This window comes from Mercurialis annua, linkage group LG8, assembly GCF_937616625.2.
Source record: "Mercurialis annua linkage group LG8, ddMerAnnu1.2, whole genome shotgun sequence".
NCBI classification, from domain to species: domain Eukaryota; kingdom Viridiplantae; phylum Streptophyta; class Magnoliopsida; order Malpighiales; family Euphorbiaceae; genus Mercurialis; species Mercurialis annua.
Window position 1 is genome coordinate 11,351,160 of NC_065577.1, and position 53,841 is coordinate 11,405,000.

Here is a 53,841-nt window from a genome sequence, read left to right on the forward strand (position 1 = left end):
TAATTACACGGTTTGTGGAAACTGGTTTGACCAGTATATTCAAAACGGGTATAAACTGTATTTGGAGACTCAGAATCTTATTGAATTACCACAGTTTGAAGCAATATACAATTTCATAGTTGGAGAGGATGGACTTTATAAGAGGGCCTGGGGTGATGTCAAGCATGTGTTATTTCCGATTCACCTTAAAGTTGACGGCGAAAATAAGGACCATTTTATTCTTGGAAGGTTAAGTTTTGATGACAGAAATTTTTATGTGTATAACTCTTTGAGAAATGACTTATATGACGAGTTTGCACGTAATGCTATTACTGCATATTCAACGTTGCTGCCATTAATATTGGAATGTGTTGGATTTTATGATCGTGCTGATATCAACTTCTACTCTGATCATTATATTGGAAAGAATAAAAGTGATCCCTTTTCTTTTTCGTTTGTAGAAGATGTTCCTGTTCAACAAGATTCGTAAGTATTTTTTGCTTATCATTAGTTGTTATATTGTTTTTATTTAGTAGTTTTAAATTTTAAATTTATATTAACATGTTATTTAAAACTTATGCAGTGATTGTGGTGTGTATGCTGCTGCTTTTGCTGAATATCTGATTGAAGGTGAACGTATTCCTAGGGCTCTGCGTATTAAGCAAATATGTAACAGATATGCAGTTAACCTTTACATGTATGGTAGGTGGAAGAACAAGACTGGTTATATTTCTGAAGAAGACTAGTTGGAATTTGTTTATTTTTGGTAAAATTTAGATGTTTTTGTAAATGTTTTTTTGAACAATTATTGTAAGACAATATTTTTTTTAATATGAATTGTTGATTTACAGAATCAGTTTTTTTATATATGATAATGATATGATAATCTGTATGATAATCATATGATTACTCTATGATAATCATATGATAATGTAATTACAGATGTGTATCAGACTTATAGAAGAACTAATTTAATTTGATAAGTATATGATAATTGGTCATTTTAAGTTTTTAATTGTGTTATACAGATAAATATATGCTAAGGATGTGATTGAAGAGATTGCGGTGTATCCTGGAGTATCTTCATTTTGATCATATGTAATAGATAACTGGTACATTATTTTGATGAAAATTGTAATTGATAGCTGGTACATTGTTTTGATGGTTTTATTTTTGTATGATTAACATATGATAATTCAGTGAGAAATGTATGATAATCTGTATGAACCATTTATTGTTTTTATAATGACTCTTTTTGCAGACTATTATATGATAATTTTATGATAAGGTTATGATAATTGTATGATAATGAAGACAGAATGATAATTGTAAGTAACAATTGTTCAACTTTTATAATATTTTTTAATAGGATCTGATAAGTACATGATAATCTAATGATAATTGTATGATAGTGTTGTTTATTTCACCTGACCAATGATTCAGTTATGAATTTTCTTATGATAATAATATGATAATTCAGTGAGAAATGTATGATAATCTCTATGAACCATTTATTGTTTTTATAATTGCTATTTTTACAGACTATTATATGATAATTATATGATAAGGTTATGATAATTGTATGATAATGAAGACAGAATGATAATTGTAAGTAGCAATTGTTCAACTTTTATAATATTTTTTAATAGGATCTGATAAGTACATGATAATCTAATTATAATTGTATGATAGTGTTGTTTATTTCACCTGACCAATGATTCAGTTATGAATTTTCTTATGATAATAATATGATAATTCAGTGAGAAATGTATGATAATCTGTATGACAACCATTTATTGTTTTTATAATTGCTATTTTTACAGACTATTATATGATAAGGTTATGATAATTAAGACAGAATGATGATTGTAAATAACAATTGTTTAACTTTATAGTATTCTTTTAATAGGATCTGATAAGTACAAGATAATCCAGTTATAACTGTATGATAGTGTTATTCATTTTACATTATCAATTATTCAGTTGTGAATATTTTGTTATGATAATAATATGATAATATATGATAATTTATATGACAATATAATAATTGTATGACAAATAATACAGTGAATGATAAGAAATTTATTAATTGAAAAATAGTACAGTAAATGTTTGAATTGAACACATAACAGTTCTATGATTGAATTGAACACATAACAGTTCTATGATTGAATTGAACACATAACAGTTCTATGATTTTTTTGGTATACCTCTACATGTTTTACGGTTATGCCCATAAAAGCCACATCTGTTACACTTGTTTTGAGTCTTTGGTTCGACTGAACCTTTGATTCTTCTTTTTTTTGGCCTTCCTGCTTTTATTCTGCCAAGTGGAGGTAAGACAGTTATATCTTCAATATCTGAGGGGATATCCCATGTGTCTTCTTTACCAACTGGATATACAATTTCTTGATATGTAGCAAGCATTTCTTCATTTCTGAAGTACTTTGAGCAATATTCATGTGGGTCTTGGTGCTTCTCATAGCATACAGCTGTAGCATGTTTACAAGGAAGCATATCTATTTGAAATTTGTTGCATGTGCAAGTCCTTTCCTTCATGTTAACTGTATAAGTGTCTTCCAATTCAACTACACTGAAAATGAATTCATCTGTTGTCCCATCCACCTGATAACCAGAATATAATGTTCATATTAGAATAATAATATGTGTTATGATAAGTGAATGATAGGTTAATGATACTCATATGATAATGTAAAATATATTTTATTTGATTCATCTGATAATCTGAATATAGGATTCAATATAGTATCATGATTTTTATGATATCAGTATGACAACATGTGTGTATGATAACTGAATGATAATTAATGACAGTTTGATGATGATGCAAAATATAAATAATGATGATATAATCAGATTAATAAGTCAAAAAAATAAAGATTTACCTTGAGTTGTAGGGATTCTAAATAATTTTCTCTAAGAAGAGTTTCATATTTAGTAGACAATACTGTGAAAGTTCCTTTTGCAAGATTTTTGTTGTTGCAGCTCCATCTTTGAACAAGGCTTCTTAAGTATTCCATAATCATCGTAACTGGTAATTCTCTTGCTCTGTTAACTGCTGCATTGAATGATTCTGCTGTATTAGATGTCATAATATTGTACCTTTTGTTCAAAGAATGTGAAACTGCCCACTTTTTAAATTCTATCCCCTTGAGATATTCTGTAACTTTTGGATTTGTGTTGCTCAGATCTGTCATATGAATATCGAATTCAGTTTTTGTATATGCTCTTGCTGCTGCCATGAAGATATCTTTTATTTCTTTATGTTTTTTTTGAATTTGTACTTCACATTTTGCAGTAAATGATAGATGCAAATGTCATGCTGAACTTTTCCTTCAAACACACTCTCTACTGCCTTTTTGATGTTGTCATGTCTGTCAGAAATTATACACATTTCTTCTCTTATCCCAAAAACAGTTTTGATGTTAGAAAAAAAACCAATTCCATGATGCATCATTTTCTGAATCAGTAATTGCAAATGCAAGTGGGAATATTTTTCCTGCAATTAAGAATAAAAAAATTAATATTATGAAACAATTTAAGATAATGATAATGTTATGATCATCTGAAGATAATGTTATGATAATAGAACGATAAACTGTAATATAATGATACAGTTTATGATGATGGAAAAAAAGAGAGTGATAATTATATGATCATTTGATGATAATAGGATTATATAATTTATGATAATATAATGATAAAGTTAATGATAATAATTTTATACAGTTTATGATAATGACAATTATATGATCATCTAATGATAATAGGATGATACAGTTAATGATTATACAATGATACATTTTCTGATAATGTTATGACACAACTAAGATAATATGATGATAAATATAGTATTCTTACCAGCTGCGTTATGAGTTGAAGCTGAAAAAAGAGTACCTCCATATGCACCTTTTAAAAATGTTCCATCAACAATCATAATAGGTATACAGTGACTCCATCCAGTTATTGAAGCTTTCAGTGACATGAATGCATAGAGAAATGTATCATCCACATCTGTTTTTATATTTACAAATGAACCTGGATTTGTTTGCTTTATCATGTGCAAGTATCTTGGCAGTTGAGCAAATGAATTTTCTGGTTTCCCTCTTAAAAGCTCCAGTGCAATTTCTCTACATTTCCATGCCTTCCAGTAATCCAACTTAATGCGATACCCATTTCTCATATCTCTGATTATGTCATTAGGTGTATAAATTGTCTTGATATCCAAAAGATTTGGCTTTATGATTTTGGCTATGGTCTTTGAGCTGACATACTTATTTTCTCCCATTCTTTCTGCCAAAGAACATGTATGAAAATTATTAAATTTTCGCACTTGAAACATTTTTGTATGTCCAACTCTTGATGCATAAAAATTCCAATCACAAGAGTCATCGATGCATTTTAGCCGGTACTGTCTTTTGCAGGATTTTATCACCTGTTATTTTATCAGTTACAGATAAGATGAGCATATTATTAGTGTTTGATAATCGTATGATAATAAAATATATGATAAGCTGATAATGATATATAAAATACTTTTTTTAAAAAAGATTGTGTAAAATAAAAGTTTATTTAATATTTACCTTGTATTGAAAATGTTCTGATAGTCCATACATACTCATATCTGTTATTAGTGTTTCTTTGTCTATGAATATACCCCCTTCTTCTATTTTCTGATTTGCTTGTATTTTTCCAACATTAATTTCTTCAACATCTTCTTCTTGAAGATTATCTTGAAGGTCGCAAAGAAGATTGGCATATTCAATCATATCCAAATTTGTGTTAGATATTTCCTTTGATACATAGGACTGTTCATGCAGCTGTGATATGTTGTCTTCATAAACCAGGCTTGAACTTTTTTCTTTATTTGCAGCTGATGATGATGATGATTCCAGTAACCTGTTATATTCTGCCTCATTAAAAATAACACAAATTGGATATTTTGTGAAATTATTTTCCTTCTTCTTTAATTCCATATAAAATCTGAGACTTGCATCATCTCTAATTTTTATTGGAGGATAATCTTCACTTATTAGATATTGTATATCTAACTGAATTATACTTTCTTGTAGTTGCAATCGTTGATAGATTGTTTCAGTAAAATCTTTGAAAGTGCAGTCTGTTTCCAACAAAAGTCCCAATATCATGAAGTCAATATACTTTCCAGCTTCAGTCCATTTTCCATTATATTGCATTATCACTTGAATATTGTCCATTTCTGCAATTATAAATAGATAAGATAAGTAACATGTTGTGATAACGAGTTGATAACATGTGGTGATAATGAGTTGATAACATGTTGTGATAATGAGTTGATAACATGTTAATACCTATCAAGACAGAGATAATGAGATGATAACATGTTGTGATAATGAGTTGATAACATATTAATACCTATCTACACAGTGCTTTGTTATCATGAGAGTATACTTTTGTATGAAACGTATCAACTCATTATCACTATCATTATATTATCAACGCATTATCATTTTATCAACACAGTGATAATGAGCTGATAACATGTTGTGATAATGAGTTGATAACATATCGATACCTTTATCAACGCATTATCATTTTATCAACACAGTGATAATGAGTTGATAACATGTGGTGATAATGAGTTGATAACATATTAATAACTATCTACACAGTGATAACGAGTTGATAACATGTGGTGATAATGAGTTGATAACATATTAATACCTTTATCAACTCATTATCATTTTATCAAGACAGTGATAACGAGTTGATAACACGTTGACATATAATGTGTTGATAACATATTAATACCTATCTACACAGTGATATTGAGTTGATAACATGTTGTGATAATGAGTTGATAACATGTCGATACCTTTCATTTAAAATTTAGGAGTGCTCTGTTATCATGAGAGTATACTTTTATATGAAAGGTATCAACTCATTATCACTATGGATGTATTATCAACGCATTATCATTTTATCAACACAGTGATAATGAGCTGATAACATGTGGTGATAATGAGTTGATAACATATTAATACCTATCTATACAGTGATAATGAGTTGATATCATGTTCAAATCTATCAACATGTTATCAACTCATCATCACAACATATACTCTCATGATAACAAAGAACTCCTACTTATACTTGAAATCTACAACATGTTATCAACTCATTATCACAACATATACTCTCATGATAACAGACTACTTCAACTTATACTTGAAGTCTATCAACATGTTATCAACTTATTATCACAACAAAATTTTCAATATGTTATCAACTCATTATCAAAATATACTATCATGATAACATAACAGAGAGCTCCGAATTTTTATATATCAACTGATTATCAAAATATACTCTAACAGACTACTCAAACTATACTTGAAATCTATCAACATATCATCAACTGATTATCATACAATTTAATATCACTCGCAGATACGACACAATTCTATGCACATATTCTGACAGTTATCAAAATATCTCAAAAATTAGAAAACAGTTAATTACCTTGAAGAATCTATGATTTTCGAATATATGAATTTTTGATGAAGTTCTACTTATTCTTGAGATTAATAATTGAATACTTCAGCAAAACAGAATCGCGATGAAAGAATTTTAAACAAAATCGCTTTGAAAGAATTTTAAACAAAATCGCGAGCTTGAAGACGAGCTGAAGGAGGAGCTTTTAGAGAGAGAAAATTAGGTACAGAGAAAAAGAGATCTCGATGTGAGTGAAAGTGTCAGCTGGGAAAATAAATTTCTTATATAGTAGGAGTAAATTCATAAATAATAACATGTGGAGAGTAAAAACTTAAAAACGGAATAATCGTGATGTATTTTTTTCAACTTTTCCGCGCTGAGGTAATTTATCCTATTATTTTACTAATTTAGGTAAATACCTAATTTTCCCTATAAAATACTGATTTTGGCAGCCCATTTACTTTTATACAGGACAAGTTAAATCTTTACTTTGCCTACCTCATTTTCTTACTTTGATAACTTGTACTTCAAATTTCTTTCTTTTATACGATTTTTCTTATTTCTCTCAATCATTCTTCTTCTCCACGATTTCTTTTGAACTGTGAAAGAAAATTTTCACGATTTCTGCTCATTCGCTTCCGCCGTTCTGCCTTCGCCGTTCCGCCTCCTCCGTTCCGCCGTTCTGCCTTCGCCGTTCCACCTCCGCCGTTTCGCCTCCATCGTTCCGCCTTTGTCTCGCCGCGTCATCTTTCTTTTATCTTTTTAATTTTAGATCTGAAATTTTTTGTTCTTTTTTTTATTTTCAGATCTGTAATTTGTTTATCTTTTACTAACCATTAAACATGTATAAAGAGTATCTTTAAAGAATCTAATACTTATTTCATGTTATATATTTTGTGATTTTATATAATAAAATTCTGTTATTTCTGCATTTTTTTGTGTTTTGTTGTATTTCTGCGTTTTTTTTATTCTGCAGAATGATTTGTTGATGATGATTGGTTGCTGAATTATTGTAATGTTACAGTGTTGTTAATTTTATGTTGACTTTATGTTTATATTATGTTGATATCTACTGATTCTTTTTATTTTAACATTGACAAATAAGATAATATTGTCTGTGAAATAAACTTTTGTTAGATGAAATGAAACTGTATCATAACCGTCTTTGTCGAAATTTAGTTAGGTATGAGAGGTGGAACGCAAAATAGTTATACACGTGATTTTGAAGAAACTGTACAGCTGCAAAGAGAATTGAGGAAAAAAAATATTTTGAAATAAATTTTTTTAATTTGTGAACTGTTGTGTTGGTGTATATTTAATATATTTTTTATTTTTATATGTAAGAATAATTTTATTTTTTCATTTGAATTATTGTTGTTGTTTTTTCATATTGTTTTGATTACTTACTATACTAATATCTTTATCTGATTCATTTATTTTAAACATTTTGTACCTTTATTGTTCTTTAGTAGAATTATTACTATCATATTAACAAATTATCAACATAATGTCAACATGATATCAACAATTAATGCTAATTTAATTGTAAAATGGGAACATCGATTGATTTAAGCAAAAAACAATCAACATATTATCAAAAACATGTCAACAGGTCATCAATACAGCAATTTAACACTAACTTTACTTTTCTTTTAATGATTGAAAAATCAACATGTTATCAACAGTTTATCAACAACATGTCAACATAAAATTGAAAATAAAAAAAAAATAGAAATATTTATCAACATAATGTCAACAATTAATCAACAACGAATCAACAATTAATGCTAATTTAGTTAAGATGCTTGTAAAATGAGAATATTGATTGATTTAAGTCAAAAACAATCAACATATTATTAAAAACATATCAATAGTTCATTAATACATCAATTTAAGACTAACTTTATTTTTCTTTCAATGGTTGAAAAATCAACATGTTATCAACAGTATATCAACAACATGTCAACATAAAATTGAAAATCAAAAAAAGTTGAAATACATATCAACATAATGTCAACAATAAATCAACAACGAATCGACATAAGGAATAAAATAAAACATAATTTTTTGAAATTTTTTGACAATCTATAAAATATCAACAAAAAATCAACAACATGTCAACATGATAATGCTAACATATCCTTATCTAATATCATTTAAATTTTGTTTTTTTAGTTTATTTCTCGCACAAAATTATCTAATTTGCTAATGTTTTTTTAGAATAAATTTTTTCAATGTTAAAATTAAGGAAATACCAACTGATTATCAACACAAAATCAACATAAAATCAACAACACTGGAATATTATAATGTTTCAGCAATCAACCATCATAAATAAATCGAACTGCAGAATAAAAAAACACAGAAATACAATCAAACACAAAAAATGCAGAAATAACAAAAATTTATTCCATATAACCATAAATTTATATTACATAACATGAAATTAGCATTATATTCTTAAAATATAATCTCTATACATGTTTAATGGTGAAACAACAGTAAAAAATTGTAAATCTGAAAATAAAAAAGAAGAAAAAGAAGAACAATGAATAAATTATAGATCTGAAATCAAATAGATGACGACGATGAGCAGAGGAGATGATGACGACGATGAGCAGAGGAGATGATGACGTTAACAAAGATGACAACGGAGGCGATGATGAGAACGATGGCGGAGGAGCGGAGGAACAGAGGACGGCTCAGCAGAAGACGGTGAACGGTAAAAAAGAGAGGAAGATGAACTGAGAGGAAGAGAGAATTGAATGACGAGGAGAGAGAAAATAAATGAAATTATGATTTGTATTCTGTTAGGGTTTAATATGTAGAGTCCGTATAAAAGTAATAAAATAGGCCGCACATGGTAGTTTAGAAAAGGCAAATTTAGACCCGTATAAAAGATAAGAAATTGGCAAAGTAGGTTGTTTGTGTAAAAAGCCCTTTAAATTTCTCTGCATGGGCCTCACCCCTACTCTGCTCGCCAAGTTCGACAGTGTCTTCTCCTCGTCAGTTAATGAAAACTTCTTTCATAGATTCTCTAGTTCATTCTCCATCCCTAGAAAGCACTCCAAACACACCCACGCCACAAAACATATACTTATAAGAGAAGAAAATGATCTACTAGAGAAAATAATTGAAAAAACAAAGAGAATCCAATCCACAAAGAAGAATAATGACCTAGACTAATTTGACGTAGAATCGCTCGATAGGAAATCCTAGCGAAATAATTATATTTAAAAACAATATAAAGTAAGTCGTTGTAGAATAATTATATTGAAAAACGATATATAACCCAATACTATAATTTTTATGTCTTAAAATAATAAACACTGCCTATTTCAACATTTATATGTTGTCAATTTTGCTCATTTTACAAACTTTCAGTACAATCTTACCCACCTAATAAAAAAATTATGGATCCTCCACCAATAAAAACAGTCATTATAAAAAATAATTTACTCCCTCCGTCCCAATAGAGTTGTCCACTTTGCCTTTATCACACAGTTTAAGAAAAGTAATTATTGTTTATAGTTTTTGTAAAATTTCCTTACTTTTTTTGTCATACCCATATTTAATATAGGGTCCACTTGCAATTTACTTTTATTAATGGATTTTAAATAGGGACAATATAGGAAAATTGAGTGTAAAATTTAGGGATTATTTTCCAAATACCTGTTTTGGGTAAAGTATTTACACCATTTGGCCCATCTTTTCCTCTTATCCTACATTACCTAATAAGCTAACTTATTTAGCAAAAATACCCATTATATAAAGAAGGCTTATCTCATTTTAGGTTAAACTTTTATATAGCCACTTTTTTTCTCTCTCTTCTCTCTCTTCTTCTCTCTTCTTTTTCTCTTCTTCTCTCTTCTTTTTCATTTGATTTTGAGTTTATCTCCTCCGATTACTTTTCCGTTTGTCTTTTCCGTTCGTCTTTCCGGTCGCGCTTCTGTTCGTCTACTTACGATAGGTTTCTCGTCGTTTCCGGTCGTTTTTTCATTCGTCTTTTCCGTTCGCGCTACTCCGTTCGTCTTTTCCGTTCGCGCTATGGATTTCTCGACTCGTTTTTAGATTTGTGTAATTTTTTAGGTTTTTTAATGATTTAAGTATTTTATAAATAAATTATTGTAGATTTATAATTTTTTGTTTATAAAATTGTTCTATTATTCATATAATTATTTATTTTGTCTTCTCTTATTCATAAATTTGTTTATTGCTACTGATTTTGTAAAGAAAATATTGATTTATGGTGCATTTGTAATAATTTTATAATATCTTTACGTTTTAGTGTATTTTTGGTGTATTAATGGTGTATTTCTGCTTTTTTTAGTATATTTATGGTGTATTTACAGTGTTTATGGTGTATTTGCAGTGTTTATGGTGTACTTGCAATGTTTCATGGTTAAACCATAAAAAACACTACAAAATGTCATAAATACACTACTTATACACTATTTATACACTATAGGCGCCACATAGACATCACATAGGCAAATTGAAATCAAATTGAGAGTTTTTTTTTTTTTTTTTTTTCCAAAGTTACTAAGATAAAAAGAAAGACAGAAAAAAACTCTGATGATCAATTCCGAACTCTAGACAACCAAATGAAATGATCTTTTGCTTCTTGAGCAAGGGAATGAGCTTCCGAGTTGTCCTTCCTGGGGATATGGGCAAAGGTACAGACTTCGAAGAGTGATTTAAAATGCCAAATATCATTACAGATACCCCAACTAGCACTCGAGTGAGGAATACCCGAGTTGATAGATTGGGATACCAGCGCGGCATCTCCTTCAAAATGAACCTTTGTCCACGCCTTACTAATACACCAGTTCATCACTTCTCTGAGCGCTAAGAATTCCAGAATCCCTGGATCCCAGATATTCCTGAAGATAGCTGAAAAACTTCCCACTCGACGACCACTGCTGTCTTTTGCCACACCAGCTACTGAACCAAACCTAGCTGCTGCACACGTACCTGCATCATATTGGATTGTCAAACAGTGCTGATTCAAGACAGGGGTCCCAGGAGGAGAAACAACATCACTAGGGGGAGGCCTCCTGAAATCAGCCGCTCCTTCAGACTGGATAATACTGGCAGTCCCAAACTCCTGCTTGTATGTACTAGCATTCCCAATAGTGTCCCCCACTGACCAGATGTGATCTTTGAAAATCAAAGAATTTCTGGCTTTCCAAATCGACCACAAGAAAAAGCAGAAAAGGAATTCACTTTCTCTGGAGTCATCCAAATCCTGGAGCTGAGAGGTAAGACAAATCCATGCTTGTGAGAAGGAGCTGTACTGATCATCTCTGACTAGGAGGGAGAGCGGAGATGAGAACCAGAATCTCCTAACAAAGTCACACAGGAAGAAGAGGTGTAAACGGTCCTCCTGCTTCCCACAACGGGGGCACACTAGATTGCCTTGAAGTCTGCCGTTAAGATTTTTGGCTGTTGGAATACCATTTGAAAGAACTTTCCAAAGAAAAATCTTGAGCTTGTTTGGGATTTGGTAGTTCCAAAGGGCTTGCCATTTAACTCTTGGGATCTCTGAAACTTGGGACATATGGGACTCTTGATTACTGTTTAAAGCAATGTAGTACCCTGATTTAACTGAGAAACGCCCCGACCTGTTATGATGCCAGCATTGCCTATCCGGAACTGATGAGAGGGGGAGAGGGATAGAAAGAATAGCAGCAACATCTTCCTCTATAAATAAGGACTTAAGCAGTTCTTCCTTCCATCTATGGGATTGTTGACAAATAAGCTCGTGGACTGTAGCTGGAACTTCCTCCCTATTGATACCAGGGATAAGTCTAGGAGAGAAAGGGAAGGCAGAAGGGATCCAGGGCTCTGATAGAGTTTCCATCTGAAGGCCGCTGGATATTTGCCACCGCCTACCCAGGTTAAGCAACTTTAGACCATGTTGCAGGCTTCTCCATCCCCATGAGGGATTGTGCTTTCTAGGGGCTTTCCAAATGCAGGAGCTGGGAAAATATTTCCCTTTCAGAATCCGGAAAAGAAGGGATTGTTGGTTATGCTCTATTCTCCAAGCTTGCTTAGCAAGTAAGGCTTGATTAAAGGCATTGAAATCTTTGAAGCCTAGACCTCCCTCCCATTTACTTTTACACATTTTGTGCCAGGCAACCCAGCTCATTTTCCTTTTTTGTTGAGTACTACCCCACCAGAACTTTGACATGAGACTGTTAATTCTTTTGCATAGAGACAAAGGCAATTTGAAACACATCATTGAGTACACTGGAATAGCTGCTATCACTGCTTTCAGAAGGATTTCCTTGCCTGCCATGGAGAGTAAATTTTCCTTCCAGCCCAACAGCTTCCTCTCTATTTTATCTATGATATCTTTGAAAGAAGTTTTTTTGGACCTCAAAATAAAAGGTGGGAGACCTAGATATGAGCTTTCAGAACCAATATTTTGAACTTTCAACAAATTGGCCAAGGTTCTCCTGGTGTTCAAATCTGTGTTTTGACTGAAAAAGATAGCAGACTTGGAGAAATTTATAAGCTGCCCACTTGCCCTGCCATAGTCCTCAATAACAGAAATTAGCCCAGTCACATCTTGATGAGTTGCTTGGGAGAAGATGATGGAGTCATCTGCGAAGAACAGATGACTGATCACCGGACACTCCTTGGCAATCTTGATTCCCTTGATAACATTTCTAGCTACTGCCTGCTTAATCTTGAAACCCAAGCCTTCTGAGCATAAGACAAAAAGGAGAGGGGACAGGGGATCCCCCTGTCTTAATCCCCTGCTGGGCCTAAAGAAATCACAAGATTCTCCATTAATCAAGACTGAATAGGACACCGAAGTCACACACTCCATTACCCAATTAATGAAAATCTGGTTGAAACCCCAGGCCTTCAACATTTGGCAAAGGAATTTCCATTCAAGTCTATCATATGCCTTGCTTATGTCCAGTTTTAGGGCAAACTGAGTCTGATGTCCTGATCTTTTGCTTCTGAGGTAATGAAAATTGAGAGTTGGCCACAATTGAAACCAAATAATTTGTTTTTGGCAAAAATCGATAAAATTGAAAGGTCAAGACTTTTATGAAATTTTTATAAAAGGTTTGGCCTTTTTACGACATTTGGCCTTTAATTTAAGTATTGTTCGTCCATCTCTATAAAATTTTAAGGCTCGCCGCTGCGTACATCAATCAAAAGCATATATTATACACCTATCAACCAAAGAAAATAATGGAAATGTAATTTATTTGCTTGAAGCAATATACAAAGATAACAGTTAAATATATATAACAGAATGTTCCCTTTCTCTCTCTTTCTTGTGAACTGGAAAGACAATCTGCAAGTCTAATCTCTGACTTTTTGTCTTTGTCTTTTTCTTTTCTCTATTTTTTCCAATTTTCTTTAGTTATCATTTTTTCTTCTGTTTCAGGGGGTAATTTCCTGACTTTAACTCTGCACACTATCATCACTACTTAGTACCTTTTACAAATTGAGATAAAAGTTATTTTTATTCACAAAATTTATTATAAAATTGAACAAAAGATCACTTTTTCATGCCTGTACTTATATTAAAATATTAAAAAAAATCTAAAATAAAAAAATCGGATCACTTATACTCTAAATTTGCATAAACTGGCTCAAAAATTACCCCTTTACTAACATGACACCTTAATTATAGAATGAAACTTAAATTAATCATATTTTACACTAATTAATTATAATCAACACTAATTAATTATAATCAACACTAATTAATCATACTTAACCACCAATAAATTACAATCTAACACTAATTGAATGAGTGATTTTTTAAAAATTTTAACAAAAAATAATTTTTAAACTTTTTTTCGGAGCTACTGCTCATTTTCCCGAGGAGCAACAGCTCTTCATTTTTTTTTGATTAATGATATTTGCAATGTTTTAAAAACCGGACCGGACCGGCCGGTCTGACCGGATTAACCGGGAACCGGCCCTCAGTCCGGTCCGGTTACAACTTAAAACTCCTAAATACTAAAAATCGGACAAAAACGGGTTGAATCGGTGAAATCCGATTTTTTAATCAAACCGGTAGAATCCGGTTTTTGAATAAGCTGTTCAAAAATAGCATTGTTTTGTCCCAAAAATATAAGTGTTGGCCAGGTCTTATATTTTCTTTTCCCATGTGATGTGACTTGATGTGATATTTTAACTCTCTTTCTTTCCTTTTTTATTTTCTCAAGACACTACAACCTATAAATATTCTTTTTTCTAAATCACACTTCAATTTATTTTTTCAGCATAAAAAAGGAATACACGAAATATAGTTAACAAAGTATTTATGTATAATTACATTCAGAACAATAAATATTTTCAATACGAAATATTCATCAAAATTTTAATCACTTAATATTTTTATTCTAAAAAACAATATACTTATTAGTTTTCAGTTAAACAATTATTAATTGAAAATTTAGAAAGTTGTCTATTTTTTTATAAAAAAACATTTATTTTAAATATTTTTAAAAATTAACCAATTATAATTATGTTTAACTAAATCAAGTTTGATAATATTTTTTCATTAAAACATATCATATTATTATTAAACTTTTATATTATGGTTGTCAATTTAAAAACTTTTATAATTTTGTTTTAATAATAATTTTTTTTACTAAAATTGAATTTTTTTATATAGAATAATTATTTTATATACTCTTAAACATTAATTATCTACAATTATATTTTAATTTTTACATAAAAAATTCTAAAAAATAGTATTATTTAAATATTCTATCATATTTTTATTTATAATATTATATTTTTTATTTAAATAATTTATATTTAATAAAATTATAAAATCCGATCCAACCCGGTTGAACCGGTTGAACCATGAACCCTCGATGAAGCCGGTTTCCGTTCCGGTCCGGTTTTAAAAACATTGGATATTTGTATTAGCTCAACCACAAGATGTGGAAGGCAAAGAAACTAATACAATCAAAATTAGACACATAAAAAATCCAAACTTCTAAAAACGTCCAAACTAGAAAAAGGAAAAGACGGATGAGCAGTCTTGTAATAAAGAACAGCCTTGCTAATACTATCCAAGATGATACTATCAATTCGGGTAGTCTTGAATTTGAAAACCCTTTTGTTTCTAGCTTTCCAAAGGGACCAATTTATGAAGAACCAAATAGTATTCCATAGGATTCTGTATTTTTTCCTGCATAAGCTAGACCATTGTCTGTAGAAATTCTCTAAAGAGAAAGGAGAGACCCATATATTATTGCTCAAATGCATAAGACGAGACCACGTTTGCCAAGCAAAGTGACAATGCAGCAAAATATGAACTGTTGTCTCCTCCTGCAAACAAAGAAAGCAGCCACTGTTTACCTCCATTATAATTCCTCTCCGAGCCAAAACTGCGTTACATGATATACTATCTCGAGCAACAAGCCAATGAAAAAATTGAACTCTTGGTGGAAGCTTAAAAGCCCAAATCATTCGGATAAATTCAGTTCCTCCAGCAGGACCAGTCAAATTCACCATCTTCATGCTAAGGAGTTTAAACATTATAGACGATGAGTAAGTTTTTGTCAGCTGCCAAACTGATTCATCCCGCCTGGCTGAATTAAAGGAAATAGCAGCTAACATAATCTGTAATCTACTGAACTCTTCTTCTTCTCCGATACGCAAACGACGAGCCCAGGAAAAGCAAGTCTGATCGTTCCCAGTTAAAACAGTTCTTCATTTTTCCGCCAAAGAGCAGAGTTCCTCTTTCAAGAGAACAAATCTGCTTCTCCGATGAGGAGCATCCTCAGATGAGGAGCAAGAGGAGCTCTGCTCCTCATTAGAGCTCCTCGGTTCCGGCGAGGAGAAGCTCCACCTCACCGGAAATCGAATTTTTAAAAAATATATATATAAAAAATAAAGTCCTTAGGTTTTTAGATATTATTAATAAAATAAATAAACTTTTAAAATTAAGTTACTAATTTAAAAGTTTTATATGTTAATTTAAAAAAATGAAAATTTTAAGCACAATTTTAACTTTTTTTTTGTTAAAAACCACTTTAAAAGAAAACCACTATCTAAAACCGGAGAGTGTATTTCACTCTCTAAGGTGAGAGTGGAAAGAGTGGGTTTTGAGCCAAAATACACAAGTTCAGGGTATAAATGATTCTGTTTTTCAGTTTTGGAATTTTTTGATATTTTGACACAAGTTCAGGGGTGAAAGCGATCTTTTATTCTTATAAAATTCATTAAATAGAGTACTTGAGATCCAATTCATTTTCTTCATAAATTTATATTGCAAAATTAATTAAATATATGCCGATTCTAAAATATATAAGTTCAGGTAAAATATATTAATAATTTTAAAAAAAATTAATTTTTTTAATTTTTTTAATAATTTTTAATTTTTTTAAATATATATTTAATTTTGCTATATCAATTTGAAATACTATTTTAAAAATTGAACCGTCGAATTAGCCTAGCCACTAATTTACAATTCAGCTAACTCAACTACCGATTTAACAAATTCAATGAAAAATTATTTAAAATATATATATATATATGTGAAACAAATATGATTAAAATTTAAGCACATAATAAATTAAAACTAGCATTCAAATAAAAAAAAACTAATAAATATATATCCCATTAAAAAATCAGATGGCTTTTATGCTTTAAGCAGCTCGACAATTTTACGATTAAACTTTATTTTCGATATTTAGAAAGAAAAAACCGAATTAACTCACTGATTTAAACAAAATTTCTTTTATTTAATTAATTTCTTGCATCTAGAATCACACTCACTCATTCATTTTCTCTATCCATTATTATATAAACATATGTATGCTATCAATCTTGAAGGAGGCAAAGCAGAGAATCCACAGTAATCCTTATAATCATCTGTTTCCATCTCTTTGAAACATCTTTAAAACCATGGCTGACCCTTGCCCTAATTTCTTCACTGGATGGTTCAACTACACTTCTTTCTTAGATCCCTCTCTTAATGATTTCAACAGCAAATCTTCCATTGAATCCACACCCTATTCTTCTTCTTCTTCTTCTTCCTCCCAATATGAAGCTCTTCCTCTTATTGACTACTTAAATCCTCCAACAAGGCAACAAGAAGATCCCCATGAATCCTCCACTAGTTCCATGGAAGATGAAAATAATTACATAAAAAAAGACAGTTTTGATAGTAATATTACTTTGGCTGTTGCTCTAAACATTGGTCTCTCTAGCCCTAGTTCTGATCTGGGTTCTAGGGTTTCCCCTCCATTGATAGATGAAAGTGCAGTTTTAGGGTACCCTTTATCCATTCATAAACTCAACAAGGCTCAGTATTGGATTCCTACTCCTTCTCAGATCCTCACTGGTCCTACTCAATTTTCATGTCCTGTTTGCCTCAAAACCTTTAACAGATACAACAATTTGCAGGTATACCCTAAAAGTTTCTTATAGAAAATCAAGAATTAGTTTCTTGTTTTGTTTACAATCTTTAGTTTTCCATATTTGACCTAGATCTTGAATGTTCTAATGGGATTTTACTATACTAACATTGCATGTTTGTTCTTGAATTTCTTTGTCTGATGAATTTATTCAGTGCTTCACTTTAACAAGTTTTTAGAGACCTGTTGTTTTGTGTTCATTAAAGTTAATTACCAGCCTGACAACTAGAAATATAGTGATTCAGAGTTTTTCATCAGAAGACCTTAATCATCAAGTATTAGCTTTTAAATCAGGACTTCATGCTGTAAACTACTGTTTGCACAGTAAAATCTACAGTTGTTTTCTGTAAAAAGTACACACCTGGGTTCAGATTGTTTTAACCCAAAAAAGAAAAAATCAACTCATAATCTGTGCGTACTTCAGTGCTATTTAATTAAGAGACAAACTTTTATTACAAAAAATGCATGTTTTTACAGAACTATTATTACCTAAAATATGATTATATAATTTATATTACCTTCATGTGGTTGTGGTGGTTGAGGGTTTCTCTAATGATGTCATGTTATAAATATTTTAGCATCTCATTAATTTTAATGGGATTCTCAAAGTTAAAATAATTGTTTAATTTTGCTTGTTATTGGAGCAACTAGATTTAATATAACCTACCTTTTTAACCCACCTTACGTGGTAACGTTTCATTCGTCCAATTTTCACCAAAAGTGTATATCTCAAAAAACAGAATTTAATTAATACACTCTTTGATTACCACATCAGGCGGTATAAAAAGATGGATTAAAAATGTTGGGTTATATAGCATTACTTGTTTATATCCGTGTTTGTGTTATTTTAAGGATAAAATTGTCAGTTTAAAGTTCATTTATTCGACCTTGAAATTGGGATTAATGTACATCAATTTTCCTTTCTTTCCCTTACCTTTTATGTCTCTCTTATCATTTACTGGCTCTTTATTAGATATTCACACTTAATATCATGTAGGTATTGCTTATTAAATTATGAAATTATACATGTAGATGAAAAAGTTTGAGTATTTAATAAGGCCATAACCAGGGTGTAACCAAGTCGAGACAACTATAGATTAATATAAGAAATACTCAAAGTCGACTCAATGTTAATCGAGTCGAGCTTAACTGTAAACTATTCAAGCGAGTAACTGTTGAGTCGAGTTCGAACATTAAAATACTTGAGTAGACTCGCGCATCTCAACGAGATTTAATTAATTGAATTTGTTTATCTTCTATATTTAAACAAATTCACAATAATACTCTTACTTTTAAACTAAAATTTAATTTTTAACTATTTATAGTGTTATTTGAATCGAGCCGAGTTCAATTTGATATTTAGTTATCGAGATTTTGTTCGAAATCCTAAAATAATAGTTCATCGAATTAGAATTGAATTTTGAACTTCATATTTTTGTTATTGCAGATGCATATGTGGGGACATGGATCACAATATAGAAAAGGACCAGACTCATTAAGAGGAACCCAACCAACAGCAATGCTAAGGCTCCCATGTTATTGCTGTTCTTCAGGCTGCAAACACAACATTGATCACCCAAGAGCAAGACCACTCAAGGATTTCAGAACTCTCCAAACTCATTACAAGAGAAAACATGGAGTCAAACCCTTTATGTGTAGAAAATGTGGGAAGCCATTTGCTGTTAAAGGTGACTGGCGAACCCATGAAAAGAATTGTGGCAAGCTTTGGTATTGTATATGTGGCTCTGATTTCAAGCATAAAAGGTCTCTTAAAGATCATGTTAAGGCATTTGGTCATGGCCATGAAGCTCTTGGTATTGATTGCTTGGAAGAAGAAGATGAACTTGCTTCTGAATTTGAACTTGATGATGAACCTGCCTCTGAATTTGAACTTGATGCGTCCGCCCTAGTCGGAGTTGATCGGGGACGTAAATTTCTTTAGAAGAAACGTTCCGATTTTCCGTCCTGGTTGGTATGAACTCCGCCACTGCCTCAATGTGATGATGTATATGTGAGAACAATTGTTTTAATAAGGTGAGTTTTGTTTTGTTTTTCTTGCTTATAAGTTTAGCAGGATGCTCATTTTGATTTCTTGATGTTCTTTTTTGATGTTGGTGATGAAGTTGTGTTCATTTTCATGTGATTATAATTTGCCAAGTTTATGTAAATACACCTATTTAATAATGAAGTGCAAAGTTTCTGTTCTATTTTTATTTTTTTACTCTTATTGTATACAAATAATGGCCATTATACAAACAATGAGGTTATTAACATAAATGATACCAAACCTTTGAACCTTGTATTAAAATGGTACCAAACCTTTAATTTGTATCTCTTTAGTATCCAATTTTTTATCATTTGTTTCATGTTATTTTTTTTACAAATTCCGGCTATTTTTAATGATTGGGAGAAGCGAAAGAGAAGGGCTGAACCACCAAACTATGTTATGTGTCATGTGATATGACATCTGATGAGATAAAAATAAATAAAAACATATTGCTCCAGTCGTCACGTCATTAAAAATGACATGAATTTGTAAAAAAAAATAACAATCTGAAACAAATGATAAAAATTGGATACCAAAAGATACAAATTAAAGGTTTGGTATCATTTGTGTCAATAACCCAACAATGGCAGTGAGAATTTTTGTCAAGAATCTTTTAATTGATCCATCAAAATAGAAGATCAAAAAATTTGTAAATTTTTTAATACCGAAAATTAATAAAATGAATTTATAAGACAGTACCTCTAAAAATTAGGAGTGAGCTCGGTTTGGTTCGGTTTAAAGAAATTTGAAACCAAACCAGAGCAACCCTAAAGAATGAAACCAAATTGTACCCATTCAGTAAAAAATTAATTCGGTTCGGTTAACCGCGGTTTAGTTATATCGGTTAACCGTTTAAAACAAATACTTAATTTCCAATTATAATTCAAAAAATACAAGAGTGAAATGGTATATTTTTACAAACTTAATTGAGTCTAACTAGCCAACTCCTAAATGGCTAAATATATTACACAGGTTCTTGAACTTGTGAACAATACAAGTATCAAAAAATTAGACCTAATTAATTACAGTCCTTTTTAATTACAATTCAAATGAATTAGGTTAATTTTAAGATCTAAATTATATACATAAACTGATCTCAGCTTTAAAAAAGGAGTCTACTGGCCAGCTTTAAAAACTTCCCCAAAACAATAGCAGCTGTAAAATAGAAAGCATTAAGATTCAATAAGTTTGTGTTTAAAACAGAGAATTGAACATTGAATGAAATTAGTGCATAATGCATTTATCTTAAATTAGGCTCAAAATTCATATTTTTTAAGCCAATGTAACCCAACTTTTAAAAGGCAACAAAAAACTTATGTCGCACGATTTAAAATTAAGTAGTTGTGAGGTTAAAGGTGGAAGCTTCATCATTGTCAAGTACAGAAATGATAAATTAGCAAAAGACGGAGAAATCCATAACTATTTGCAGTTACTAGTGCTACAAAGCAAACTACTTAAGAAATATCTCATTAATGTCAGTTGGTAACTTTGCCTCAGATAATATATATCAAGTATAAACAACCAAAGGTCATAAAAAGATGGTAACAAACAATCAAGTGCCTCAAAGTTTACAACATAAACCATTACAGCTTGGATGCGGAAGCATTCATCATAGCCATTTAGCATACTAAGACGAGTAAGACTCAGATTTTCAGTGTATATCAAGCATAAAATACTAAAGATCATAAAATGGTGGAAACACAAAAACAAGTTCTTCACATTTTACAACCTAAAGCATTCTACTTTAGATAGGCAAGCATCATCATATAAATTACCATACTGATACTTAGACAGAGAAATCAGGGCAAGTTAACCACAGACTTCAAACCAAGAAGATCTCTTCAATGTTTAAGTATGTCGGCATTTCATTAGTATTGAAAGGGAAACAGAGAATAAGTAAAAGGCATCATATTATGAGCAAGCAACTTCCAACAGATCATGTATTCAAAGAAAACATTCATCAAGTAAATGAAAAAGATTAAATAGTTAGTCTTATAGACAAACTATTAATCATTTGATGCATCTTGAAACCCTGAAAAGAAACATAAGAACAGTTAATAGTAGAAGTTCAAAAAGTAAAAAGTCCAAAAATGAAAATTTCAAAACTGAAATAGTTACATTCTTCTAGCTCTTCTAACTCTGCCAAAGTCTACTCAACGGAAGCAGGCTTGGATGGGTCTCTAAGCCAATCTTGAGTGCAAATCAAAGCCTCCATAATCTTAGGGGTTAGACAACTCCTAAAATCATCAAGCACTCTACCACCAATGCTAAAAGCAAACTCTGAAGCAACTGTGGAGACTGGTACTGCAAGTATATCATTGGTCATTCTAGAGAGGACTGAAACCTTTGAGAATTGAACTTCTACCAACTCAAAATATCAAATTTTTCATCATTAAGAACTACTACCTCACTTAAGTATATATCTAATTCAAGTTTTTTAGCTTCCACCCACACAACCAGTCTCTATCATTTGCTGCATGAATCTTTCTTTCAACACAGAAGTAGCTTGAGAAAACTAGCTTGGAGTTTCAGAAGGACTGCTACTCTAGCCAGCAATAGCTAATTCTTTCTTGTGTTGCACATCATAATCATTAAACAACTCACTCAATTCATGCAGCAAACAAGTGAACAAGAATTTGCTTTTTACAGAACCATACATTTACTTAAGGGTATACTCCATAAACATAATCCTATCCCTAGGATCCAAAATATTAGCAAAGAAAATCATTTTATTCATCACCAAAGGATCACCCCACTACTTGTCAAACTTAGCTTTCATTCTAGTACCCATTAATCTCATAAACACATCACTAGAAGCCATCCAATCTTGTAGAATAGTACACAAATCAAAAATCTCATTCAAATGATTGTTAGCAGTAACATAAAGAGAATCAGAAATCCTTTATGTCATTTTATAAAAGCATTCTAACATACCACACAACTCCTTAACATTTTTCCAATCACTAAAACTAGGCACATCATCACCTAAGTCTTTTTTAAAACTGGACTCCACATCCTCATACCCTTCAAACACTTTCAGATATAGTAAAACAATACTCAACATAAGATATGTTGAATTCCATTTAGTTGGCACATCAAGACACAAGGAATGTGTACAAACAGTTTTAGTTGATAGTTTACATTCTTTCAGTTTACTCAACCTAAGTGGTGAATTCTTAATGTATCTAACTACCATCCTAACCTTTTCAAACGAAGAACTACTCCTTCATTCCATCAGAAACAATAAAATTGACAATGTGAGCTATATATCTCATGTGTGCATACTTGCATCTTTCAGGTGTAGTACCCCAGCTCAGCATTTTTTTCATAAAGAGTCATTGCAGCATTGTTATTTTTTTCATTATCAAGAGTTACAGAAAATATGTTTTTAACCCCCCCACTCTTGCAAACAAGCTTCCATTGCCTTCAACAGATGCTCACCCTTATGCTTAGAATAAAGGACAAAAGAAATGATCTTTTTATTAAGCTTCCAATCATGATCAATATAGTGGGCAGTGATGCACATATAATTAAGTCTTTGATTGGAAGTCCATGAATCACTAGTTAGACTAACTCTTTATGTACTAGTTTTGAAAATCTTTTTCAGTTTCAACTTCTCTTCAACAAACATACTATATCAATCTATGTTCACAATGAATCTAAAAGGAATTTTAAACATTTGACAAGCAATACTCATGAACTTCCTAAACTCTTCCTTCTCAACAAATTCAAAAGGTAATTCATCAACAACTATCATATATGCAAAAACTTGCCTAACTATATCCTGATCAAATTTCCAAGCAGTAAGACTAAACATATCAGAACCACCAGCAAGACCAACATTTGAAACAAGTTGGAAAGAAAGAAGAGCTTGCCTGATTTCCATAAAGTGAGGGTGTCTAGTGCATTTCATCATGTGAGTCCTCAAAGTGGAAGTCCCATTCTTTTTAGCATTGCAGTTATATATACGAGCATGGTATTTTCATTTTTCTTGCATAATAACACCTTTGTCATCTTTGATTGATTCAAAATGATCCCACTCTACTGACCTTTGCACATACTATTTTTTTTTGAATTTGCTTTCACAGTTGCAGTTTGTCCAAATTATTTGATGGTTTTAAGCGATAAATGTTTGGGAAATTCAATAACTCTTAGGATAAAATCCTCTAAGATGAATAGAATGAGTTCTCAGGCCAAGTATTTGGTGTATTACACTAGGATTGTCTTTAGACTTATTAACACGACAAATACAGGAGTGAGGAACATTTTTAAAGTAATAGGATTGTTCGAAGAAAGTTCAGATAACTATAAGCAATTCTATAGGAAATAAATAAATCTTATAGAGCTTAATTGGCCCAAAAGTTGGGTGCTTACAGAACCTGCTGAATCTCAAGGCAAATAGGATCTTCTCAGATAACTCAAAGAGGAAAAGACATCATTTTAAATCTAGAAGAGCCTATGAAAGGTTTTAGAATCTCTGATCCTATTCTCAAGAGGTCATTATCATCTAGGAACATGTTTAATTCTATAATTGTAGACCAATTACCTAGAATATCAGTGTCTAGTGCAACTGAAAATAGGATATAGATTCCTAGAACATGAATAATAGAAGAAGATGGACAATCATCTGATAATAGGAGAATTATAGGCTATAAAGAAATAAGTCTACCTATCTATACAGATGAAGAAGAAGGTCAAAAAAGTGTAAGATTAATGAGACAAGCAATAATACTTCCTGAGGTGGTTCAAAAAATCCAAACAATTTCGTTAAACGTTCAATGCCTTTTGAGGATATTTGTAATATGATATCACCTATTCCAATGGCATCACAAAAAATCTTTAGCCTGGAAAAAACCAACTTGAGCACTTATATTTCACTAACATTCAAATTTTGAGGTTATTATGATTATTGTTTAGATGCGTTAATTGACACAGGAGTAACAATCAGTAGTGCAAGACCGAAGGCATTACCAGATGAATGGTGGAAACCATTGGCCGAACATATTTTTTTACGCATGGTAGGAGGTGAGGTAAATCTAGTAACACATTATGCTGAAAAGGTTCCTGTTATCGTTAATGAAAAACAATTCATTATTGATAAAATTATATCCTTTCCCGAACTAGATGCAGATATTATTTTAGGAAATGCTTTCCTAAAAGGGCAAAAAAAATCGTCCTTGTGTGCAAGATGATGTATTTATTTCAATTGCAGGTGTTAAAATCGCAACTCTTACGAGTCCTCAATTAAAATTGAAATTTGGTTTTTGTCTAGTAAAAGTTTATGAGTTGTGTGGATCTATGCCTAGTGAACCAGCATACAGAGTGCGAGCACAACGTGGTGAGTCATGGATAGATTGTTTATTTGGATCAGAAATTCCAAATGATACCAATTGGTATGAAAATTTGCGTCAAACACAAGATGTAACAGAAAAACCTATTACAAAAAGCATACAACTTGCAGGTTATAAATGGGATAAGTTTCTAAACAAGTTACCTGATAACTTTAGTGAAGATCCATTATAGTTATGGGTTTTAAATGGCATAAAAGCCAACTTAGAACTGAAAAATCCTGATACTATCATTAGATCAAAAAATATAACATATTCTGAAAAAATGATTGAAGAATTTGATAAACAAATTCCTGAATTGCTCCAAAAAGGTTTGATTAGAAATAGTGAAAGTCCACATTCTAGTCCAGCTTTTATGGTAATTAATCATGCAGAGAAGGTGCGTGGAAAAGCATGAATGGTTATAGACTATCGTCAGGTAAATCAAATTACTAAAGATGATGGCTATAAGATTCCTACAGCTGGAGATGTAATTGATAGGTTAAGTCCTAAACAACTGTCCATTTTTTCTAAATTTGATTTAAAGAGCGGTTATTGGCAGGTAAAAATGGAGATATACCATTAAAAGCATTGAATGTTCCTCAAGGAATGTTTTTAATGGTTAGTAATGTCATTCGGTCTGAAAAATGCCACATGCATATTTCAACGCAAAATGGACAATGCTTTTAAGACATTAAAAAAGTTTTGTGTGGTCTATATAGACGATGTGTTAGTTTTTAGCAATAATGAAGCTGAACACACGAGTCACCTTAACCAAGTGACTGATATCTTTCAAAAGGAAGGAATGGTTCTATCTGAAAGAAAGATATAATGGTTTAAGAAATAGATAAAATTTCTAGGGATAGAAATAGCAAAAGGAAAAATTTGGCTACAAAGTCATATCTCTGAAAAACTTATCCATTTTTCTGATGAATTAGAAGATAGGAAGAAAGTACAAAGATTTTGTGGACTTGCTAACTATGCTAGACAATTCATGAAAGAATTGTCCAAATACTTAGAAAGGATATCTAAGAAATCTTCTGATAAAAATCCTTGGTATTGTGATGAAGATGACACTCTAGTTGTACAGCAGGTAAAAGAAAAAATGAAAAATTTGCCATGTTTTTACCCTATGATACAGATGAGTTAGTCTTAGAGACAGATGCTTTAGAGAAAAGTTGGTGTGCAGTCCTTAGAATTAAAGGACGGAAACATGAACCTATTTGTAAGTATTGATCTGGAAACTTTAAAGGTGCAGAATTAAATTATCCAATTCACGAAAAAGAAGTATTAGCAGCTAAAAACGGTATGAAAGCTTTTTATATCTTCTTAGCACCGAAAAGGTTTATTCTTAGAACAAATTCTACTTATGTTAAAAGGTTTAGGAATCTGAACTTCAAAGAGGCTAGACAAACTAGACTATTGAGGTTACAAGAATGGTTTAGCTATTACAGGTTTGATATTGAATACATTGCATCTGATTAAAATATAATAGCTGATTCTCTTTCTCGTGAACTTTTTGACATTGCGGATGGATCCTGCTGCCAAAAACAAGCTATGCTGGATTTGCAAGAAGGAAGGGCATACAAGAAAGAAGTGCCATATGAAACGAGGAAGTGAAGAAAACGAGAGCGTACGCTCTGATCCTAAAAGGACGAACAAGAAAACAAAGGCCTCAAAGGATAGTCTTTGTTGGCGGTGTAAGCAACTTAGTCATTTTACTTCATAATGCCCAAGAGGAAATGAAGCTGCGAGTTCAAAGGAACTGATAAACCCTAAAAAGGTTTATGAAAAAGTAAAAGAAAAATCTTTGAATCCCCAAAAGGAAAGAAAGGAAAAATCCTTGGTTCAACAAAACAAGAATAAACACTACTAGAAAACTGTCGATTAGCGACGGATTTTAGCGACGGATTTGAATCCGTCGCTAAAATTAGATTTAGCGACTAATTTTGAATTCGTTGCTAAATCCTCAAAAAAATTGGCGGGATTCATCCCGCCAACTTTAGCGACGGAAATTTTGTCGCTAAAATGGCAGGACAAACCCCGCCAATGTTTTTTCACTTTTAGCGACAGATTCCACAATCCGTCGCTAAAAGTATTAATTCTATTAAAAAATATTTATTTATTTAAAAAATATTTATTTGTAAAAAAATAATTATTTATTAAAAAAATAATTATTTATTAAAAAAATAATTATTTATTAAAAAATTAATTATGTATAGAAAATAATTATCTATTAAAAAATAAATATTTTTATAAAAATAAATATTTATAAAAAATAATTATTTATAAAAAATAATTATTTATTAAAAAAATTACTATTTATTAGAAAATGTATTATATTAGAATGCGGTAGTAAAGTGTAAAAGTAATAATTTGTTATTTTTATTTAAAATAATTAGTATGAAAAAGTAATTATTTTATAATGTGCCTGTTAATTGCGGGAGTAAATATTCGTTCCTTTTAGTTATATTTAAATATAATATACATAGATATGTATTAAGAATCTGAGCTGGCTAAGATGGAGTTAAGCGCGGAGGAACTAGAAGGTAAAAGAGGTTTGGCTGAGAGCAATTGAAGGATGGGTGACCTACTGGAAAGTTTGCACAAATTGCTGGAGGATGATGATAGGTGACCTGTCGTGGGTGGGTGGGTGACCGTGGGCTATAGATTAAATAATATTTCATTTTTAGCTTTCACTAAAAAAATTAATTATATTTTATTTTATTTTATTTTTTTAAAAATAGTGACGGATTAAAGTCCGTCGCTAAATTTCTTAAAATCCGTCGTTAATTTTTTCTTTCCGTAGCTACGGATTTATGCCATTTAGCGACGGAAAAATCCGTCGCTAAATGACAGATTTCTAGTAGTGAAAAAGTCATTGGTTTCTCAAACACCAAAGAGAGATAATCTAGCCGAAGGAGCTGCAAAATTTGGCTTGACTAAAAAAAGAGCTGAAAAACTTCGAGAAGAATGGTACAATTAAATGTAAAGAAGACTATGATCATCAGTTTTCTTCTCAAAATGATAGCTCTAAAATATTATAAGGTGACATTTTAGGTCACGAGACTAGTAAAAACGCCAATAAACCTACAAAGTTTCCAAATCAAACTCGTAATGAGGAAGAATTTTTTAATAATTCTAGAGAAGAATATTCAAATAATGATGATCTTCTCGATGATGGTCCTGAATTGGATACGTTGAGAGAATCCTCTGGAAAATATGACTTTAAAGTCAAATATTTCGTGGAAAAACCATCGCATTCTCAGGAAGAAAAAGATCCAAAAACGAATATGAAGATATTGATCTTGGAGGATTTCTTGCATCAATCGAAAATCCTGAGGTTGAACAAACCTGGAATTATTATGAAGACAAAAGTCTTGTTCTTTCAAAAGACGGATCTAATTTGTGTGTAGGACTAAAAGGAGGAATCCAAAATAAAGATGTTTAGCAAATATTACACTTTTGTCACGGCCCAATTTCATGAATCGTGACCGGCGCTAGGGTATGGGTATGGTTGTACCAAAACCCGTAGCAAGCCTTGCGGAAATCAATTAACCATTTAAACCTGCAGAAAACTGTTCGGGCGCAACCGAGACTCCAACCTAAGTCTAGCAATTTATATTACAGTTCTAATATAAATAACTTAAATATCTTAAATATTCCACTGCATGGCTTAAATATAACAATGTCGTAATCCAGAGTAATCATGCCAAATATAAATAATCGAATATATCGACAATTCCAAAGTGTAATATCAAATGAAATAAATAAACTAGTTCTACTGCGGTCTAAGAGTTCGAAAACAGAAACTAGTTTAATAACATAAAAACCTCCGAAGAATCAAAAGAATCGGAGTAGACCAGCTTTCAAATCATAAACCTGGAAAATTTGGGAAAACAACGGGGTCAGATATACTGAGATGAGTTCGCAATACTATTTACATTTATTAAGTTTAAAACCCTTAAATCAAAACATTTTTATACTAATATAATATGATTATGGAAAACAGTATTGAAATGATCCCAGCGTAAGTATGACATAGCATACCGATAACCCAGAGTGGACGGGTACAAATCCTCGTCATATATTTATACCAGCGTAAGAAAGACTCTAGTCTTCCGTTTCCCAGAGTACTTACCGGTGCACACAGTCTCGATACAAGCCTATCGAGTAGCTCGTTTCAATCCAGATCCATAATCAGTAAAAACAGTTCACAAACATTTATAATATTAAAATACGATGCGGTACTTAATAAAGCGGTAAATAGCACTACAAACTCACTGCTTGCTAATCCACGTGAAAAAACCTGGCAAGCGACAAAACCTGATTCGACTCCGAAGCACGAGTAGTCGACAAGTCTAAGAACATAGTAGAAACCAATATTAAAATCAACCCCTAACTCTAGAGAGTACTAGACACCACATAGGACTAGCAAAATAACAAGTCAAGCACAAACGTAGCTAGAACAGAATGGTCAATTAATTACATAAAGACCCGAGCCAAAATACAAACCACGTCGAGTAACACAATACTCAAAAATAATAAATAAGTCAAGTCTATTGAGTTTCCGTTTTAAAATCCGATTCTGAAAATATTATTTAAATAATATTTAAATAATAAACAACTTAAATCGATTCCTCAAATAGTGGGTTAGCCGAGTTACCAATAACTACCAAGCTACCTCACATGTCGGGTGACCCAAGTCTAACCCGACCCAAAATATTTTATCAAACATATCCAGAGTTTATAATTCCCAGAAATAACTAGATAAAATAAATATATTTATCCAATTCGAAACCATAGTTTATAATTATAGAAACAAGTTTGATAAAATAATAATCAAAATTTAAAACGGAACTCAATAACTTAAAATGCAAGTAACCAATAGTTACTAACAATTTATTTAATTAAAATAAATTAGGAAAAGCGTTTAAAATCTAAAACGTCAAATAAACACGTCTAGTCAATAATTCCAAAATATAATAATTACCCGAGTAATTATAAATTGTTGATTAAAAATATAATTATTATTTTACGCTTATAAAAAATCAAAATAAATAATTTAAATTATAAATGAACTATCATTATTTTAGATTTAAATATGTTGACAATTTATAAACCGAAACAAAATTCGAAAGTTAAAATCAAAATCAAATAACAATAGTTAAAATGTGAAATAGTTAATATTTAAATTAAGGAATTCAATTGATTAAAACCAAATATATTAGTGACACAAATAACCCTTTAGCCACCAAATCAATTTCAAACAGAATAAAACCCAATAAGGCAGTAACCCATGTGATTTGAACACAACACCAACAGTGGCCCACATTCATGACCATAACCTATATTAACATAATCAATTACTGAAGCCAAAAATATAACAAGCCAAAAACTCATATTTCAAACAAAGTAACCCGCCCTCAAGTCATCTTCTACTGCACACAACTCAAATATTAACAAAATCAGTAATTTCACAACACATACAAAAACCATGAAACCGAAAATATCAAGCCATAAATCCTCAACTTAATAACCAATTAACAGAAATGTTAACCTAAACTAAACAATATTGAACTCAAAACACAACCCAAGAGTAATCAAAATCAAGAACAAAATCATAGCAAATCACAGCAACCAATCTTGAAATTGACAGAAACAATTTTAAGCTAAAAGGAGGATAGAACACATGAAAATGAAGGAACGGCGGCGAATAAAGCGGATTGATTTACGTACCGTTTCCGATTCCAAAACTTTAGAATTGTAGAGGATTGAGTCCACTATCGCTGGGATGAGACGGATCTCAATTCATTACTAAAACGAATGAAATATCGATTAAAAACGGAAGTGTCGAAATTGGAACTAAACTGAAAACAAGAAACAAAAATCTTTCCGAATACAAAGAGATTTGCGTGCGGGGCTGAGATCATAAGAATTTCAGAGCGTAAGGAGAGTAAAAGTGACGGCTAGAGACTTGTGAATGAGAGGAAGAAAATTAGGTCTAAAATAGCTTTAAATACCCAACGAAAAAAAAACGGATGTAACACGCAGAATTTATGCGTACGGCTGCTTCTCTTATAACATGAGCAGGTCTCCCATGAGACCTGCCAATTACTTTGCATGGGCTTCCAAGGGCCCATGCAAAGAAAGGAGGAAATTTAATAATATTTGGGTCTAACCAACCCAAATTCAATCGAACATATCCGAATCAACGAACGACTCAAATAAAATAAAATTAAAATATTTATTAATAATAATAAGCTATCTAAAACTTGACGAAATGCAAAAATAAAAATTTAAATTAAAAAATAATTTACTAATAATAAAAAGAAAATTACGGGATATTACATTCTCCCCAACTTATAAAAAAATTCGTCCTCGAATTTACCACCAAGCCACAGTAAAATAAAATCAATTTTAACACGCACAAATCTCACTTAACTAAAAAAAACGAAGCAATGCATCTTCGACGGAACGAAAGAAAACAATACGCATAACCATTTCTGATTTTCAAAATCACTTTACAACCAGGTGAGAACTCAACAGAAAACAAAAATAAAACTGCAATCTCAAAAGATTTAAACCAAACTCTCACCAAAAGATAATTCTACCACAATGAGGATTGAGGAGAGTCAAAGCGAAACGAAACATAATTTAGCCGAAAACACGCTAAAAGTTTTACTGACGACCTCCCCAACATATAAAAATACTATTTCTAATTTAAAACTGAGCCGAAAATTTGAATGATCACCACACGCATACGCGAAAAATTTCTGAGTTCAACAATTTGATACTTCAAACGACTCTCTAAACACCACATGTGAACGAACTACAATTTTATTTTTCAAACGGAAATAATCAATACTCTATACGAGGAAGAAAATTTTAAAAGAACAGGCTCAAGTCTCCAAGACTACCAAGCAACACCACAAGTGTAGGAACAATCTCAAAATTCAAATCGTAATCTTACTAAGCCAAACTCCAATGCTACAAACCGAAAAAATCTACAGACACTCTCAACTGAAAACAATATTACATTCCTTAACGCCTACGCACTATATCACCTATAGTGGTCACAACATCAAATACCTCATATGAGAAACTTAAAACGCCCGCTAGCCAGAATGCAAGCAAATCAAAATGTCGTCCTGATTGTATATACCCTCACAATCTAACGGCTGAAAACTAAGCACCACTAAAATCATCTCGGTTCCACCAGCTAAGATCAGTTCAAAAATACCACCAATTTTTCTTTGAACCAAGACGTAAGAAAACACAGCAAATTATAAGAACTACAAAACTTAAACCTCTGACAATTTTATTTTTTCATCCTCAATTTTTTTTTCTTCACTATAACCTCAAATCGCAATAAATCGCTTTATTGGTTATGCTCAAAATAAAAGTTTTATAGGAAAACGCCTTTCGCAAACACAAAATACATAATCACACCATCCGCTTTTAATTTGAAATTACTAGTATCTCAAGTTTAAATTTCATTTTCAGCCGAAAATAGTAATTAACCCGTTGAAAAATCATCTAGTTTCATAAACGCATCAACATAATAAAACACTCTCAATTTGAAATCACAACCGAACCTTACTTTCAAAAAAAAATTAAGATTTTATAAAATCGTCGATTTAGAAAAATCTTAAAAACCACTTTTAAATCAAAACTGGAAAGGTTTCATCATTTTTCAAAAGTTAAAATCCCACAAATAAAAATTCCTTTATTTACGAAAAAAAAAATCCATATCGGCAACAAAACTTTTTTAAACAGAAATTGAATCTGAAAATACAAAATTCCTTTTAAACCTTTTTGTGTACATAAACACGCAGAGCATAACCAATTTCCATAAATCAAAACTCATCAAATTAAATACTCTAAGCTGACATAATTCTTTTATCTAAACTCAGTATTTTCCGCATTTAACGAGTACAACCTTATAAGCATAGTCCTTCTTTATCAATTACGAATACTCCAACAATATAGAATAAATCCTTACAAAGCAACTTCTTCTAAAATACCACCGTCATCACAGAGTATTTGTCTAGTTTCCAACCAAATAAAAATTTTGAAAACCGTTTGAAATTCAATAACCTTTTAAACACCGTTTTTACAATATAACTCGTGAGTTTATAACAACATTTTTTTTTCCTTGAGAAGTCCCACTGATAAAATTTATTTTACATAATTGTGCGCCAGGGTGATGACAGCTCTCATCCCCAAAGAGTTGCATTCAACCCTAATCATCTAATGCCGTGATGAATGTACTAAATTCATGTATTATTTATTTCTCTTTTAATTAGTGATCATACTCAATGCTCAATGCAGTTTTCTATTCGTGGCATTTCAAATGCATGTCCATGACATGTCTGGGCACAATTACGTGATAAAACATTTAAATTACTTTAACAAGTTAATGTTCGAAATCAATTTTCCTTCAAAATATTTTCTAGACATTACACTATGTGAGACGTGCACTCGTCCATCTTGACATATTTGTCCATCTCCATTATTCTAGTCCACCCATCTGAATCGTCATTAACGAATTAGCCCACATCAACAATGAAACTAAAATATATCTTACAACGGATTCCTCCTTAAATCAAATTGAAAAATTACTCTAAAGACAACAAAGCAATACGACCGTCTTCACATCTCTACTATCAGTTTCGATATCTCACAGCTCTACCTGATAAAAATATCAGTGTATTACTACACTGATCAACCTCGAACACAGTCTCCACATTCTTTTCTAGAATGCCAAAAGCCAAAGAATTTTGATACTCCAATTTACACAACGAACATGATTTAGAAATGCATAACGCTCGCAATTCCACGCACGAGGTAAACACTCACGAGTAGAATTATTCCACCGATGCTGAGTAATATTATTGAAATCACCTTCCTCTAATAAAGATAGATTCCTCCTTATTTGGGACCCTATTCTATTCACCTCTTTTCTTTGGGCTTCTATTGAATCGAGAAATGGGTTTTAAACAGGATCTACTACTGATTCGAAAAGTCGCTCCTCAAATTCCTTAATACCAAATTCAAACACCTAAAATCTCCAGAGTTCAAACTATATTTTGGCTAAACCAATTACAACATCTAGAATTAATTGCAGAGTCTAAACAAAGGTTCGAATCGTACATTGACACCAATGCCAAAGTTAAGCCAAAGAAAAACTAGCGAGAAAAATCCTCACGTGATACTCCACACAACGAGGTCAACGAAGACAAAAACTGATATGGCATAACTTTAATCAAACATGAGAGACAAAAATAATAACACTTAAACATCTTTCAATAAAACAATTACTCATTAGGATGGTTAAACAATATAAATCTCAAAGGATTGAGCATAGAACATCTTATGTGATTAACGAATTACTACCAACATGGCAGTAACTTAAATAGACCAACAATGATTAAAATATTAAATTATATAATAACATTTTCAAAACGTCAACTCAGATCAAAATAATAAAGATACTGATAAAAAGTACTTATCAAAACCCACTTCGAAAGATAAAATTTACAAATTAGATTTGAAGTTCATGTCGAGCCCCACTGTTTTAAATTCATTTTCTGGAAAGCCTCTTTTTTTTAATCAATAGATATAATTTTTTCCAAACGCCTCAATCAATAAATCATTAAGTTAGCCGAGTAATTGCAACTTCCAAGCTCAACTCCAAATTTGGATGACCCAAGTCAAACCCACAATAACCATTTATAAAACGTATACAACACATTTTCAAATCCGGAAAAAGGCATTTTAAAATAAATTCCAATCCTTTTAAAATAGGAAGCTCGACGTCACCCAAATTACAACATCAACACATCACCCAAGTGAGAAAACAATTATTTTTTTAAACAACCTTTTCAGAAACACAAGCTTTAGTCAAAAACTAGTAAATCGAGCATAATACCAACAACACCAATGTGTTGAACAACCAAAATATGGTAAAATTATAAAAGTATTATTAAATTATCAAAACGGTATCACCTTTTAAATATAAAATTTTATTTCAAACAAACATTTTGAAAACACCAAGTTAGACATAACATTGTTTTTTTTTTAATACAAGAAATTCATTTTATTATAAAAGAGCCCCTCTTTTGCAATCATCAGTTAAATATAAAATTTTGAAATACAAAAATTTCATTTTACTGGCAAAGTACTGAAATCATAATTTAGGGTATTGTGTACAGAATACCCCTTTGACTTTTTGCGTCAAAACACCAGTTAGGCCAAACATATTTTTATTAAGATAATTTAAAACTAATACGTGGTCATCAACATAATCCACAAAACGTGATAAAGATTTTCCGGTCAAAAATCATTTAAACCAAAATAATGCCAAAATCTAACAAAATATTATTATTTGTTGTTTTTTTTCAAATTTTTTATTAAAGGCATAAAAGTCATAATACTATCACCCAGTAAAACGCATCAACAACATGATAAGGAAAATAACATCATGCTCAAGCATGAATTAAAGTAAATTACCAGAATAAGATTTCCCAAGAAATCAAAAGCAATTAAAATCACCCAAGTGAAACGGCATCAACAACAAAAATATTAGCATCAAATCAAGATATAAAAATGGCTGACTCGACACATTCATATCGGTGTAGGCAGAAAGTTTAAAATTAAAAGATGACGTTTCAAAAGACAAGACACGAATCCTAATTCCGCAGTAGTACCTATGACTATAACAAGCTTAACAGAGTAAACACATAGCAAACAATGGCCTTGGTTTGAAACCAAAGCTCTGATACCAAGTTTGTCACGACCCAATTTCATGAATCGTGACCGGCGCTAGGGTATGGGTATGGTTGTACCAAAACCCGTAGCAAGCCTTACAGAAATCAATTAACCATTTAAACCTGCAGAAAACTGCTCGGGGGCAACCGAGACTCCAACCTAAGTCTAGCAATTTATATTACAGTTCTAATATAAATAACTTAAATATCTTAAATATTCCACTGCATGGCTTAAATATAACAATGTCGTAATCCAGAGTAATCATGCCAAATATAAATAATCGAATATATCGACAATTCCAAAGTGTAATATCAAATGAAATAAATAAACTAGTTCTACTGCGGTCTAAGAGTTCGAAAACAGAAACTAGTTTAATAACATAAAAACCTCCGAAGAATCAAAAGAATCGGAGTAGACCAGCTTTCAAATCATAAACCTGGAAAATTTGGGAAAACAACGGGGTCAGATATACTGAGATGAGTTCGCAATACTATTTACATTTATTAAGTTTAAAACCCTTAAATCAAAACAATTTTATACTAATATAATATGATTATGGAAAACAGTATTGAAATGATCCCAGCGTAAGTATGACATAGCATACCGATAACCCAGAGTGGACGGGAACAAATCCTCGTCATATATTTATACCAGCGTAAGCAAGACTTTAGTCTTCCGTTTCCCAGAGTACTTACCGGTGCACACAGTCTCGATACAAGCCTATCGAGTAGCTCGTTTCAATCCAGATCCATAATCAGTAAAAACAGTTCACAAACATTTATAATATTAAAATACGATGCGGTACTTAATAAAGCGGTAAATAGCACTACAAACTCACTGCTTGCTAATCCACGTGAAAAAACCTGGCAAGCGACAAAACCTGATTCGACTCCGAAGCACGAGTAGTCGACAAGTCTAAGAACATAGTAGAAACCAATATTAAAATCAACCCCTAACTCTAGAGAGTACTAGACACCACATAGGACTAGCACAATAACAAGTCAAGCACAAACGTAGCTAGAACAGAATGGTCAATTAATTACATAAAGACCCGAGCCAAAATACAAACCACGTCGAGTAACACAATACTCAAAAATAATAAATAAGTCAAGTCTATTGAGTTCCCGTTTTAAAATCCGATTCTGAAAATATTATTTAAATAATATTTAAATAATAAACAACTTAAATCGATTCCTCAAATAGTGGGTTAGCCGAGTTACCAATAACTACCAAGCTACCTCACATGTCGGGTGACCCAAGTCTAACCCGACCCAAAATATTTTATCAAACATATCCAGAGTTTATAATTCCCAAAAATAACTAGATAAAATAAATATATTTATCCAATTCGAAACCATAGTTTATAATTATAGAAACAAGTTTGATAAAATAATAATCAAAATTTAAAACGGAACTCAATAACTTAAAATGCAAGTAACCAATAGTTACTAACAATTTATTTAATTAAAATAAATTAGGAAAAGCGTTTAAAATCTAAAACGTCAAATAAACACGTCTAGTCAATAATTCCAAAATATAATAATTACCCGAGTAATTATAAATTGTTGATTAAAAATATAATTATTATTTTACTTTTATAAAAAATCAAAATAAATAATTTAAACTATAAATGAACTATCATTATTTTAGATTTAAATATGTTGACAATTTATAAACCGAAACAAAATTCGAAATTTAAAATCAAAATCAAATAACAATAGTTAAAATGTGAAATAGTTAATATTTAAATTAAGGAATTCAATTGATTAAAACCAAATATATTAGTGACACAAATAACCCTTTAGCCACCAAATCAATTTCAAACAGAATAAAACCCAATAAGGCAGTAACCCATGTGATTTGAACACAACACCAACAGTGGCCCACATTCATGACCATAACCTATATTAACATAATCAATTACTGAAGCCAAAAATATAACAAGCCAAAAACTCATATTTCAAACAAAGTAACCCGCCCTCAAGTCATCTTCTACTGCACACAACTCAAATATTAACAAAATCAGTAATTTCACAACACATACAAAAACCATGAAACCGAAAATATCAAGCCATAAATCCTCAACTTAATAACCAATTAACAGAAACGTTAACCTAAACTAAACAATATTGAACTCAAAACACAACCCAAGAGTAATCAAAATCAAGAACAAAATCAAAGCAAATCACAACAACCAATCTTGAAATTGACAGAAACAATTCTAAGCTAAAAGGAGGATAGAACACATGAAAACGAAGGAACGGCGGCGAATAAAGCGGATTGATTTACGTACCGTTTCCGATTCCGAAACTTTAGAATTGTAGAGGATTGAGTCCACTATCGCTGGGATGAGACGGATCTCAATTCATTACTAAAACGAATGAAATATCGATTAAAAACGGAAGTGTCGAAATTGGAACTAAACTGAAAACAAGAAACAAAAATCTTTCTGAATACAAAGAGATTTGCGGGCGGGGCTGAGATCATAAGAATTTCAGAGCGTAAGGAGAGTAAAAGTGACGGCTAGAGACTTGTGAATGAGAGGAAGAAAAATTAGGTTTAAAATAGCTTTAAATACCCAACGAAAAAAAACGGATGTAACACGCAGAATTTATGCGTACTGCTGCTTCTCTTATAACATGAGCAGGTCTCCCATGAGACCTGCCAATTACTTTGCATGGGCTTCCAAGGGCCCATGCAAATAAAGGAGGAAATTTAATAATATTTGGGCCTAACCAACCCAAATTCAATCGAACATATCCGAATCAACGAACGACTCAAATAAAATAAAATTAAAATATTTATTAATAATAATAAGCTATCTAAAACTTGACGAAATGCAAAAATAAAAATTTAAATTAAAAAATAATTTACTAATAATAAAAAGAAAATTACGGGATATTACAACTTTGCAGATGAAGTTGTTCAATATATTTTAAAATTGGAAAAACAACTAGGTTTCCGTTCAGCGGGTTAAGAAGAATTCCTTGAACATATTTCTGAAAGGGAACAACTTCTTGAAAGAATGAATCAATATTTACCCCCAGATGTGAGATACACTATTAAACGAAAAATAGTTGATTCGATAGATCGTTCTCTCAAAGAATATTCTATGTTACAACGTTACATTCATTGGCAGTCACATGGATGGCCTGGTTTGCAAAGTGAAGAAGACATGGCGGTGGAAAGTCTAAAATTCACAGAAGCAAGTCTGACGTCAATTTTAGAAGTGGATTTCAAAACTCCCAGGTCATTATTTCTAGAAATTGTGCAAACAGCTTTAAGTTATGTTAAACAAACATCTAGGTTTGTTACATTTTAAATTGTAAGTACAATGATGGAGTATGAAGAGGATGGCAAGGTCTGATACCCTTATCAAATTCAGGATCTTCGTCATGTTACCAATAGAGAGCTTGTGGAACCCCAGAAAGTTAATAGTCAAAATCAAAAGTTAAGGTGAAAAATGTATGAAGAATCAAAGCTCGCAAACAAATCTCTTCATATTGAATTCCTCAAGTCGGTTCTGGAGAATATAGTTAATAATTCTAACTATATCATTCTCGAAGATGGAAGAATGTTCATAACCATCTGGACCAAAGATCTTGAAGTTATCGATAATGAAAGATTTATCACTACACGAGAAGAGGCAAAAGAATTGCTCTTGAAGCTAGTTAACATAGATGCTAGTTTGAATTCCAAATTAAAAACCTTTGATATTTGGAAGAAAGTAGCTGAATATAGAGAACAGTTCTTTGAGAAAGTAAGGCAGTAATTAGATAAAATGAATTGGGACCTGCATGTCACTCACTCACAAATGGCATGACAAAAACGTCATCCATGATGTCATTCTCAACATAATTGAGGCAACCACTAACCTACCAGCACTACCCATAAAATAATCCATGTGTCATAAAATATGTGCCATTCCTTTAGTGTTGTAGGTGGAATCTTATCTCTTGTATTGTATTATTGTGAGTTATTGTACTACAGCTGGAAAATGGGACCAGAGACACCAGTTCTCTAAATTATTATTTTCTATTATTGAGTCTTTTGAGCTGGAAAACAGTATTAGAGTCACCAGCTATCCTTTGTATTCCCTATAAATACCCTCAAATTCTATGAACAAAGGGAGCGGAAATAAATCAGAGTTCTTTCATATCTTATTCTAAGAATTTTTGCTACTATATACCTTGTTTATTTTTCGACGGTCTGTTTTAGTGAAGGAGTGTTTCATAAGTCCCATAACCAATTAAAGTGAAGCGGGCATTCATAACACACAAGAACCTTTTAGCTGCTGGTGACGAGCGTAGAGGAAGTGAAAGCTATTACGGAAGCTTAGTGGACCCTGTTCATTGAAGGTATATATCTTTAGATGAATATATTGTTGTATTTATCTAAAGTTAAAACTTGAAACTTTATTAGATCCTTAAGTGATATAATTTAGGGTTGAAGTTTTAACTTGAAGTTTGATGAATGTTAATCGTCCTCATCCTGATTATTTCCATTTAGATCGCGGGGTAGGTAAGGAACCAGTAATAGAATTATTAAATTCTATTATTGCTCGTCTTAATTCTCTAAGTGCGACTTTAGAAATTTTAAATAAATATGTAGAAAGTTTTTCTAAGCATTTAGAAGGGTTGACTCTTAAACAGAGTGAATTTGAGAATTATTTTCTTAAGAACAAATAACCGCTAGCTTTTGTTGCTAGCTCTCAATACTTTCATGAGTATGAGAGGGTAAATTTATAGGGAATACAAAGGATCTTTGAGTAACTCTTTAGTTCCACCATTGTAGGAGTAGACTCACAATTGATGGTATCAGAACCTGTTATAGATTATTGATTTTTTTTTTGGATGTCTTTGAAAAGTTTTAAAGTCTAAGGACTAAAACCGAATTGCTGAAAAATTCTAGAACCTGATTAATTGCTAAAAGACCGAGTACAATAAAAACTAATTGTTAAGGGATGAGTTAGATATAAAAAATTTGACAGGGACTAAATGAAAATGGAAGTGGATGATTTTCATTATTTGTGTTTGTTTGTTAAAATTTACAAGGAAATGAAAATGTGATTACCCTTTTAATAGAAATCACCCATTCTTCTCCTCCCTCTAGAATGAACTTTTCATTCACAAGGAAATCAAAATTGAATTAAATATTTTCATAATAAATAAAAAATATTTAATTATTAAAAAATATTTTTAAATAAAAATATCTTTTAGAAAAATAAAAAAAATAAAAAATATTTTTCTAAAATAATAATAAAAAAATTAATTTTTTTTAAATAAATGAAGTGTTAATTTCCTGGAATACAATGTTCGCCAACTTATTTGCAACTTTATCTTCCAAGTTTTGACTTTTCATTTCTGACTTTTTTTATTTATAATTTTTTTTTAATTTCACAAATATCTTTTTCGGTGTCCATTTTTGGTTTTTGGTTTTTTCGGTTCGGCCGACCGAGCCGATCGACAGTTTTTAATAAAAAAAATTTATAGATTTTTTTTCAGGAATTTTTTTTATAGTGTAACAATATTGTATATATAGTGTTTTACAGTGTAAGATTAGTCTATATATAGTGTATATATACTGTTAATTTTTATTTTTTATAGATTTTTTTCTAGAATTATTATTTATTTTTTTATAGTGTAACAATAGTGTTTTTATAGTGTAAGATTAGTGTATATACTGTGTATATACTGTTAATTTTTATTTTTTATAGATTTTTTTCTGGATTTTTTTTATTTTTTAAATTGTAACAATAGTATATATATAGTGTTTTTATGGTGTTTTTATAGTGTTAGATTAGTGTATATATAGTGTATTTTTAGTGTATTTATGGAATTTTGTAGTGTTTTTTTATGGTTTACACCATGAAACACTGCGAATACACCATAAACACTGCAAATACACCATAAACACTGTAAATGCACCATAGATATACTAAAAAACGGCAGAAATATACTATAAATACACAAAAAAATACACTAAAATGTAAGTATATTATAAAATTACAACAAATGCGCCATAAATCAATTTGTTTTTTACAAAATAAGTAGCAATAAACAAATCTATGAATAAGAGAAGACAAAATAAATAATTATATGAATAATAGAACAATTTTATGAAAAAAAAATTATAGATCTACAATAATTTATTTACAAAATGTTTAAATCGTTACAAAAAAACTTAAAAGTTACACAAATCTAAAAACTAGTCGCGGAATCCATAGTGCGAACAAAAGAGACGAACGAACTTATGTTAACGAAAATGATGAACGAAAAAACGACGAGAAATCCATCGGAAATAGACAAACGGAAGCACGACCAGAAAGATGAACGGAAAAGACGAACAGAAAAGTAATCGGAGGAGACAAACTGAAAATCAAATAAAAAAAAGAACATAAGAAGAGGGAACTTTGAGAGAAGAGAGAGGAAAAAGAGTAGTTATGTAAAAATTTAACCTAAAATGAGATAAGTCTTCTTTATATAGTAGGTATTTTGGGTAAATAAGTAGCGTATGAGATATGAGAAAGATGGGTCAAAATGGTGAAATACTTTGTCAAAAACAGGTATTTGGAAAATAATTCCATAAATAAATTTTTAAAATAAATAATAAATATGTTTTTATAAAATATAAATAATAAAATATAAATTTGTAAATTTGTAAATTTCTACCCATTCATATTAAAAATTAAATTAAACATCTAAAAATAATCTTTTTTTTTATTTCTTTTCATTTCTATTTTTCTTTTGATTCTGATTCCTAACTTTTAACCAAACAACCCCTAAATTTGTATTTTTCAATAAGTTTGAACATTTCATCAAATCAAACTTTTTTAACATAAAATTCATAAAAGCTTAAAAAATATTTATCCAGACCAAGCATTAAATAAGTTTCACTTTTCAATAAGTTCTAGCTTGGTCAAATCAAATTTTTTTAACATAGAATATAAGTGATCATAAAAGCTTAAAAAATATTCATCCAGACCCAAAATTATCCACATGAAAAAAAAAATGTATTGAATCATTCCATTGCCACTTAATATTGAAAGAATCTGGTCTTTCTTTTCCTACTAATTACTTGTTTCACCATAATTATGGGGCCGTTTTATTCAAAATTTGTTTTATATTTTCTTCCTATTTTAACTCTGAGAAAAGATCAATGTAATGAAATATATAATTAGTCAACCAAAACCGAAAATCTGGTCCTAAATCGTGCAAACAAAACATTTTTTTGTTCGAATAAAACTGTTCAACATTTCTATTTAATAAGACTGAATAATTATTTTCTACAATTTTTTGATTTAATTACATATTTTTTTACTTAAATGGCTGGTCACTTTATTACACAAAATAGTAGCGAACATGAAATTTTAACGAATGTTTGCTACAGAATTGTACCTTCTTCCATTAGTTCTGAAGGTATCTTGAAAAATTCTATTAATTTTTTGAAATATCCTTTACCACTTTTAGAGCTGCAGATTGGTCTCGTTTGCATTTTACACCATACTATACATTTCTTCTTCAAACGTTTTGGAATTACTGAACTTGGCTCGCAAATTGTTGTAAGTTGCCTTTTTTTGTTTTACATAACCAATATTTATAGAAATTATGTTTTTTTTTTATGAATGTAGAAATTATGTTAAATAATCAATATTGTTCTGTAATGGAAACTTAGTCGGTACCGCGTTTCAAATGTGATACATGATTGTAAAACTAGAAAGTTTATATTAAATATGTCAAAATTAAAAATTCATGTTAAATACCAAAAACATGCGAAAGGTGGTAACTTCTTATGTATTTAAGCCATGTTTTAATTACATGCTTTTGAAATCTCCTTTGTAAGGGGATTTCTAATTATATCTAATAGGTAAAATGATTTTTTATATATATAATTTTGTATATTTTTCTAAATGTATTTCTAGATACAATTTGGACATTCTAATTTATTAATTTTACCAATTGGGACAAATACATTCAAGCCCAAACTTATGCCTATTTTTAAGATTTACTTTTATAGATTTTGTATTGCATAAATAATTATTTTACACAATTGATTGTTAATCTCAATTTATGAAGAATTATCTAGATTTAAAGTGAGAATTATGTGTCTAAAAATATATTCAAATTGAGTGTTTGATATTCGCAAAATTAATAGACCAAAATGCTCGAATAATATTTAGATATATATTTAATAAAATGGTCAAAATCACATATGTAAAAATTCATTTTACCTATCCAATACCTAAATATAAGAAAATAATATGAATTGTAACCTAAAATTAGGGTTTGATAGTAACCAGTCCTATTTAGTATTTACTTTCGTACCCTCATATTACATTAAGTAATGGATATTTTTTTTATGAATAAATAATAAATATATAAATTGATGAGATAGAGAAAAATTTAAGCAAAAACAATTTAGATTATTTGCTTATAAAATTTAAACGTTTTGCATTAGGAGCGATTTAAGCCATCTCTAGTAGCACACCAAATTTTCATTTGGTGAACGAAACATCTTCAATGGTACTCTATATCCGACTCTATCATGATGTATCTTTTTTTTTTATTTTATATATAAAGTAACTCTATTATAACGTACTTTAAAATATAGTACTATTAGAGATAAAATGCTAATAACTCTATTTTATTTGTTATTTTATTATTAAACATTTGTTAGTTTTTGTTCAATATAGTCCAAATAAGTATGTTCAGTTTAGTGCGAAATTTGAATATGTAACATTAAAATTTATTAATTGAGTATGAATTAATGTCTTCTATTTTTTTTAATAAATATAATTATTTTATAAATTTAAAAATATATGAATATATTTAGATTATATATCATTTAAACCAATAATATATTTTATTGTGAATAAATATATAAATATATTTTGTAAATACTGGATAATTCATGATTGTAATGTGTAAAACGTTTAAATAATTAATTGTTTAGGAATATGCTTAAAATATTTTTCTGATTCCAAAAAAATAGAGTTTATTTCATGAAAGGAATTACTGCATCAGTGGAGTTTTAGTGTAATATTCACACTATTTTAGCTCCAACTATTGGAAATGTCCTTAAACACAACTTTTGGTATTTTCCCTAAATATTTTTTGTTCACCAAATGATGCAGTTTTGGCGGTTTTTAATGACTGAAACGACATCGGATAATGACTCTGAGTTGTAAAATGCTAAAATTGAAAGGTTAACTTTTTCTATGCCAAATTTTAATTTTGTGCTTAAATTGCCATGAACTTGAAATGTTGATATTTTATATGCAAATTATAAATATATACTGTCTGTTAGAATGAGACACTAAAAAAGTTTTGTTAATACCATTGCACATACAGCTAAAGATTTTATTTTGTATGATATACTTTTTAATGGCCTTGAAATGATTTGATTTGAAACAGACGGGAATAATTCTTGGTCCAACATTTCTTGGAAGATTTGGTTTTATGAGAAAAATTATATTTCCTCATGAGAGTCAAGATTTAGTATTTACTTTATCATATTTTGGATTCGAAATTTTTGCGTTTATAACTACAACAAAGATGGATTTAGGAAAAGTACTAAGAACAAGCAAATTGGTTATATACAGCGGCTTAGGGAATGTCCTACTACCTTTATATCTTGGTCTGAGTTTGACAAGAATTTACAGGAAAAAATTAGAAGAAGAAGGGTTGATAAATGAAGCAAAAATTGTAGCTATCATGCAATGTTTCTCTACATCATCAATCATAGCAAATGGTCTTGAAGAACTCAAGATTATAAATTCCGAGATCGGAAGATTGGTACTATCTTCGGCATTAATTGGTGACATATTGGGCATAGCTCTATCCGCTGTAGTCGTAACAATTATGCGAAAAGGTCCAAAAGAAACCTTTTTCATTAACATTTTTGCAGTTATTGCCTTTAGTATTGGGGCGGTCTTCATATTCCGCCCTGCAATGTTTTGGATAATTAGACAAACTCCTCAAGGTTCACCTATTAAATCCACCTACATTTTGGTTATCATGGCAGTAATGTTTCTATCGGCTACTTATTTCCAATATTTCCACCTGTCTAGGAGCATAGGGGCGGTTATCCTCGGGTTTTCTGTCCCTGCAGGTCCGCCATTAGGATCTGCTTTGGTAGAAAAATTTGAAATTGTCACGACGAAACTCCTTTTACCTATTGTTACGGTTCAAGCAGTAATGAGAGCTGATTTAACCGTAATTTTTACGAATTTTTCAAGAATCAAATTCTACGTGATTTTGGAAGTATTTGTTTTTGGATCCAAATTTCTTGTGTCTCTATTAGCTGCATTATATGCCAACATACCACTCAATGATTCATTTTTATATGCCGCGGTTATGACATGTAGAGGCGCAGTTGAGATGTCCATTTATTTGGTAGCAAGAGATACTCGGGTAATTAATTACAAATTTAATACTCTAAAATTTTCTATTTATAACTTATTTTTAGGAAAAAATATATTTTCTGACTTCATATTTTATATCTTTATTTCCGTTTTTTATAACATAGATGATGTAATTACTATGGTTTACATTTGACATTGTTGTTATTATTATTTATGATTTACAGAAGCTAGGAGATGAGGTTTATGCGCTCTTAACTTTTGGCGTCTTCATTAGCTCGACTTTTACTTCAATAATTGTGAAATCTAACTATGATCCATCAAGAAAATATGCGGGCTATCAGGCAAGGAACATTGTAAGTTTAAAGCCAAAATCACATCTCCGAATTCTTGCTTGTATTCACAAACCTGATCATGTAACTTCTGTTATAAGTCTACTCGAAGCATTTCATCCTGCCACAGACAGACCAATCGATATATGCGTCCTTCATTTGATTCAACTAATTGGTCGAGCCACGCCGATTTTGATTTCCCATCAAAAGCAAAGTCGAATAACCAATCCGCGATCTCAAAATGTAATATTTTCATTTGCTCAATATCAACAAAATAAATGTGATACTGTATATGTCTCTACCTTCACGATAATAAATAAACCAAAGATAATGAATGAAGATATTTCGATACTCGCGCTCGACGAGCTCACATCCTTAATACTGCTCCCGCTTCATCGACGATGGTCTATCCATGGACAAATAGAATCTGAAGATCAAGATATAAGGATTGTAAATTGCAAAGTTCTTGAAAAGGCTCCTTGTTCTGTAGGTATATTTTTTGACCGTGGAAAACTTGGATTCCCATTTTCCATGGAGGCAACACCAAGGCCTTCTCTTTCTATATGTATGATTTTCTTAGGAGGTAGAGATGATCGGGAGGCGTTGTCTTTATCTAAACGTATAGTTAAGGACTCGAGAACACGGTTAACAATCATACGCCTGTTACCTGAGGGTTTAGGCATGGATTCGAAGGAAGATGAGGATACAATGATTGACTCTTGGGCCTTAAAAGAGTTAATCAAGAACCAAACTGATTCTTTATCAAATATTGAATATAAAGAAAAATTTGTGAAAGATGGACCGGCAACTGCGCTAATACTTCATTCTATAGAAGATGAATACGATCTTTTTCTAGTAGGACGACGCCATGGTGTAATATCACCTCAAACATTAGGTTTATCAGAATGGACTGAGTTTTCAGAGTTGGGAGTTATTGGAGATTTGTTTGCTTCCAATGATCTTAACACTAGAGCTGCTGTTTTAGTGGTGCAACAACAAATGAAGATTAAATTAGGTAGGTGAAATATTTACTCAAATGAAAACTTATCAAGTTATGCGCGTTGACATATTTCAATTTAAAATACACTTTTGAGACTTATAAACTTTTTCTTTAAAACATATTCTTGTAAATACAATTTTGCATTTGCTATTTCGGTGTATCTATTTTCGGGTAACATTCATTGGCATAGCTAGAAAGTTATGTTTTATACTAATAAAAAATCTTTATAATAAAAATGTGTATATCTCTATTTATATATCTTATAATCTACATCTCTATGTCTATATATCTTATAAAGTTGAGCTCCCAAAAATCTTTCGACACTGCTTAGCCAAGTAGACTCCTCTACTTTTGCCATGTGTATAATTATTATAAACCCATTCAGACTTCTATTTAATTAACTTGTTCATTACTGATGGATCACCCTAATATTCATCAAATTTTTGTTTCATTTTAGTGCCTATACACCTCAATGATACATCACTAGAAGTAATTCAATCTTGTAAGATTGTACACAAATCAGAAATCTCGTTTAAATGGTTGTTAACAGTCATATAAAGAGAACCAGAAATTCTCAAAGTCATTTTATAAAATTATCCTAACATACCACATAAATCCCTAATATTTCCTAATCACTGAAATCATGAACATCATCACCTAAATCTTTTCTAAAGCGAGACTCTCTTTTCTGATACTCTTCAAAACAATTCTGATGCAAATATGTTGAATTCCATCTAGTTGGGACATCTAAACACAAATAATGCTTACAAACAATTTCACTTGACTCCTTGCATTCCTTAAACTTACTTAACTTAAGAGTTGAGTTTTTTATATATCTAACGTTAATAAAAACTGCAAGTGACAGTATCACACAAGTAATATAACTTGAAAAACGAAATATAGATCCCACAAGAACAAAAGGATTCAATCACCAATTTCAATTATTAAGAAATTGTTTAGCTACTAAATGGGTATTTTTTGATTTTATAAGTAAATTAATCACTAAATAGAATCAAGCTATTAAATAATAATCAAACAAACAATTAAACTAAACTAACAATTAAACTAGCAAATAATTAACGATTATCTAAAATTGGTTTAAAACAGTGAGAATAAATCACAAGGGTTGATATTATATTAGACGATTACTAAGTCACGGATTATGGATTTCCTAGAAATTTAATTGATATTCAAGCTATTCTAAACCAACAAATCTTGCGTTTTGGAGTCTAAAATCGGAAAAACCACAAAGTTAACTAACCAACACCTAATTCACTCTCGTGTTATTAAACATAATATTAATTAATTAAGTGTAATTAGTAAGCAAATTTTAAAGAATATTTAAAATCCCACTCACTATATTGTTATGATTACTTGAGTTTTTAATTGTGCATGAATCAAATTAAAGCTCTCTCAAGTCATTAATTCAACACAATTCGATAATCTAGGTGATCAATCAAAATTACGCATTAATTTAATTAATTCAGATACAATAAATTTCCAATCAATCCACATCCAATAAATTAACAATACTGATTTCTCGGACCGAGACAGACGCTATGGAATGGGAGTGGTAGGTCCAAAACCCATAGCAAACCTGAAAAACCACTGTATATTTTACTTCTTTCAAAACATTATCAGAAAATTTTGCAATATAATGTTTAAAGACTTCTTTAATGCAACCAGTGAAAGCACTCTGAGCAACATATATGATCAACATCGAGGATGTACTGTTAAAATATAATTATTTACAAAGCATGCGCAATATTTAAATCCATATACATCGTTATAAAACAATTCATTATTAGAGTTTTAAAAGAATTGCAAATTATCCTTATATTGAAATCACAACACACCATAATACTGCAGATATCTATAATTAAAAACTTCCATCATGTGCCTTCATCATATTGGAATTCCGAGAAAAAAATTTCGGAAGCTTCCTTCAACATCATATCAGCTTTTTCTGAAGAAATGGAGGAATAACATGGTCAATATAAAATAGAATGAGTTCATCTATTACAAATAAATATTGCATAAAGTTGAAAACATTTTAAAACTACTTCATGTAAAGTCAAAAGCGTTTGAAAACATTTTAAAATATTTTATACTTAAACTCGCTAATAACATAACTCGACGATATTCTTTGATCAATAGACATTATTTCTCAATTTCACCCACTTAGGCATCGATAATAATGCCAACCGATGCAATCTATTAGCCTGGATATCGATAATTAAGCCAATCGATGTAATTAGAACACATGGACATCATAGCAAAGCCATCAATATGATTGAAACACATGGAAATGAATAGGAAAGTCAACCGATGTAATCAAAACACATGGACATCGATAGAATAGTCAACCGATGTAATCGAAACATATGGACATCGATAGCAAAGCCAACAGATGTAATCGAAAAACATGGAACAGATAGCACAGCCAACCGATCCATCCTAATTATATAAAAATCGATAGCAAGGCCAACAGATGTAATCTAATCATGTGGATATCGATTGGAAAGATAACTGATGTAATCAAAACGCATGGGACCGATGGCACAGCTAACTGATCCATCCTAATCATGTCACTTGATCGCTCTTGTTCCTTAATTCTTATGCATTCTATCATGAGTATTGGCTCAATATATATTTCATTTCAATCAAATCAATTACAAACATTTTTCAAAATATTTACTTATTGATAGAAAGATTTAAAAGCATAACTACTTTCATATATTTCAAATATAAACAAGTGAAGTACTTTCACGTATTTCGACATATAAACACGTATTCACGTAGCACTTCAGCATGTATATCAATTAGCATTCTTGAAATTATTAGGCTTTATGAATATCTAAAAGTAATAATATGTACTCATACTACTTTCTTATCCCTTTACTATTACTTGATATTACCTCATTCCTAAAATCTTAATGCTTGTCGTATCTAATTAACATTAAATAATTAATTAATGCCAAAATACAGCTAATTTTTATGTTCTAGACTCAAACTACCTATAACTCTGACATCTTAAGTCTTAAATTCTTGAACTCGGTATATGTATAATTAGACATTTAGTATAAATACTTCGGAACTTAATTCTGATCATACTTATTTAACGAACCCTTTAACCATAATTTATACCAATAATATTTCACGAGTCACCTTCCGTAACTTATCACTAGCACATACTTAGTTCATTTATTATGTTAAACTTTTCCTTCACTAACCGTGTTTCAGTGTCCACTATTAATCGTATTATAATTTAGTTTGTAATTTAACCATTTATCAGTTTAAACTTTTAAATCATAGAACTAACTCGTTCTCAATCTGTAACTCTGTTTTAAATCGTTAAGCCTTATACACGTACGTCATACTAGGTTTGGAAATAGGGAAACTGTCCGGTTATGTTGGCATGAAATGGTATGCATCCACACGGCTATCATGCTAACACATTTTAGCCAATTCAATCATCTCCAATCATCGAGCTTCGCTCATATTCATTATTCGTAAATTTTATGTTCGTAGCATATTATTTTCATGGGTTTTATATCCATAATCAATCATAATAAGCAAACTTCATAATCAAATATCCTCACAGTAACTTAAAAACTTCAGAATTCCAATTAATCTTACAAAACTAATCCCTAACTCAGCTTGATTTCATAAACAACCATACTTAAATCAAATCAGTTTCCTCTAAGATTCTAGATGAAGAATTTGATGAAAACTTAAGAATTTGTCTTACGAACTAATAGCTTCGTTGATTACTTTGATAGTTCGTTGATTCTTAGCCTATATAACTTATTAATCTTGATTCTATTACCAATTCTATGTTTAATTTTAAGGTTTGAGTGAGTTTTGGTGAAACATTGGGCGGAGGGACGTGATTTTATTGTTTACAGAGGATAGGGATGAATTTCTCCCCTTTTCGCACGTATGGAGCCTATTTATAGGCCTTGTACCCGAATTAGAAAGTGTGTGTTCGCACACCTTTTGTGTGAGTTTGCACACTAAGAAAAACACATTCGATTGGAAATCTCAACAATCATTTTTTAGATATACCTCTTAGTAAGGCCCCCTGTCAAGTTTCATCGCAATCTAACTATTCAATTAGGAGGGACCATTGTTTTACTAAATTGTGTTTGTTTGCAGGAAGCATCTGATTACTACCCTAAAAACTTCCCGCAAATGAATCGAAACGATGTCGAATTAACCCTAATTTATATACTCATTATATCACTTCATATATGATGCATATGTATTCATTTTACCTTTATGATATACGAAATTCATTCCTGATAAATGTTTAAATTACTAAACAAAATGTAGGCATATTTCATTGCAATATCTAACTTGTCATGAAAGTTTCCGAATTTGATAAAATTTCTTAATATGTAGTCTATATTATTTTGATACCAATTAATTTACTTTGCATATAACACATGTCATGTCGAGATTCTGATAATTCACACGTCATACGTCAATATGTTATAAACGTACATCGTATACATTCTCTCCTCTCAAAATAATTCGTCCTTGAATTATAACATACCTTATTTTCCCAAGAGACTTTATTTCCACACCCTTATTATATTTCGTTATATTTTTTCATAGCATGATTAATTAATCAATTATTAATCGAATTTCAGTTTTACTTCTTTAAAATGTATTCACTTTTCACATTCTTATCGACCAAATTCATAAATTATAGGTTTGGCGTTCATATCTCGAATCCATTCTTTAAATACACTTCTTCATACACATCACCTTAGTAGATTCGTTATCACTCTTCTATTTTGACTACTTTTATCATACTTCCATTATGCTACTCTGGTCCTTTTAATTATTTACCAATTGTCTGATTTCACAGTTATTTCTATGTAATCTCTATATGTTATTCTTCTTATATTATGATACCTCGGTATAACTTACTAAGAAATTTCTTTCATTGATATCCTTCAATTGAAGATTTATCATGTATTTAATTCATTTCTTTATGAATTGATTAACCTTTTGATGTTTTACTTTCATATCATGGGTTATATGTGATATTGATATCATATCGTGCATCCAACATTCGTACTTACTCTATTAATCCATAGGATAAACCCATTATTAATTAAGCATTATCGATACGGCTCTACAGGTTCTGTAAAGCTATGTCATTCATATATTTAGAATCGACATAAGACCTTTACCTTATACTATTATCAAAATCTCTTCTATTTAGGTTTCGAAACGTTTCTTATCATATTATTATTTATTCTATATACACCTTCCTTAACTTACGTCTATTTTAGTCCTATATTTCAATTCTATTACATAGTCAATATCTAAGCGTAATTACATTTAAAGTTATTTTACTTTTTTACAATAAAACAATGCAACAATTATGCACTAGTGTAATGACTTTTCTCGTCACCAAGAGTTGTTATGGCATTCCTCTTTTCTTTTCATGCATATATAATGCCAATGATGCATGTTCCAATAATTAATGTAATATGACTGTGGTGATGCAATTCTATTAGTGCCAATGAAAATGCTGTCATGAATCATGTCCGGGCACAATTATGTATTTACAAAGCATCCCTTTTTCATTCAACACAAAAAATTTTACAAAACAGAGTTTACGTAAGTTTTTATAGACATAGGACTCTGCAAAAACTACTTATCCTAGAGCTTTCAACATTCACTTTTAAAACTTTATTCAGCTTTTGTACACTCAAAATGAACTTGTTCTATTTATCAAATTCAGGCATAGCTTGTGAAGCTAGCCCGAACATTCTTGCATGTCCTTGATTATCTTAAGAGGCTTGTACCATTGTTAAGCCTCCTATATTGCGATTTTCACCTCTTATACCTCTACTAGATGGCATAACCGGTTGTCCCAGAAGCCGTTGTATAAATAGATTTCGGTTATTGAGGAAGTGGTTGGTTCGCACTCACCATTGCATTCCACTGTATAGAATACGGACATCCCCTGCATAATGACCTTGTTGGCCACACACAAAAATGCACCCATATTAGCATGACAAACATACAAATGTCTTTCTCCACACTTGTCACGACCCAAAATCGAGGGCCGCGGCCGGCACTAGGGAACAGGAGTGG

The 53,841-nt window shown here is 30.8% G+C and overlaps 5 protein-coding genes across 6 annotated transcripts; 2 read left to right on the plus strand and 3 right to left on the minus strand.

The window, feature by feature from the left end:
• Positions 1-2,169: 2,169 nt before the first annotated feature.
• LOC126661617 (uncharacterized) lies at positions 2,170-3,242 on the minus strand. The gene is made up of 2 exons (XM_050355471.2): positions 2,886-3,242; positions 2,170-2,604 (listed from the first exon to the last, which is right to left on the minus strand). Exons 1-2 carry the CDS (start codon positions 3,240-3,242, stop codon positions 2,170-2,172), a joined length of 792 nt encoding a protein of 263 aa, XP_050211428.1.
• A 183-nt stretch (positions 3,243-3,425) lies between these two features.
• On the minus strand, positions 3,426-5,216 carry LOC126661618 (uncharacterized). The gene is made up of 3 exons (XM_050355472.1): positions 4,584-5,216; positions 3,862-4,435; positions 3,426-3,499 (listed from the first exon to the last, which is right to left on the minus strand). Exons 1-3 carry the CDS (start codon positions 5,214-5,216, stop codon positions 3,426-3,428), a joined length of 1,281 nt encoding a protein of 426 aa, XP_050211429.1.
• Positions 5,217-11,053: 5,837 nt separating this feature from the next.
• Positions 11,054-16,083, minus strand: LOC126661619 (uncharacterized). The gene is made up of 2 exons (XM_050355473.1): positions 15,491-16,083; positions 11,054-13,448 (listed from the first exon to the last, which is right to left on the minus strand). Exons 1-2 carry the CDS (start codon positions 16,081-16,083, stop codon positions 11,054-11,056), a joined length of 2,988 nt encoding a protein of 995 aa, XP_050211430.1.
• A 1,202-nt stretch (positions 16,084-17,285) lies between these two features.
• LOC126660856 (zinc finger protein WIP2-like) lies at positions 17,286-20,085 on the plus strand. Its single transcript, XM_050354550.2, has 2 exons — positions 17,286-17,874; positions 19,333-20,085. The coding sequence occupies exons 1-2, from the start codon at positions 17,374-17,376 to the stop codon at positions 19,825-19,827; spliced, it is 996 nt and encodes a 331-aa protein (XP_050210507.1). The 5' UTR covers positions 17,286-17,373; the 3' UTR covers positions 19,828-20,085.
• A 22,828-nt stretch (positions 20,086-42,913) lies between these two features.
• On the plus strand, positions 42,914-48,185 carry LOC126660086 (cation/H(+) antiporter 4-like). Of its 2 annotated transcripts, none has more exons than XM_056103913.1 (2): positions 42,914-43,593; positions 46,620-48,185. In XM_056103913.1, the coding sequence occupies exons 1-2, from the start codon at positions 43,357-43,359 to the stop codon at positions 47,745-47,747; spliced, it is 1,365 nt and encodes a 454-aa protein (XP_055959888.1). In that variant the 5' UTR covers positions 42,914-43,356; the 3' UTR covers positions 47,748-48,185. The 2 variants fall into 2 exon arrangements, with proteins under 2 accessions (XP_055959888.1, XP_055959887.1); XM_056103912.1 differs by lacking the exon at positions 42,914-43,593 and adding an exon at positions 45,077-46,444.
• Positions 48,186-53,841: the final 5,656 nt, after the last annotated feature.

Excerpts from the sequence above, each read along its gene's own strand:
- LOC126661617 (XM_050355471.2), bottom strand. The coding sequence starts at position 3,242 with ATGGCAGCAGCAAGAGCATATACAAAAACTGAATTCGATATTCATATG. Across the intron at positions 2,605-2,885 it reads TAGAATCCCTACAACTCAAG|GTGGATGGGACAACAGATGA; the intron begins GTAAATCTTTAT and ends TCTGGTTATCAG.
- LOC126661618 (XM_050355472.1), bottom strand. The coding sequence starts at position 5,216 with ATGGACAATATTCAAGTGATAATGCAATATAATGGAAAATGGACTGAA. Across the intron at positions 4,436-4,583 it reads CAGAACATTTTCAATACAAG|GTGATAAAATCCTGCAAAAG; the intron begins GTAAATATTAAA and ends ATAAAATAACAG. Across the intron at positions 3,500-3,861 it reads TTCAACTCATAACGCAGCTG|GAAAAATATTCCCACTTGCA; the intron begins GTAAGAATACTA and ends TCTTAATTGCAG.
- LOC126661619 (XM_050355473.1), bottom strand. The coding sequence starts at position 16,083 with ATGTTAGCTGCTATTTCCTTTAATTCAGCCAGGCGGGATGAATCAGTT. Across the intron at positions 13,449-15,490 it reads TATTACAAGACTGCTCATCC|AAGCAAAAGATCAGGACATC; the intron begins GTCTTTTCCTTT and ends TCATTACCTCAG.
- LOC126660856 (XM_050354550.2), top strand. The coding sequence starts at position 17,374 with ATGGCTGACCCTTGCCCTAATTTCTTCACTGGATGGTTCAACTACACT. Across the intron at positions 17,875-19,332 it reads ACAGATACAACAATTTGCAG|ATGCATATGTGGGGACATGG; the intron begins GTATACCCTAAA and ends TTGTTATTGCAG.
- LOC126660086 (XM_056103912.1), top strand. The coding sequence starts at position 45,491 with ATGAGAAAAATTATATTTCCTCATGAGAGTCAAGATTTAGTATTTACT. Across the intron at positions 46,445-46,619 it reads TGGTAGCAAGAGATACTCGG|AAGCTAGGAGATGAGGTTTA; the intron begins GTAATTAATTAC and ends TATGATTTACAG.